Source organism: Dermochelys coriacea, chromosome 3 (genome assembly GCF_009764565.3).
Source record: "Dermochelys coriacea isolate rDerCor1 chromosome 3, rDerCor1.pri.v4, whole genome shotgun sequence".
Lineage (NCBI taxonomy): Eukaryota > Metazoa > Chordata > Testudines > Dermochelyidae > Dermochelys > Dermochelys coriacea.
Window position 1 is genome coordinate 66,444,563 of NC_050070.1, and position 72,089 is coordinate 66,516,651.

The 72,089-nt window shown below is 42.4% G+C and overlaps 1 protein-coding gene across 1 annotated transcript; it reads right to left on the reverse strand.

Moving 5' to 3' along the window:
* Window positions 1–23,414: 23,414 nt before the first annotated feature.
* TBX18 (T-box transcription factor 18) lies at window positions 23,415–56,426 on the reverse strand. The gene is made up of 8 exons (XM_038396089.2): window positions 55,785–56,426; window positions 54,210–54,393; window positions 51,991–52,092; window positions 48,438–48,609; window positions 38,462–38,629; window positions 36,797–36,861; window positions 33,048–33,142; window positions 23,415–28,165 (listed from the first exon to the last, which is right to left on the reverse strand). The coding sequence occupies exons 1-8, from the start codon at window positions 56,080–56,082 to the stop codon at window positions 27,441–27,443; spliced, it is 1,809 nt and encodes a 602-aa protein (XP_038252017.1). The 5' UTR covers window positions 56,083–56,426; the 3' UTR covers window positions 23,415–27,440.
* Window positions 56,427–72,089: the final 15,663 nt, after the last annotated feature.

A 72,089-nucleotide genomic window follows, 5' to 3' on the forward strand; every position in this document is an offset into this window, starting at 1 on the left:
TCTTGACCACATTGGGACTCCACTGGTACAGGAGGCAATAGTCCTTAAGCCTTGCTCAGAGCAAGAAGAAACAAGTGGCCACTATTGGAAGAAGGTTTGTGGATGGAAGTGATGTGTTTTACAGATGTACCGGAGGAGATTACAGTGCCTGAATGCTGTCATGAAGACAAGCCTCTAGAATCCAGAGGTGAAGGACTTTAGATTTGATTCTTCTCCCACCAACTTCCATGGGAGCAGGAGTAGGTCCTACATTATTACTCTACTATGCTTCATTTTGTTCATGAATCCACAGTTGCCTCATTATTCATCATAGAAATAATAGAATTATAGAAATGTACGGTTGGAAGGGACCTCAAGCGGTCATCTAGTGTAGCACCCTGTGCTGAGGCAGAACCAAGTATATCTAGAACATCACTAGCAGATATTTGTCTAACTGGTTCTTAAAAACTTCCAGTGATGGGGATTCCAACCTCCCTTGGAAGCCTATTATAGAGCTTAACTACCCTTATAGTTAGAAGTTTTCCATAATATTTTACCTAAATCTTCCTGATTAAGCCCATTACTTCTTGTCCTACCTTCAGTAGACATGAAAAACCTCAATCACTGTCTTAACAGCCCTTAAGGTATTTGAAGGCTGTTATCATGTCCCCACTGAGTCTTCTTTTCTCAAGACTAAACATATCCAGTTTTTATAACCTTTTATTATACCATTTCTAAACGGTCTATCATTTTTTAGCTCTCCTCTGGACTCTCTCCAAATTTATCCACATCTTTCCTGAGGTGTGGAACCCAGAATCAGACACAGTACTCCAGTTCAGACCTCACCACAGCCAAGCAGAATGGGACAATTAATTCTTGTCTTATATACAGCACTCCTATTAATACACCCCAGAATTATATTGGACTTTTTTCGCAACTGCATTGTACTGTTGACCTTGTGATCCATTAACTCCCTGATATTTCACAGCGGTACTACTGCCTATCCAGTTATTCCCTATTTAGTAGTTATACATTTGATTTTTTCCTTCCTAAGTGAAGTATTTTGTGCTTGTCTTTCTTGAATTTCGTCTTTTTGATTTTAGACAAATTCTCCAATTTGCCAAGATCATTTTGAGTTCTAATCCTGTCCCCTAAAGTGCTTACAACTCTTCCAGTTTGGTGTTATCTGAAAATGTTATAAGCATGACATCAACTCCATTAATCAAGTCATTAATGAAAATATAGAATAGTACTGGACCCTGCTGGACCCCACTGCATGCATCCTCTTTCGAGCAGTTATGAACCTACCTTATAATAATTTAATCTAGATCATATTTCCCTAGTTTTCGTATGAGATTCATGTGAAATTGTCAAAAGCCTTATTAAAATAAAAATATATCATGTCTACAGACTTACCTCCCATCCAGTAGGCCCAGTAACCCTGTCTAAGGAAATTAGGTTGAGTTGGCATGATTTGTTCTTCACAAATCCATGCTGGCTATTAGTTATTATCCTATCATCCTTTAGGTGCTTCCTTCTCCAGACTTAAAGAAGAGCTCTGTGTGGCTTGAAAGCTTGTACCATCCACCAATAGAAGTTGTTCCAATAAAAGATATTACCTCACCTACCTTGTCTCTCTAATATCCTGGGACCAACATGGCTACAACAACACTGCATACAAATTAATTATTTAGTAATTTGTTACAGCATCTTTACATTAGGCTGACTGGTATATAATTCTCTCTGTCCTTTTTGTTTCCCTTTTTAAAGATAGAGCCTACCTATGTTTACCTTCTCCAGTCTTCTTGGACTGCACCCATCCTCCATGAATTCTAAAGATAATTGATAATGGTTCTGAGATTGCTTCAGCTTGTTCTTTAAGCACCCAAGGGTCAATTTAATCAGACCTTGCTGACTTGAATAGATCTAACTTATCTAAATATTGTTTAACCTGTTCAGTCCTTATTCTGACTTGTGCTCCTTCCCCCTTGTTAATGTTTAATTGTGTTAAGCATCTGGTCCCAATTTCACCTTTTCAGTGAAGACTGAAGCAAAACAGGCATAAAACACCTAAGCCTTCTTGTTGTTGTCCATTATTAGTGCTGCTTCCCCATTAAGTAGTGGACCTACATGTTCCTTTGTCTTTCTCTTGCTCTTAATGTATTAAAAGAACCTCTTCTTATTGTTTTTTTTAATGTTGCTTGCTAGATGTAACTCATTTTGTGTCTTAACATTTCTGATTAGCTTATGCTGTTCTCTTGTACTCGACATTAGCCATTTATCCATGTTTCCACCTTTTTGTAGGATTCCGTTTTGATTTTTAGATAATTAAAGAGCTCCTGATGGAGCTGCATTGGCCTTTTACTATTCTTCCTACCTTTCTTTCACATTAGGATAGTTTGCTAATTTAATATTGTCTCTTTCAGAAACTGACAGGTCTCCAGAACACCTTTATCCCTTCCATTTTCTTCCCATGAGACTTACCTACCAGTTCTCTGAGTTTGTTAAAGTCTGCTATTATAACTCTCACTCCTTCCTTTCCTTAGAATAATGAAAACTATCATTTCACCAATATTGCCTTCAACCTTCAGATTTACACCTGATTCCTTCCTGCTAGACAGAATCAAGTCTAAAATGGCTGTCTCCCTGCTTACTTCCTCCACCTTCTGAAACAAGAAGCTGTCCCCAATAAATTCCAATAACTTATTGAACACTTTTTGTTGTTTTACTTTTCCAACAGATGTCTACATATTCAAAGTCCCCCATTACTCCAAGGTTTTGTGTTTTGAATATTTCTATTATTTGTTCTATAAATGCCTCATCCACCTCCTCCTCTGATTTGAGGGTCTATAGTCGACATAGTATAGATTAGTAGTAGAAAAAGTAGACTTTTATCTTCACCCAGAGACTTTCATGTGGTCTGCCTCTGACCTCTGGACCTCTGAACAAATATATATATTCTTGAAATATAATGCAACATCTTTTTTTCCTGTCTGTCCTTCCTAAACAAGCTATACCCGCCTATATCAAAACTGCAATCATAAGATTCCATTCACCAATTATCCCACCAACTCTCAGTGATGCCAATTAATTTCTAATTTAGCTTATGTACTAATACTTCCAGTTAACATAAGACTGGCCATACTGGATCAAACCAGTGGTCTATCTAGCTCAGTATCCTATCTTCTGACAGTGGCCAGTGCCAGATGCTTCAGAGGGAATGAACAGAACAGGGCAATCTCAAATAATCCATTCCCTGTCATTCAGTCCCATCTTCTGGTAGTTAAAAGTTTAGGAACATCCAGAAAATGTTGTTGTGACCTTGACTGTTATATAAAGGCAGTCAACTGAGAACCAGCTGAGCGGTGAACAGTGGAGAGGGTAACAGAGGGAGTTTGCCTGGGAGTTCACCTGGGAAGAGCCCACTGAGGCTTTCATCTTGCCGGCTTCTCTGAGTAGTTACTACAGCTCCTGAGGAAGCTCGTAGAAGGAAGGTAATATGGATGGTGAGTGTTCAGCTGTTGTGACCTGCACAGGATGTGCCATGTTTGTCTTTCTTCCACAGGACAGAAACGACTTTGTCTGTACAAAGTGCAAGGTGGTCTCCATATTGGAAGAGAAGGTTCAAGGTCTGGAGAAACAAGTATTGACCCTGCATTGCATAAGAGAAACTGAAGATTTCCTGGACAGACTTCAGGATATGCTTCTACTGACACAACATTCTGAAGATTCAGAGCAGGCTGTGCAGCAGGAACAGAAGGATGGTGAAGAAATCTGACAGCATGTGACCTCCAGAAGAAGAAAGGGGAGCCGTCCATGTATCAGCAATGCAGATACAGGTAAGCAACCATTTTCATGTTCTCTCCACAGGTACTAATGCGGAGAGTGGACTAGATGATTCATCTGAGGGAAGGGAGCAGAAGGAGACTCCGCCGATTGGAAGGCATGAGATGCACTGTCTTAGGGAAGGGAGATCCAAGACCACTTTTCCCAAGAGAAGGAGATGGGTGGTGGTGGTTGGGGATTCCCTTCTCAGGGGGACTAAGTCATCTATCTGCCAGCCAGATTGGGAAAACCGAGAAGTCTGCTGCTTGCCAGGAGCTAGGATTCACGATGTGACAGAGAGACTGTCGAGACTCATCAAGCCCTCGGATTGCTACCCCTTCCTACTTCTCCACGTGGGCACCAATGATACTGCCAAGAATGACCTTGAGCAGATCACTGCAGACTACGTGGCTCTGGGAAGAAGGATAAAGGAGTTCGAGTGCAAGTGGTGTTCTCGTCCATCCTCCCTGTGGAAGGAAAAGACCCAGGTAGAGACCGTTGAATCATGGAAGTCAACGAATGGCTATGCAGGTGGTGTTGGAGAGAAGGCTTTGGATTCTTTGACCATGGGATGGTGTTCCAAGAAGGAGGAGTGCTAGGCAGAGACGGGCTCCAACTAACAAAGAGAGGGAAGAGCATCTTCGCAAGCAGGCTGGCTAACCTAGTGAGGAGGGCTTTAAACAAAGTTAATCGGGGGAAGGAGACCAAAGCCCTGAGGTAAGTGGGGAAGTGGGATACAGGGAGGAAACATGAGCAGGAGAGTGCAAGAGGGGAGGGCTCCTGCCTCATACTGAGAGAGTCGACAATCAGCGAGTTATCTTAAATGCTTATCACAAATGCAAGAAGCCTGGGAAACAAGCAGGAAGAACTGGAAGTCCTGGCTCAGTCAAGGAATTATGATGTCATTGGAATAACAGAGACTTGGTGGGATGACTGGAGTACTGTCATGGATGGATAGAAACTGTTCAGGAAGGACAGGCAGGGCAGAAAAGGTGGGGGAGTTGCATTGTATGTAAGAGAGCAGTATGACTGCTCAGAGCTCTGATATAAAATTGCAGAAAAACCTAAGAGTCTCTGGATTAAGTTTAGAAGTGTGAGCAACAAGGGTGATGTCGTGGTAGGAGTCTGCTATAGACCACCAGACTAGGGGGATGAGGTGGATGAGGCTTTCTTCCAGCAACTAATGGAAGTTACTAGATCACAGGCCCTAATTCTCATCCAAGACTTCAATCATCCTGATATCTGCTGGGAGAGCAATACAGTGGTGAACAGACAATCCAAGAAGTTTTTGGAAAGTTTAGGGGACAATTTCCTGGTGCAAGTTCTGGAGGAACCAACTCGAGGCAGAGCTCTTCTTGACCTGCTGCTCATGAACCAGGAAGAATTAATAGGGGAAGCAAAAGTGGATGGGAACTTGGGAGGCAGTGACCATGAGATGGTCAAGTTCAGGATCCTGACACAAAAAAGAAAGTAGAGCAGCAGAATATGGACCCTGGACTTCAGAAAAGCAGACTTTGACTCTCTCAGGGAATTGATGGGCAGGATCCCCCTAGGAGAATAACATGAGGGGGAAACGAGTCCAGGAGAGCTGGCTGTATTTTAAAGAATCCTTATTGAGGTTACAGGAACAAATCATCCTGATGTGTAGAAAGAATAGTAAATATGGCAGGCGACCAGCTTGGCTTAACAGTGAAATCCTTGCTGATCTTAAACACAAAAAAGAAGCTTATAAGAAGTGGAAGACTGGACAAATGACCAGGGAGAAGTATAAAAATATTGCTCAGGCATGCAGGAGTGAAATCAGGAAGGCCAAATCACACTTGGAGTCGCAGCTAGCAAGAGATGTTAAGAGTAACAAGAAGGGTTTCTTCAGGTATGTTAGAAACAAGAAGAAAGTCAAGGAAAGTGTGGGTCCCTTACTGAATGAGGGAGGTAACCTAGTGACAGAGGATGTGGAAAAAGCTAATGTACTTTTTTTGTCTCTGTCTTCACAAACAAGATCGGCTCTCAGACTACTGCACTGGGCAGCACAGCATGGGGAGGAGGTGACCAGCCCTCTGTGGAGAAAGAAGTGGTTCGGGACTATTTAGAAAAGCTGGACAAGCACAAGTCCATGGGGCCGGATGCGCTGTATCCGAGAGTGCTAAAGGAGTTGGTGGATGTGATTGCAGAGCCATTGGCCATTATCTTTGAAAACTCATGGTGATTGGGGGAGGGCCCAGACGACTGGAAAAAGGCTAATGTAGTCCCATCTTTAAAAAAGGGAAGAAGGAGGATCTGGGGAACTAGGCCAGTCAGCCTCACCTCAGTCCCTGGAAAAATATTGGAGCAGGTCCTCAAGGAATCAATTCTGAAGCACTTAGAGGAGAGGAAAGTGATCAGGAACAGTCAGCATGGATTCATCAAGGGCAAGTCATGCCTGACTAATCTAATTGCCTTCTATGATGAGATAACTGGCTCTGTGGATGAGGGGAAAGCAGTGGACGTGTTATTCCTTGACTCTACCAAAGCTTTTGATATGGTCTCCCACAGTATTCTTGCCAGCAAGTTAAAGAAGGGCTGGATGAATGGACTATAAGGTGGACAGAAACCTGGCTAGATTGTTGGGCTCAACGGGTAGTGATTAATGGCTCCATCTCTAATTGGCAGTCGGTATCAAGTGGAGTGCCCCAAGGGTCTGTCCTGGTTTGTTCAATATCTTCATTAACAATCTGGAGGATGGCGTGGACTGAACCCTCAGCAAGTTTGCAGATGACACTAAACTGGGAGGAGTGGTAGATACGCTGGAGGGTAGGGATAGGATACAGAGGGACCTAGACAAATTAGATTGGGCCAAAAGAAATCTGATGAGGTTCAACAAAGACAAGTGCAGAGTCCTGCACTTAGGACGGAAGAATCCCATGCACTTCTACAGACTAGGGATCGAATGGCTAGGCAGCAGTTCTGCAGAAAAAGACCTAGGGTTTACAGTGGACGAGAAGCTGGATATGAGTCAACACTGTGCCCTTCTTGCCAAGAAGGCTAATGGTATTTTGGGCTGTACAAGTAGGGGCATTGCCAGCAGATCGAGGGACATAATCGTTCCTCCCTATTCAACATCGGTGAGGCCTCATCTGGAGTACTGCATCCAGTTTTGGGCCCCACACGAAAAAAAGGATGTGGAAAAATTGGAAAGCGTCCAGCGGAGGACAACAAAAATGATTAGGGGACTGGAACACATGACTTATGAGGAGATGCTGAGGGAACTGGGATTTTTAGTCTGCAGAAGAGAAGAATGAGGGGGGATTTGGCAGCTGCTTTCAATTACCTGAAAGGGGATTCCAAAGAGGATGGATCTAGACTGTTCTCAGTGGTAGCAGATGATCAGAACAAGGAGTAATGGTCTCAAGTTGCAGTGGGGGAGGTTTAGGTTGGATATTAGGAAAAACTTTTTCACTAGGAGGGTGGTGAAGCACTGAAATGGGTTACCTAGGGAGGTGGTGGAATCTCCTTCCTTTGTGGTTTTTTAAGGTTAGGCTTGACAAAACCCTGGCTGGGATGATTTAGTTGGGGATTGGTCTTGCTTTGAGCAGAGGGTTGGACTAGATGACTTCTTGAGGTCCCTTCCAACCCTGATATTCTATGAGTCTATGTCTCTATGATCAGCTTGGCTAATAGGCATTGATGGACCTATCCCCCATGAACTTACCTAATTCTTTTTTTAATCCATTATAGTTTTGGCCTTCACAATCTACCATAGCAACAAGTTCCACAGGTTAATTATGCATTGTGGGAAGAAGTATTTCCTTTTGTTTGCTTTAAATCTGCTGCCTATTAATTTAATCAGGTGACCCCTAGGTCTTGTGTTATGTGAAGGGGTAACAACCCTTCCTTATTCACTTTCTCCATATCGTGCATGATTGTATAGACCTCTATCATATCTCATACACTCATAGACTTTAAGTCAGAAGGGGCGATCGTGATCATCTAGTCTGACCTCCTGCACATTGCAAGCCACAGAACCTCACCCCCACCACTCCTGTAATAGACCCACAAGGGCATAGTTGTCTCTTTTCTAAGCTGAGCAGTCCCAGTCTTTTTAACCTCTCCTCATATGGAAGTTGTTCCATACCCTGAATCATTTTTGTGACACAACTCTGCACCTTTCCCAACTCTAATGTATCTTTTTTGGGATGGGGCAACCAGAACTTAACACAGTATTCAAAGTGTGGATGTACGATGGATTTAGATAGAGGCATTATGATATTTTCTGTTTTATTATCTATACTTTCATAATAATGCCTAACATTGTTATCTATTTTTGACTGCGATTGCTCACTGAGTGGATGTTTTCAGGGAATTATCCAGGATGACTACAAGCAGTGGCACTGGAACAAGTTTTATAATGGAGGTGCTGAAAGCCGTTGAACAGAACTGTAAACCCTGTATCTGATGGAATCCACTTCAAGCCAGGGGGTGCTGTTTCACCCCCAACATCCCTAATTCCATCACCCCTGACTCCAAGATCTCTTTCTTGAGTGGTAACAGCTAATTTAGACTGTATCATTTTGTATCTATATTTGGGATTATTTTTCCAATGTGCATTACTTTGCATTTGTCAGCATTGAATTTATCTACCATTTTGTTGTCCAGCTTAGTGAGAGCCCTTTGTAACTCTTCCTGTTTATTCTGCATCCTCCTTGCATTTGTGTATAGACATAAGTTGTTGAACAGATTCCCCCACTTGTTGCTCCCAAGACCCTATTGTAATTTTCCATTCCCCCCCACTCCAACATCTAGCCCTTTGTTAAGGTCACTTTTTTTAATACCTACCTTGGGCTTTTGTCAGCTGCTCACTTTGAACCTAGTTTAAAGCCCTCCTTATTAGGTTAGTGAGTTGGTATCCAAAGATGCTCTTCCCCTTTTTGGTCAGGTGGACCCCATCTCTTCCCAGCAGTTCCCCTTTCTGGAACAGCACCCCATGGTCTAAGAAGCCAAACCCTTCCTGTTGATACCAACTGTGCAGCCACACATTCATCAGGATGAATGTGTCCCTGCCTGGGACTTTACCCTCAACTGGGAAGTTTGGACCAGGCCACCATCTGTACCCCTAACTCCTTCACTCTTGGTGCCAGAGCCCTGTAGTCATTGCTGATCTCCTCAGAGTTACACTTGGAAGTATCATTAATGTTCACATGGATGAACAGTTTGGGGTAGTGGTCAGAGGGATGGATGAGCCTCTGCGACCTTTCTGTAACATCTTGGATTTGGGCACCAGGCAGGCAGCACCCCTCTTAGGACATCCGGTCAGGTCAGCAGTTGGATGCCTCAGTCTCCCTCAGAAGGGGGACATCGACCCCCCCATTCTGTTGTCTCCTCTTGGGTGTATTAGCCATGAGCCTCCCAAGTGTGTGGACAGGTAGCTCCAACCCTTCAGCACTGTGGTCTGCTCTTCGCCTCCTGTTACCAGTACAGCGTACTGTTTCTTGACCTTGATGGACTGGAGACCTAGGAGAGGGGTGGAGCACAGTGTCTTGCCCGAGGTGACCAGCAGCCAGTCTCCTCCCCTGAGAGCAGCTGGTTCTCCTTCCTTCCCTGGTGCCACTGTAATCTTCACTAGTCAGCTAGCATCCTCCATCCTGGACATCTCCATGTGCATTAGGCTGGTGAAATCCTCATACTACCAGATTCTATGAAGAAGTAACGGCAGTTTCTAACACACTGGCATAGTTACTGAACCTGACATTTCTCTCCTCTCTGCAAATGCCTGTAGAGACAGGGACATGAACGTTAGATTTGATACAGCCCTTATCTAAAGTCATTATGCTCTTTACTAAAGGGATTTTGCAATGAAGAGGGTGTTTCTTTTTACCTGTATCAAGAGATTGAATATCTGAATTAGAATGATGTTTAACATTGCTGTTCTCCTGTTTGTAAAGCACAATTTGAAAAGTTTGATTTTGCAATGCATGAAGGGACCTGTTTAAAAGTTAATCTTTTCTGTAGGATGGAAACTGAAGAAGCAGCAACTTACCAGATGTTGCAAAAGACCAGCTTATTCATAGCAGAAAGTCCAGGCCAAATCTTTTGAAAGGATGTTTTTTTTTAATATATAGACTTCAAAGAAATGACTTGTGGCATCTGTAACATCTACCAAACAGTGCTAGTTGAAACCAGTAAAGCACAGTCTACAGCAGTACAGTACAAGTCATGCAATTATTGGAGTTTGCAGTCCCACTTTCTGGAACAACATATGGTCTGCAGCAAGGAAGCCAGGATTTTTAAAAGAGCTCCTACAGTGTTTCAAACTTTGATTTTACAGAGGTTTAGGAAAAGAAACAGACTCCATTCAGGCTCTTATATTTAAATCCAGGTGTTGTTGTTTTGGTAATTGAACAGGCCCCTGTTCTGCTCTTACATATGCAGAGGATATTCAAGTAATAGATGATCATGTAAAGTCACATAACAAACCCTCCTTCTAATTTACAGTTGAGGAAATGTGGATGTAGTGCGGAGCATGACAGGACCAGAGAGGGAAGTGACACAACATCCAAAAAAAAAAAAAAAAACCACCCAGAAAATCTCACTTGCCAATATGAGTAAATTGCTTTTATTTTCTTCTCTACCAATAAAGACATAGCACTTTAATTACAAGTTCCTTTGTCACAGAAACAGAATTGTTGACAATGTACGGCATAGAGGCCAACTGGGGTCTGAGGCTGCACTGGTACAGGGTCCACCCATACAGATCCTGATGCAAAATTAGGGTTCAACCTATGTTCTTCCCAAGCAGCAAACCAGAAAAGATCAGATATTCCCGCTAAGCAAACACAGCAGAGTTGTGGCAGTATGAGTTATAATATATGTATGTTCATATTACTCATAACAGCAAGATAGAGTCCCATTTGTCCCAATTTTCTTTAAGTTGTTTATCTAGTAAGTCATCCATTTCTCTTATTTTTGTCAATCACATTTTATAGGGGATATTTGGTTTCACAAGCATAGGCCCTGCTCTTGCAAACATGTGACTTAACGTAACAGGACTGTTCATGTGAACAAGTGTTTACAGGATCAGGATCATACTGCTGAAATACTTTTATTGGCTGCAGTCACAAGGATTCTAAGTACATATCTCTTGTACTTGTTTTAGTAAATCATGAGAATTCCTTAATACCATAATAGGAATTCGGGAGATATATCCCTGAAATGACTCTTGAATCTACTGTTTAAACACCCAGTCTTTTATTCAGGACGATCTCAGAAGATTGGAAGATTTTGAATATGTACGAATTGTACAGCATTATGGTAGTCCCAGTAAGATCATCAGGGTTCAATCAACTTCAGGGTTCAGACCCCAAGGCAAGCCAAAACTGTAGGCCTTAACAGAATCTTTATTTAAATCTCTCAGAGGACTGTCCTAGCTCCAAAACATCTCTGGTTCTGCAGAGCATGCTGTGGCCAACTCTTGTGATTTTATTATAACACATATGATATTTGGTGCATTTAAGGCCTCAGCTCCTGGCATCAGGTTATGTGAGAAACAACTCTTTTTTTTTAAAGTATGTTTCTAGTTCTCATGGTTCTGGTGAAAATCCTGAAAACATGAATCTCAAAGGTTCAAAAACCAAAAGGCAAATGAAACTTATTATTTTTCAAATCTCATTGGAGCCTGACCGAGGATTTTGAACCTGTGGCAATATTGAGAGAATGCGACAATCACAGAGTTCCCCCCACATCTAAATTCAGAGTCTCCCTCAACATGCTGTTCAGTACTGAACTAGCTTTGCCAGGTGTCTGGTTTTTGACCGGAATACCTGGTCTAAAAGGGAACCTGGAGGCTCCACCATTAAAGTTCCGGTCAGTAGTGCAGTGGGGCTAAGGCAGACTCCCTGCCTCTGCATAGCTCCAGGAAGCAGCTGGCATGACCCTGTGGCCTCTAGACACAGGGATGATCAGCGAAGCTCTGTGTGCTGTCCCTCCCTATGGCGCCAATTCTGAGCTCCCATTGGCCGGCAACGATGGCCAATGGGAGCTACGGAGGCAGCACCTCCTGGCGCGGGCAGTGTGCACCATACAAAGCTACCTGGCTACACCTCTGCCTAGGAGCCAGACATGCCAGCCACTTCCGGGACCAGTGCAGAGCCAGGGCAGGCAGGGATCCTGCCTTAGCCCTGCTGTGCCACCAACTGGGAGCCACCTGAGGTAAGTGCTGTCTGGAACCTACACCCCGAGTCCCCTGCCCCAGGTCAGAACACGCTCCCGCACCTTCATCCCTCCCAGCTCAGTCTGACTGCTCAGGCTTCTAGAAACACCCAGTTCATGCTATGTTTGCTCAGAATTAACTAGCATTAGCAAAGTCACTCCCATACTCACACTAAATCATCTCATTAAAATAGTCACTCCTATTCTAGTAACTTCATACCTGTTCTGGCAACATTTCGGCGTGTTAGCTAACTCCCAGTTAAGAAATCAAGACAGTTTCTAACACAGTGGCACAGTGGCAGAATGTGATATCTCTCTGCAAATGACTGTAGAGACAGGGACATTAATACTACGTTTGATACAGCTGGTATTTAAAATGATTATGCTGTTTACTGAAATGATTTTGTATTACAGTGGGGTTTTTGTTTTTACCTATGTCAACTGTCTCAATTCCTGAATAAGAGTAAGGTTTAACATTGTTGTTCCCCTGTTTTTAAAACACAATCTGAAATGTTTTGTTTTGCAATGTATGAACTGACATGCGGGAATCCATTTATGTTTGATTTGTTGCTATTTAACTGGTGGTAATAAAAGTAGAATCTGCTTATTAGTAGTCATAATGTGTCTTGAGAAAGATTCCTATCTCCAAGTACCATGACTCCCTTCAGATATAAGGAATCTGATTTTCAAAGATGTGTGTGCACTTTTGTGACCATAAAAATGCACATACAACTGCCTGTCTAAGTTGTGTGTACAATTACTGTAAATGCACATGGAGATAGGGTATTTGCTCCTGTGACTGGCCAATTACAGACATAGCAGCTCTCTTGCTTGTGTAGATACCTTATGTGTGCAAAAAACCAAATACCCCCCTCCCTTAAATATTCAGTAATTATACATGAAGATTAGGTGTGCAGTTGCATACAATATTGAAAATCAGTCTTAAAGGATTGCTTCAGCTCCCTTTGAAGTTAGTAGCGCAGTTTCCATTGACTTCAATAAGAAGAGACCCTTAACCTAATAAAAAATCCATATGAGTTTTCATAAGATCTTTAGACAAGATTTCATTTCACTTGCATTTCAAGTATATGTTGACCCTACATCCACAGATGAGATTCTGCATCCAGCTGGGAGAACTGGGAGACCTCCACACTGCATCCCCAGTTGCTGTCACTCAGTTTAACCAGCTCTGGTTGAACATACTATTTCAGTACAGATGTAGGTAGATAACAAAATACCCTAATATCCTTCCCAACTATTGCCCAGTCTTAAATTTCACCTTTCAGAGGAAGATCATTGAAAAGTAGGTGACAGGCCAACTCCAACATCTGACATCCTTGAGTTCCCTGCAACCATCCATTCAGGACCAGACAGGGTCATGGCCATGAGTAAACACTGTGGTCAATGACCCTTCATGGCAATGGACAGAGGCCAGAAACCCCTGCTGATTCTGCTTAGTATTCTCATCATTTTGGATACAATGAATCACAAGAATGTAGGACTTGGCAGAAGTGGCTGGAATTGCATTAGAGTGACTCTGCTCCATTCTTTCTGATAATTCCCGGAGCGTAGTTATGGGCAGCCGTTTCTTCTCCTTGAGAGGTCTCAGCTGTGAAATACCTTACAGCTCAATCATGTTGCCTCATCATTTATATGAAGTCCCTGGAGATTTAATGAAATAGTATGGGCTATACTATCATCAGTAAACTGATTATACTTAGCTCTTTGGCTTCATTTTCACCTGAGCCAGACCCCTTAGTCATGAGGCTTACCCAACATTTACATAAACTGTGATTTGAGTAAAAGGTAGCTGTCCATAAGTCAACCCAGACTAGATGGAGATGATGCAGATCAGCAAAGATAAATACATGTGGACCTGGCAACATCAGTAACTCTTTCATCAGCTGAGACCATCTGCCTGACTACTGTCAATATGGTCCATAGTCTTTGAATATTACTACAGTCATTGCTGCTCAGACTGTTTCATTAGTCAGAAGGACTTTCTTTCATCTTTGGCCAGCAAAGAATGTATGCCCATTCCTCTCACATCTCAACTTTGACCTTTAGGGTGGGATCCATGATGGGACTTAGGCGTTACCATGCTGAGCATCATGGTGCCTAGAAAACCCAGGAACAACACTGTGATCCACAAAGCTGCATAAGGTGCCTGGGATCGCTATACAATGAATGGGAAGATGCCTAAGAATGATATCCACAAAAGCCAGTATGCAAGGCAGGGAGTGACCAATCTGGCCAGCAGGGAGAGATGCCCAGGCAATGGGTGGGTTCAAAGCCCCTCCCCTCTCTCAGAGATAGGTGCCTACATCCAGGCTGCAGGGAGATGCTTAGCTGTGCTTAGTGGTCCACAAATGGGCACCAGCCACCTGGAGTCAGGGGTTTCTGGCAGAAAATGAGTCAGGCACCTGCCTCACACCACACGAAGTGGCTGGAGGAGGAGCCTATCTTATAACATGTGGGGTTCCCTCAGTCTCTCCTGTTGAAGCTAACTAATGAAAGTGTGAGTGGAGCAGGGGGACTGAACCCAGGGTCTCCCTCCCAGGTGGTGTCCTAACCACTGGGCTACAGATTCATTCTCGCTCACTTTCTGACTATTTAAATATTCACAGTGGAACAGTCACTGGGCCAAAGACAGAGAGAGTAGAAATGATTTTGTGGCCCAGTGGTTAGAGCACCCCCTTGGGAGGTGGAAGACCCTGGGTCCATTCCCCCTGCTTCAACCACTCTTTCATTATTTAGCCACAGCGATAGAGCTCAACACGAGAGACTGAGGGAGAATATTCCATAGCCAATGGTTTGGACACTCATCTAATAGTGGCAGATCCCTCTTCAAATCCCTTCTGCTCATCAGGTGGAGGGATGTGGGGGAATTGAACTTGGGTCTTCCACACCCCACATGAATGTACTAGCCACTGGCTAAAAATTATAAGGTGGGCCCATCCCCCTTATTTTTGAATGGACCCGATCCCGAGGCACACCTACTGGATTGGACCCCACATGCAATTTAGGCAGATGAATGCCTATCTTCCCCTGGTTTGTGAATAGCTCTTATGTGGGAAATAGGTGCCTGAATACCTAGGGTGAGGCAACTGTGCATCTGCCCAGTGCAGAAACATAAGCCTGAGGGAACTTCTTCTCTGAAAAACTTAGATACAGAATGAGTTTCAGCATCTACAGCATTTGGTGGGAGTTTTGTGGTTTGTAGTAATGCCCAAACTGAGACTTCGACATGTAAGACAGGGACTTGCACAGCTAAGTTTTGGGTGCCTGAATACTTTTATGGATCCCACTCTTTGCTACCTCTAGACTTGCACAAAGCTGCACTTTGGACTAACTGTGAAGAACACTCAGAATCTTAACAGACCAAAAAGCACCTGGCCACCTCCTTAGTGAGTGAAGCTTGTGGGTGGAACCATATTCCACAACTGGTGTAGAGGGCCTGAGGCTGCTAGTCCAACACAAGCTACTCCAGCCCAGGCTCTTCCCTAGCCCCAAGAAAATCACTACTCAGACCCTTCACTATATCGCCTCCATCAGGCTTGAACAACCAGGAGGCAAGCTGTACTCATGTAAAGGGAATATGGAATATAGCAGGATCAGGATCAGCAAGGGAAGTTTTGTTTAGTGTCGATGAAAGTAAAATAGGAAGTTTCCATGGTTTTAACACACACACACGCAGATTTTCTTCAATCTTTGAAAATCTTCCCCTTAAGTTATAGCCAAATATTGAATAATTTATTAGTAGAAACTGTATAATATCATCATAGATTCTGAAATCATTTGACTATGTGAAAAAAAGACAAATATTTTGTGGAAAAATACACACTACTCGACTGGATTCATTAAACGCTAGTAATTTTAGCTCAGGTTAAAACATCTGGGCCCTTAACTAGAGCAAGGGCATAGCATAAATCAACAAAGTAAGTTTCTAATAGAATTTGGCCTTGGGAAATTTTTCTACATATTCTTTCTGGATGATGTTATTGTTTTTAGGGAGCTTATCTACTATCTTGCTGGGACCAACTATCTACTTTAATAAAGTGCCTAAAATATCGTAATAAACACACAGCTTATATCAATAGCATCAGATTTCCCCACATAGTATTGGTGTGTGGTTTAATTAGATGAAAGGATTACGAGAGAAGTTTGTGTCATGATGATTTTTTTAAAGGCAAACCATAGATCAAAGTTCATAGCTGCCAAATATACAACTTTCAAAATGAGCTCAAGTGCTGCTATTAATCATGGCTGCTGGGGGATTTGATGACAAAGATTACACTGCTGTAAAGGATACTGCTGTGCATCAGATTCTTGCAACTGTCATCAAATACTTTGCCAACCGTTAACAGGTCGGGAAAGTTGTCCAGCATTTACTGCAGGTGCCTCTGTCACTACATTGGGTCAGAAAGTCTATGCAACAGTGAATGATAGCTAATAACAACATCCTTGGCAGGGATTCTGAAACTTTTTCATAATGTGGACCATATCTTAGAGAGTGCCTCGTGGACTATCTCCCCTCCCATTTGTGACTGTGCAGACCATCTCCCTTGCATTCATAATCATATAATATCTCTGTGAGCAGCTACAGCAATTGCTTACATGGGAATGTAGTATTAGAAATGTATTTGTAGTTTATTTTAATGCAACTTAATAGCTGGAAACAACCAGGTGAGCCAGAACCATGTGACCAACCATCTCTCTCTGACCCATCAGCAAGTGTTCTGTGGTGGGTCACCACGAGCCTTTAGACTTCACTTTGGGAATTGTTAACTTAGAGACCTGTAAACTGATACTGCTGCTGCTTCATATGGAATGCAAGAATAGTGCACTTTAGAAGTGGTGATTGTGCATAGTTTAACCCCCAAAACAGTCTAAAACAAGATATCAGAGTTTCTATCTAGCTGTCAGCAGAAAGTAGATGTGAATGACACAATGTGCTACAAGAAATATCTAAAGAGCCAAACCATAACTGCAAATTGGAACACTTATCAACCACTGGGAGAGTTCAGATCTGGGTCCAAACTTCATAGCTATGGCCAGCTATAAAAGGAGCTTGTCTGTATAATGGGATGAACCAAACCTCTATACCTGAACACCCTTGAACTCTGGGGAAGTTTGGAATACATCTGGATGTGACTTTTTCCATTCAGATCTATCCATTACTAACAATATCTTTAATAGATCAACAAAATAGATTTAAAAAGTGTACTAAATTCTAGATCACTGCAAGTGTTTTGGTGACTAACTTACCAAATAATTGCCATTCATTCTGCAGGTTGCTTCATAAATAAGAGCTCGTTAACGGACCTGCTTCTCTTCCTAATACCCCAATTCCTTTTTATAAAAAATAACGTTTTTAAATAATGTTCATGGTAACAGTATAAACATTATAGGTAACATAAAAAACATTATAGCATTGATAACATATAGCTTATATTAATAACAAACATATATTACATGTAACATTATAGGTTACAACAGTAGAGCCTATAGCTAAATCTATGTTGATTCTTTATTTATACCTAGACTTTCATTTACATATATACTCTTTATTTAGACATAAAAATGACATAAAAAAAGACATAAAAATGTTTTATTTAAACATTGTTTTCACATGCTCTTACTTTCTGAAAAACTCTCTTTTGGGGCTAAAACTTTCAATATTAGGTCTCATCCCCAAGGCAATTTTATTTTTCAGAAAGTTTGAGAGACTCCATTTATTCTTTTTTACCTATAATAAAGTGAAAATAAATGTTTTCTTAGATTAACCCCTTCCACACACATGTATTTCTTTATCTCCATCACAAAAATGGCTGGATTGTATGGGGGGAAAGTTCCAAGTTTGGCATATAACTAGTCCTCTCTGAGAAAGAATCTCCTGCTAAAGCTTTGAGGCGGGATCTGCTAAGATTTATGAAGCCACCGTCATCTCCTACATTACATTATTAGGGCCAGATACTGACATATACTCACCTGTAGCACAAGAAGTCTCCCTCACTAGCAGCCCCTTAATGCACATAGGCTGCTTAATTTGGGAGAGTGCCTATTGCCTTAATAGTGAGGTATTTATGACAGTTTTTTAAAAACATCCAACACAACTACCCACTAAGAGTTGCACTGAAGAACTGCTGCTGCTCTCTATAGATACACTAACAGCCATATTATTTTCAAGGAATAACAAGGCAACAAACTTTAAAAACAAACAAAAAAACCCCAAATATCAAATCAAACAGACGTTAAACCAAATGTGCTCTCTCTGGCTTCCCAATGCTCAGTAGGGATCTGATCCTGCATTCACAGAAGTCAGTAGTGAAGTTCTCATTGACTCCACTAGGGCAAGAGCAGACTCTTAATGGCAGACCTCCAAGGGAAGCAAATTCCTGAATAGGGAGCCCTCAAATAAATGCCTTCCTTCCGGGGGAGGGGGTGCCGGGCAGTGGTGAGCTGGAGCCGGTTCGCACTGGTTCACGCAAACTGGTTGTTAAATTTTGAAGCCGTTTTAGAACCAGTTGTTAACCCGCTTCCCTGCAGGGTGCGCTGAAGCTTTGATGGGCTCCAGCCGAGAAGTGATGTAATTCCTCTTCTGGCCGCCGGGGGCGCTGCACAGTGGGAGCCATGTGGGCTGCTGCCTGGCCCTGGGCAGGAAGCCCTGTTGCTGCTGCTGCTCCCCTGGCCCTGGGGCTCCCGCTGCTGCCTGGTGGGTCCCCGGCTGCTCTGCTGGGCCTGGGCTGCGTCTTGCTGCTTGGGCTGCTCTGAGCTGCTCTCCCTGTGAGCACCCACCACCATGCCCACAGCCAGCCTTGCACCCCCTGCTTGCAGCCAGCCCTTGCCGCACCCCCTGTCCTGCCTGCAGACACCCCCCACCCCCTGCCTGCAGCTAGCCCCTGCCGCACCCTCTGCCCTGCCCGCACCAGCCCCACACCCCCTGCCTGCAGCCAGCTGCCGTCTCCAGCCACCCCTGCACCCCGTGCGTTGCCCACAGCCAGTCTCTGCCGCATCCCTTGCACTGCCTGCACCAACCCCTGCCGCACCCCCTGCCCTGTCTCCAGCCAGACCCATACCCCCTTGCCTCCAGTCAACCATGCACCCTCCTGTTTCCAGCCAGCTCTGCACCCCCTTCCCTGTCCGCAGGCAGCCCTGTACCCCCTGCCTCCAGCTAGCTCTGCCCCACGCCCCTGTCTGCAGCTGGCTCCACGTCCACTGATGCCCTGCAGTTCCCAGGACAGTAACCCTGCACAGGGGGCAGGGAGCAGCTTAGACCCACACATGTGAACACCCTAGGGTGACCAGACAGCAAGTGTGAAAAATCAGGACAGGGGGTGGGGGTAATAGGAGCCTATATAAGAAAAAGACCCTAAAATCGGGACTGTCCCTATAATATCGGGCCATCTGGTCACCTTAGCACACCCCCAGGGAGTGGCGGGGACCCACATGTGAAACGGAGCTCATCTCTAATTCAGGCCCATCTTTTTAAAAAAGAACTTTAGGCAGGGTTAACATACATCTATATTTTCCCAGACAGGTCAGGCTTTTTAGTTCTTAAATCGCCGGGAGGAATTTTTAAATTTTAAAAATTCCTCCCAAGAAAATACGGACGTATGGTAACCCTGTTGGTACAAAAAATACATACTGGGGCACATCCCTTAAATCGGAACTTTTTATAGGGAACCAGTTGTTAAGATTTTGGCAGCTCATCACTGGTGCCGGGCTGCAGCCTGGGCAGGAGGGGCAGGGAGTGCGGCTGCTCCCCGCTAGTGGCGCCGCCGCCTTTGCAGGGCTGCTGCCCCCCTGCACTGTGCTGGCTCCTCCATGGCTGGGGCTCGCAGCCCCCGCAAGCCGACGCTGTGGCTCTCTGGTGCCTCCGGAAAGTGGCTTCTCCCTGCCAAGCTGCTGCAGCGGCCCAAGCCTGGAAAAGCCAGTGAGTGGACTCAGGGCGGGGGCCGCCGGGGTGGGGAGGGCTCGCAGGGGGGCTGTGCACCCTCCAAGAGAGTTCAGGAGGTGGGGAGGGGGGAACTTGGTCTGGGGAGCAGCCCCTGGGCACAGCTGGCCCCTGGGATCTATAAAGGCTCATTGGGATTTGCCCCCAATGAACCAATATGCGGGGCTTGGGGGTGCAAGGTGGAAGTTTTGCCTAGGGCGCAAAATATCCTTGCACTGGTCCTGCTTCTTTCTAGTCCTTAGACGTAGAGAGGTCAACTGAGACATTTTTCTTCCTGAGAAATGTATTATGGACTGTAATGGGGATAGGGTTTTTTCCCCATTAGGCTAGTGGAAAATACTACCTTAAGAACAGAAAAAAATGGCCTTTTTTTAAACTTTTCTCCTTAAAAAAAAAAAGTAGTGAAAATCTCAGAAAAAATCTCTGGAATGAGCTGTGAGCGCAGCATCTGCTGGTTAGTCTGTGGCTAGTTTATCCTTATTTCAGTGTGAGCTACACTCCGGTTTGAAACCTGCACATGTAAGGTTTTTTTAAAAATGTGGCTGTATAAAATGTGCATAGCATCCACGTAAGAAGAACTGCACCCCAATTCTGGCCAAAAGAGTGCACCTGCCAAATGCAATACAACCATAACTGTCGCACGACGAAAAGCACTTAATGGAAGAAAGGGGCATGGTTTTGGTTTACCAGCTGTGGTGCCCCCTAAAAAATGACTGGAAGTCAATGACCAAATGCCTGGATTTCACCTCACATGCATAAGCTTAGCCTTGTTCATATACCACAGCACACCGTCAAACAGTCTGTCCCGGAGATAAAGTAAGTTACTTGCAGGAACTCTTTGGTCAAGTTTTATCCTTTTCAACCATCCGTTGTTGTTGCTTATCATTTTGGCTTATGGACTCCTCAGAAGGAGGGACCGTGACATATATTTGGACAGTGACTACAAATCATGGGTACCACCACACAAGAAATAATAACTTTAAAAAAATATGTACGCTAGGGTCCTTCGGTCCTGTTTGCCTGTCTGCCCCCATTCTTCCAGCAGCCTCCTGCTGCAAAAGTGACACCCAGCTGTCTGTGTTAAAGCCGATGCATCATTTCTAACCGGTAAAGAAAGTCAGCTTGGGAAAAACTCACCTGGGTTGAGCAGCCACTGGAACGTTTTGTGTACATTCTAGTGGACTGGCAACCATTTCGCAGATATTAGCTACTTACTTGTCGTAATCCCTTTGTAGGTATTGCCTCCCCTCCACTGAAATTCAAAATGAAGTACAAATAGACTAAGGCCAGCATTTTTCAAGTGTTGAGTATATACAGTGAAGCACTGAAGTGCTTCATTTTAGGTACTCAACTTTGAAAATTTCTGCCCATCATTTGATAAAGCCTACAGTAGGGAGTCTCTGTCAAAGATGGAATTCAACCTGGGTAAAATTTTCAAAAGTGAGTAAATGACTTAGGGGTGGAAGTCACAACGGTATTTAGAAACTTAATGCCCATCCAACACCTACCCTTAGGAGCCTAAATCTGATTTTATCAAGTGACTTAGGCACCTAGAGGCTAAATTTCATTTAAAGATAATGGAACTTCAGGTCCAGGTCCAAAAAAAAAAAAGGATTTAGGCTTCTAACTTCCATTGATTTCAGTAGCGAAGCAAGGTGGGTGAAGTAACATCTTTGGACCTCTTTCTGTTGGTGAAAGAGACAAGCATTCAAGCTTACACAGAGCTCCTCTTCAAGTCTGTGTAAGCTTCAAAGCTTGTCTCTCTGACCCAGAGGAGTTGGTCCAATAAAAGATATTACCTCACCCACCTTGTTTCTAATATCCTGAGACCAACACGGCTAGAGCAAAACAGCATACATTGATTCCAATGGAAGTTAGGAGCCTGAATATTTTTGTGGATCTGGGACTTACGCACTTTTCAAAAGATTACCCCTTGTTTAGGCCCCTAAACTACACTGCCACTCTTTGTAGCCAAAGGTCATGCTAGCTGTTCAGAGCAGTAGCTGGCTCAGCTGCAGGCTATTAGCTGATAGGAAGCTTATTCCAGCATCATCTGTAATAGCCTGGGAAGTTCTGACCCCTACAGCTGTGAACTTGATCTGATGTCTTCCAAAATCTCAAAGGACTGATGGATGGGAGGGAGCTGTGACTAACCTTTGATCAGTGACAAGCTTTCAACCTGAGTTTACATGTTTCCACACTATCTTTACAAGGAAAGAGCTAGAAACTTATTTTATACTAAGGCCTAGAGTCTTGTCCCTCAGCTCAAGAGAGTACTGGCTTCACTTTCAGCATGGCTTGAAGACATCCCTCATCTAGACCTAAATCTTCTTGCAAGGAAAATGGCACGTTAGGAGAATTTAAGTTTCAGTTGTCAGATTCCACTGGATCCAGGGTCTACAGGACCATTCTATCCTATCTCTTTTTAAAGGCACTTCTGTACCTAAGTGTGAACAAAAGCTGACCACATAAGATTTTATTCTGGCTGGTTAATGGGTTTTCCTTCTCATTTGTTTAATAGCACTGGTAAAAAATATTTAAACCAAGCTGTGGAGATTTTATTCACCAGTCACTCAATGACAGTCTCAATGAACACTTGTTAAAAGAGTATGTCATCTCTTTGGAATGATAATGTTTTGAATTACTTGCATTAGCTGATTAATGTGCCTGAAATCAAAGCAGGACATGTATGTTGATCTAGCACTGAACAGATTAATAAATTACCATATAGTCAACTTTGTGACACATATATAGACAAATATTGTACCTGAACCTTCATTTGAATAAATTCAGAGCCCAGCTGGCAAGCTAATACATTTTGTCAATGAAATTTAAAAGGTTGTCTAAAAAAACTAGCAATTCTCTCAATTACACTTATTTAATTGAAATCCACACTTGGACTCTAAACTAAACCTGAATAATTATGTTATAAAAGTTTGAGGGAATATTCAGAAGAGCAGAGTGACAAATTCTTTTTATGTCTAAGTTGCTACATAAATTAGTAAAGAAAGTTACTCTGCAGCATTTAAAAAAAACACCACACTTCTACAATATAAAGAGCAATTAGGTCCTCTATATTTATCTGAAAACTTTAATATGGTTATGAAATCTCAAGGCTCCTTCTAGTGATGAAAAACATTTCCACTGATGAACTGCTCAAAGTATATCTTTACTGGAACTACCTCCAGTATCATGAGATTAGAGCTACTCCTTCCTCCCCCAAGTTGATATGAGCAGTTAAATTCTAAAACATGAGGACTGCTTCTGCAGTACTTATAGGGGAAATATTTTTACTATAATCATTAGTTGTTTTCCGTTCATGTACGGCCAGATCTGGCCCACTTATGACTGAATTCTTCAGGCCTGATTCTCTGTTTCATCTTAAAGAAAAGGAGTACTTGTGGCACCTTAGAGACTAACAAATTTATTAGAGCATAAGCTTTCGTGAGCTACAGCTCACTTCATCGGATGCATTTCATCTTGTATCTTGTGAAGTCATTTGCAACAGTGCCCAAGTGTGTGTAAAACATCACCATTCTGATTTGGTAGCATTTTGTGTCCACTTTGCATTGATTACCCATGTGGTATAAAAATGGCACCACCATGCACAAAAGTATTTTCAGAAGTGTTTGTTTGCATGCCTGTTGATTAGCAGGATGGTACAACCATTTGATTATGCTCATTCTTAAAGACTTTGAAATCAACATATTTTGGCATTTAGAATATGCAAAGCAAACATTGTGGCCAAAGCGAGAGCATGAAGAGAAATTCTGCAGGATACTAAAGCTCTCACTGAAGCACTTGGTAGCAGGCAAGTGTTAATTTCCTAGATTTGGTTGATAAAGAGAGGCTGAGGTCATCCCATCACCACATCTTTTGGAATCTGTTCAGGTATGTTGTGTTAACAGGGGTCTGTCACTAGCTAGTCAGCCTTGCAAGCCACTCATTCTTGTGTTCCAAAATAAAAACCTCACTGTTCTGCTATCACTATTAGAATCTTCATGTGCTCAACATTTGTCATGGTCTTCACCTTCACATGACAAGGGGGCTCTCCAGCAGCTAGTTAAATTTAAACACACAAGAAATGTCTGCTAGTTGAATGTTCCCAAACTTGTATAAGTCTGTGCACCCTATGGTAAGTTCCTTTGTTTTTGTTGAAGTTGTAGACAACACACCCCACCCAAACCCTTAAGTTTCCAAATGTAATAAAAAATTTTAGATACACATTTTAATATAATTTCTGTGACATTTTCATAAAATACAGATATATAATTATAGATATAATGCATATATAGCATTTACTATATTGATAAAAAGCTAGTCTTTGGCATGACACACCAATAACTATTTACAATATGAACTGAAGTTTAAGGAAGAAATGTTTCAAGCAATATTGTGAGATTATAAGATTAAAAATAACTTGAAGAAAAAGCAACCAGTAAATGGTACTGAAAAATTCCCAAATTACAATTCAAATACTATCTCCACACATTTGCACGCATGCACACGCACATACACACTACAATGCAATGCAAATATTATCTCTGCTCACACACCACACACACACACACACAAAATCCTGCAGTCCTTATACAGGCATTTTCCCAAGTAAGGCCTTGCAGGATTTCACACACCAGCCCCTCCTTCCCACAACCCCATTAAGTATGGCACACACAGTATGGAGAATTCTCCAGCTTATACCTTCCAAACATAAAGTACAGAGAGCATTACAGCTATTTAAAGCTTTGCATAATGGCAGGATTTCAAATCTTTTGTTAGGACAGGGATTGCCTACACAAGTATCTTGCAAATTAAATTGTCATAGCTCCATTGACTTGGCACTTGTTGAAGATCTGGCCCTTGCCAAATGTAATTTAAAGGTATTTTACAAAGCTGTATTTCCTTATTTAGTATGAACTTTAAAGACAAAGCATGGATGGGAAGTAGAAAAAAAGAACACATTGTCCTGCTGGTATTCTTCATTAGGGGATCTATCTGAAAGGACACGGATAAGTTGAATTCCAAAGCTAAAGATGGGCTGACACCAACCTCCACAATCTATCTAAGGTACTTACATGCCCCCACCCCATTACTGTAGTATCTGAGTGCCTCACAGTCTTTAACGTATTTCTCCTCACAACACTCCTGTGAGATAGGGAAATGTATTATCCCATTTTACAGATGGGAAACTTTGGCACAGAGAGGCTAAGGGCTGGATTTTGAAAGGTATTTAGGTGCCAAATGGGATTTTCAAAAGCACCTCTTAGGTGCAAGATGCTTTTGAAAATCCCACTAGGCACCTAATTACCTTTCAAAGTCCAGCCCTAAGTGACTTGCCCACTGTTACACAGAATGTCTGTAGCTAAGAAAGACCCTGAACTCAGGACTCTTCAGTCCCAGGCAAGCATCCTATGCCTCCCTGATGTTGGGGGGGAGGAGGGGGAAGGGAGAGATTGTTTTTCCTCCCCTTACCCCACATCCCCAGTGAAAACATATTAGCTATAATGAGTATTTCTTAAAATGTAAGCAACTAAGTTATTGTTTGCTAGAAAACAGACAGAGACCCTGAGAAATGCAATGAGCTACTTTTGTTGAAATCTAAAACCATACGACTAAGGGCTAAGTGACTATGTCACTGTACACTGCTCTGGCCATAAAAAGTCTTTACATTACATTTGCACTCGCTTTAAGTTGTCTTTATACTACCCAAGGGGTAGCATAGGAGGCTTAGTGTAAAAAGAATGAGGCCTCCAATCTTTAAAGATTAAAATCTTTTCCATAGTTGGTAAGATCTAAAATCTGACAGGTGTGTAGATCAGAATACATCTCCAAACGTGCAGCTGAGCAACCATATTGATTGCAGATAGGCTGCACTGGTGTAACTAAGGGCAGAAGTTTGCCAGTAATCTTCCTTTTGTGACATAAAAGTACCTCATTTCACTGTGAACCATGGGAACCTTGCTAGGAATTGATTTAGATCTCTGTACAAATGCTCCCCAGGTTACACAAGACCTGACTTACACAAATCCGCACTTAGGGAAAAAGTTCCTTAAGCTAGAAATAGGAGTTTTTTTATTTTTTTGTTTTTGGGGTTTTTTTGCGTAATGGTCAGGTATACATTTCCGATCTCCGCAAAATTCGAGTTACACAAGGCGTTCTGGAACGGAACGATTGCGTAAGTCGGGGAGTGTCTGTACTTACTGACCATCTAAAAGCAACTAAAGGAAATGAACTGTTTAAACTCCATGGAGAAGAGTGAGAAACAAAGCAGTAGTGACAGAAAGGAACAAGAAAGAAAGAAGACTCCACTGGGATGGAAATAATAGGCTGTAGGTGCCATGCTAAAAACCTTAAGCACATTACTATGGAAGTTGTCTATAACCATCCTGATCCAAATTCCTCCTGGTTACATGGGCATCTTCTCCCACTGCATTCTACTCCCCATACATTTAAGGGAAGAATTTTGGTCACCTGTTTAACTTGGGCCTAAGTACCAGTACAGACAACTTTTTTGTTGGAATTCTAGGTTGGGCAGTAAATTTGCCCACAAGAAGAGTAAAATTGATAATGGAATTTCTCAGCCTGTTAACTTAACTCAATGGGCAACATTTTAAAAGACTTAAACCTGCATTTTCTTTTTAAACAATCAAAGAATATTCTATTCTCCAGCAAAACAATTTAAAATTGAAAATTTCCGTAGAAAACATTTACGGAAAAAATGTATCAAGTCTTTCCCCTTGACAAAAATGAATCTTCCCAAAAATTCGCTTTGCACAGAGGAATAAGACAAATTGATCTTTCCACTGCTTGTTTTAAATTACTCTTATCACCACAATTTGGATTTGCACTACGTTTTTTTCAATGATGTGACAACATCAACGTTTCATTAACATTGAAATATCCTAATAAGAATGCCATGTCACTGACAGGCTAGAAACAGCATAGCATGAGAAGGAATGCTATTCTTTCCATTTACTTTGTAGATAATCCATAGCTATCCCATTTTAAAATGGACTCTGCATGCTTAACACTTGAAGTCCAAATAACTATTGTATCTCTTATAACAGAGAAGAACATTGTACTATGTGTTTGCTGCATCAGCTCAGCACTGGATGAACACTGCAGGAAAATTTGCTAGTTCTGCAGGAAATGCGTTTTGTTTGTATTGCTTAATTCAAACCCAAGTATCATTTCACTCTTTAAAGGGGTAAGAAAGGGGGAGGGCGAAAGGGGAGGAAGTCCTGCTTAATTTGTTGCATATGTTCCAATGTGTTATACAACTAAGTGTACTATCCCAGAAAACTAAATGGACTGTGCCACAACAAACTTCACAGAATTCAAACGAGAAAACAATCTGGCCACAAGCAAGTGAAACGATTCAGCGAAACTTCCTCTCATATTATATATACATTTTACAAGCTACATTGTGTTCTTTCGTATTCCAAGAGAAGTACATCGTAGATACCAAACATACTGTACTTTTCCTTAAGAAGCTTCATCAAACCATATGTGCAGACACTTGAGATGATGACAGTGTTAAGCTTCCTAGGGTCCTAGAGTCAAAGAAATTCTGCTGCCCCCCACTGCTAAGTAAGTGAACTCCTTCCACAGGGGGTAACATCTGCCGATCAGTCATGGTTCCACTTGGTGAGGACCCCAAGAAACTTCCTTGGGAAGAAACAATTTTCTCAGGACTGGCAGCCAGTTTGGGGGATGTGGAAAAGTTATATCCATACAAAGCACAGGGACTATGTAGTCTAAACGTATTGTAAGAGCCTTGGTGGGTTTGATTAGTGGTGAAGGCATTGCTTGATGGGGATGGCATGATGTACTGAAGCTGTGGAGACATCCCTGATATCTGCATAGATAAACCAGTTTGTGGGCAGCTGAATGCATCACCGTCATTGCCCGTCATGGACATGTTCACAGTTGTGCTACTTGACACACCCACATAAGAGGGAGTCCTTGGGGGTGCAAAGGTCTCACTGGTTTGGTTTGTGAGCCTGTTGTAGGTTTCAGCAAGAGAAGTGCTGTATCTGTTAAGGGTTAAGCCTGAGCGGGCACAAGCCGTATAGTCAGCTGGAGCAAGGCTACAGAGCTGGCTAGTGTTGGGACCCAGGTGGAAGGCAGGAGAAGAGCAAGGGGACCCAGGTAAGAGGTGAGGGTGGGTAGATGGAACTCCATTGCCAGGTCCCTGGAGTAAAGTAGAGGAGCCAGCATTTCCTGGAAGAGAATTTTAAAACATAAATAGCATACCGAAAAGATTAACATCTTAAACGGTGTTTGATCATCAATTAAAACCTGCACTCTCCAGGTACTAAACACGATCAGTTTGGTACAAAGATTTTTGATAAATATTACAAATATTATCCTTTCAAAATACACTACTAAATACAGAATACAATTTGGGACTGTGCAACCCTGCATACACCCAAGGTTACATCCAGGTTTGTTCTGTCGCACAGTTTACAGTTATTTCAGTAGACACTGGAAAGAAATTGTCAGGGCCTAGGCTATGGTGTTGTAAATTTCAACTCCAAATGTATCTTAATTCAAAATTATGAACCCTAGAAGAGTTTGCGCTGGATTATTTATAACCAGCCTGCCCTTTGGAGTACAGTTATAACTCGGGCTCAGTGTGTGTTATACATTCCCCTCTGTGCCTGATCTACAGAGGATAGGAGTCTGCTACAGCTAGGGAACTAACCCTTTAGCTCAAGTTGTAAAGGCTCAACTGATGAAACAGTTCCATGAAAATCAAGGCAAAATATTATGAAGTATTGCCTCATTCTTAAAACCTGATCATACAGCTATGTATAGACATGTCTGTAGTGTATAATTTGTTGTAATCACAAAGTCTGTGTTATTTCTGAACCAGATACTTTAAGAACACAGGTAGGGAAATGAGTCGAAAAAATGCACTAGTTAATACAGCCCAAGAGAGCTCTCAAGACTCCGAGAGTCTCCCTGGCTGCAGAAGAGCTTCCTGTTCTTAGTGGGTAGATCTCCCTCAGAAATGACCACATAAAGCTGATTTTGGCTTTCTGTGATAACCTAAACCAATGGCCCTTGGAGGGAGGAACCAAAAACTCTTCCCCACTCAAGAGTCATATATGACAATTGGATAGTTTGGGAGTGATGTGAAGAAACACAAAGCAATTTTTTTCTCAACACATTAATAGTTTTTCAAGACAGATATATGAGTAAAAATACCAGATTACCAATGAACTTTGTCCTCCTCCTCTTGTTCTGCCCACAGTCCACTGCATCGACTACCACCAGCTCACAATCCCAACTTAAAATGTACCTATTTTTTCTCTCAGCCTGTGTCAATGTGCCCCCAATGTGGAGACAAGGTCTAACAGTCATGATACCATTCAGCAAAAGGATAAGTTTCAGCCCTGTAGTGGAGCTACCAGGCAAGGAGACTGAGAGGTATATTCAGTGGTGAGCTGGAGCCAGTTCTCACTGGTTCGCTAGAACTGGTTGTTAAATTTAGAAGCCCCTTTAGAACCAGTTGTTCCAGGAGGGACAACTGATTCTAAAAGGGCTTCTAAATTTAACAACTGGCTAAAAGTGGCACCTTAGGCACCGACTCCGTGAGTGCTCCGGGGCTGGAGCACCCACGGGGAAAATTTGGTGGGTGCAGAGCACCCACCAGCAGCTCCCTGCCCCACCCCAGCTCACCTCTGCTCCGCCTTCATCTCCTCCCCTGAACGCGCCGCCCCACTCTGCTTCTCCCCCCCACCCCCGGCTTCCCACGAATCAGCTGTTCGCACAGGAAACCTGGGAGAGCTGAGAAGCAAGCGGCAGCTTCGCACTCAAGCCCAGGGAGGCGGAGCAGAGGTGAGCTGGAGTGGGGGAGGGCGTAAGGAGGGCCGCCCGCACCGCAGCAGGTAACCCTGGGTGGGGGGTGGCGCAGGGGAACTGCTCCCTGCCCCAGCTCACCTCCGCCTCCCTGGGTCTGAGTGCGAAGCTGCAGCCTGCTTCTCAGCCCTCCCCGGCTTCCCGCATGAACAGCTGATTCACGGGAAGCCGGGGCAGGGGGGTGGAGAAGCAGAGCGGGGCGGCGCATTCAGGGAAGGAGGCGGAGCGGAGATGAGGTGAGCTGGGGCGCAGGACAGGGAGCTGCCTGTGGGTGCTCTGCACCCACCAAATTTTCCCCATAGCTGCTCCAGCCCCGGAGCACCCACAGAGTTAGCGCCTAAAGCACCACTTTTGATGTGATCAGTGTGGGGAGCAGCCGCTCCCGCTGCTCCCCCCCAGCTATGCTACCCCACCCCTAGGAGCCAGAGGGATCTGCTGGATGCTTCCTGGGAGCTGCCCCAGGTAAGCACTGCCAGGACTCCCCACCTCGCCCCCCGGCAAGTCCCTCAAGCTCTTAGGGGATGGGCACCACTAGGGTGGCCAACAAGATCCTCCTGCCCGGTTCTGGGGGCAGTCAGGGGACGGGGAGGGGGGTGGATGGGGCAGGAGTTCCCGGGGGGCGGGAGTGGGCCACGACTCCCTCATGTGGTGAGGAGGGAACCAGTTGTTAAGATTTTGGCAGCTCATCACTGGGTATATTAGAGCTAAAATGTTGTCAGAAATCTAGCTTCCATTCTCGCCATCTGTGAACAGAAATTGTAACTTCCACAGCCTGTGTGACCACCAAAGAAGGGGAGAGGAGAGGAACCAGAACTATGAGTAGTCATGTGTAGGAAGCAGGAAGTTTATTGATATGAGCGCCTTGCTCTCAAAACAGAACTGTTACTTAAAAGTAAATAGGTAGGGTTGATCTGCCTCCTGGATAGCTCAGCCTGGTAAGCAAGCAGCATAAACTGCCTTTGAGGGCTTATGTACTCAAGTACTCCATAGTATGAAGTCAGCTTTCCATGGCAAGCCTTCTCTCTCTCTCTCTTGTTCACATGCACACACACACACACACACAACTAGCCTTGCCAGATCTCAGCCAACCTGTCTGAAGTTTCACATGTATGATATTATGTTGGCGTAGAGCTACTCTGGAAAGTTTGAGGCAAGTAAAGCTCTGTGTTTTGGAAATCCGGCGATTTTTTTAAAAAAGGAAGATGATTTAACTTCTTGAACACTCTCCTGGCCTTTTTTGGCTTTTTTGTAACTCAAAATGGCTTGGCACAGAAACTCCAGTTTTGTGTTTGGCCGGGGCAAGGATTGGAGCCCAGGACTGTTTTTGAGTTTTATTAGAAGGTGGACGAGGAAAGAGGGTAGTTATTAAAAGTGATTTCTATGTATACTATAGGCTCTGAGGATTTATTAACGCTTCTTGATGTGGATGAGACTACATCATCTGGGTTGGGGTCAGGGGGCATGATTGCAGTCAGGCAAGCACCTGGCATGGATGGGGAGGCATTGAAAGCAGCAAAAGAGATCTGGTTTGGGTGGGGAGGGATGACACATACACTTGAACCCACAGAGAGATGGTTTGGGGTGGAGAGGGGACCCAGGCCCACAGACTGATCTGCCTCTGCCCAAGAAGTTCCACTTTATGTGCCCCCTCCTCCACATAGCTCTCCCCACTATGGGGGAAGTGACAGGTAGGAAACCATAAAAAGGGGGTGTGGTCTACACAGCAGGCCAGAGAAAGCCACTTGGAGAGAGGCAGTCTCTAGCTCTTTGCAAAGTCTGCTGGAGTCTCTAGGCAGTTTGCAAACCCCACAGGGACTCCTTGCTGAGCAGTTCTTACTTTTTTCAGAATCTGAGGAGTTTCTCCAAAGGAAAGTTAGTCTTAAATTTGCCAATATCTATGAGATACTTCAACACCCGCTCCCAGCCCACCCACACTTTTTTAAAGAAAACTAAAACCACACAAAAGAGAGATTCTGGAAATGCATGGTGAAAGTCACCTATAAACGAACTCTGCCCCACATCTCTGCCCAAGAACGGCCAAGACCAAGAGACGATCCAGTCCTTAATAAGTCACATCTTCAGCCACATTAGTGGCATTAAAACCAAGAACTGACTTAACTGGATAATCTTACTTGGGAAGAAAAATTAAACGTCCACTGCAGCGGCACTTAAACAGAAGTACCCTCCCTTATACTGCCCTATCACAAGCTACTCCTGCCAAATTTTAAATTAACACCCTTATGTAGTTATTGGAAACAGTCGGCTTTCTACTTCTTTTCTTCAAAGGGCATCGTTCTCAGGACAATTCTCCAGACATATGGAATTTCAAATGCAAGTGTTATGATACTGCAAGATATACAGCTACAAACCTCAGCAGGGCTGGACCAAAAGACTGACAACACATGCAGCAAAACATCAGAATAAGTGGGAAGACATGCATAGCATAGACACTTGTTGCATAGGCCCAAAGTAGATAGCCACAAAATACAGCCTTTAAAGTCTATGAAAACCTCATTTAGCAAGAGTCCTTCACCAGAATATCTCCATTTTACAAGTAAGGTGTAACAGGTGCACAAGAGACAAAGTGGAATGGAGCAAAATTATGGTAGTTTGGGTGATCTTTACTATGCACTTCCATATTTATTTTATTTTGAAATTTCTGACTAACATTTGTGGGTTTATTTGAGAGACCCTCAACACTTCTCTTAGGGCTCCCCCACTTCTTAAAAATTCCCAACTTCAGTTCCTGCTTAATGAAAGTTTGTTGTAATTGTTGTTGGTTTTTGGGGGGCAGGAGGGGAGGTTGGTTAGGTTTTTTGTGCTTAGTAATATACATATTAGTCTGGATTAATGGATTTGGGAGTTTTAAAGGCTTAATCCTTGGTGAAAAGCAAATTAAGTACGAGGGAATGTTCAAGTTAATACATAGCTATGTCAGTAATGGTAAATGATGCCCTTTTTATAATTACTGGCATAATGTTGTAGAATAGTGAATTTACTGAACCATTATGTACTGGGTTTTAGAAGCTACAATAATAGATCTCTTTTGTCCTATTCACTGCAAACCTGGTTAAATTAGCTTATTTCTATCTCTGAAAATAAAAACTCTATCATCTGCATCTGAAGTTAACTTAGTTTTTCTGTAGGTGATACACAAATCTAGTTTTTCATAAGGAGTGGTAGCACAATTTTATCTTTAGACATTTTGTTTTTTCAGGACTATAAATAAGATTATTACCTTGTTTGGGGATCCCAGGTATATCTTCAAATGTAAGTGTCCTCAGTGAAGGTCTCCAGAATGCATAGGACTCCACTAAAGCTTCCAGTCCCATTCTAAATAGAACAAAAACACCACTATGTGAAAAGAATGATCTGTTTTTGGTTTGTCACTTTTTGTAGCTAGTTCATCACTCAGTCTCACACACACTGTATGTTTCAGGAAAAAAAATATTTTTAGAACAATGTTTCTCAGACTCTGGTCCATGGACCACCAGTGATCTGCAGTGAACGTGCTGGTGGTCGCAGAGAGCTGGCTGGTCCCATGGTGCTGGCTCTTCTTGTTTCCAGCTGCTAAATCACTTTAAAAAACTGCTAGCAGTACCTTTAATAATTCCCTAATAGGACTTTTCCATATCAGTCTGATTGCCTGAAGGACGATCTGCCATCTCACATTAGAAGGAAAGCGATCCATAAAACAACTTCTGTTAAAATGTGATTCAACACTCTCCTTGCCTTAGAAAATTGTGCGTACAAGACGAATGACTCATGGATGTGCTACTCTTTTTGAGCCTGTTACTGGGCGCTATTGGATAAAAAATATCTTTAGAAAATAGCTTCAAGAGTTTTCTCTCAGCCTTTACAAGCTTTTGAATGACAAACAGAAATAATTGTCTAACCACTCAACTCACTGGTTGTGCCACAAACATTTATATAAATCAATTTGATCTTATACAAATATATACAGGTCATTCTTTTTGTGCCACAAATTCACAAACAAAGCTACTATATCAGCACACCGGTATAATTTTGCTGCTAGTTTTGCGTGCTAAACTCATAAGACTTGTTAAGTGTTGATATCAAGCACATACCACAAACAAATGCTTGCCTTTGAACAGCAACACTCTGTAAACTGAAAATATGCAAATGGTCTGATTTGAGACCATCCACATTCTCTTCTGATATTGCTTTTTTCACACTGCAGTTCCAGCAGGATCACAGATATGTTGCAGGAAACAGTTATAAAGTATTTATTACTGAACCTGGACTAAAACATAGCCTTCATTTTCTGCAGTAATGGTGACTTTTCACTTCTAGTTAAAGTGGAGATAAAAGCCACCTCCTGGAGGAGAGTAGCCAAGGCGATAATTTATACAAGATGCCTTCGAACAATTTCCACTTTTTATCACCACCCTAATTTATGCTATTAAATGGCCAAGTTTATTTAACAAAACAGTTATGTTTTTCCTGAAGTATTTAAAGAAAAGAAATTTTGGTACCTTCCTGAGTAAAAGATTTTTATAGGGTCAAACCTCAGGCCTAACTGAAGAATGAAACTACTCTCAGCACATAAATTCTGTTTCACTTTGCAAAAGTACAGAGGGTGCTTTTAAAGGGCAAGGCTACTGATCTTTATAAAGCAGCCTGTGAGACTGTAAATTACCTGAAAGGGAATATTTTTAATTAAACAGAATTGTTTTATGTAGTGTTACAAGGCAAGGTTATTGCAGCACAATATACAATTAAAATGCATCCAAAAGGAGAATGCAATGACACCACAGTATTTTTAACTTTCGGTACAGACTATAGTGCTTTATAGTGCTATTGTAAAGACAGTGCTATTGTAAAGACTATAGTGCTAGTGTAAAGACATACTATAGAATGTTGTAGAAAATAAAGCCTTTACATTTAGATTCTTCAAAGAAAAAAAAACTTGCAGCAAAAAGAATTAAAAATATGAACCACATTCCAAAATGTATTTGGCCATGTCCTTAGTGCGTGTAAATCAGCATAGGACTATTGATTTCAATGGAGCTACATCAATTTGTAGCAGCTGACGACCTGGCCCCTTCTACAATAAACATCCTTATTGCAACAAAAGGGCATTTAGATTTGTATTTAAAAGCAGAATGAAACCATTTACAAAGAGGCCCTTTTCAGTGGAATTCCATCACGCTCTCCTTGTTCTGAATCATATTTTTCATTCAATGTCCACACAAACAGAATTTAATTATGGTTTAAAACAAAAACAAAAACAACCAGGTCCCAATCCTGAAACAGGATCTGTGTGGTTGGGCCCCTGCAATCACACAGAACCTGAGGAAAGTCAATGGAGCTCTATCCATGCAAACCCAGTTGCAAGACTGGTCTCTAACTTATCCCCACCTTTGGATTTCAAAGTGCATCCCATCTTCTGAGGGAGTCTGTTGGAACATAAAGCATGAAATCTGGCCCCAATGAAGTCAGTAGGAGTTTTGCTATTGACTGCAGTGGTGTGAGGATTTTCTCCAAAGGCTTCTGTGCAGGGATTATTTATTTTTGGATATTTGACAGCCCCAAAAATAGTGCTGATGCTAAAGATATATCAAATATACCATCAGATGGTCATTGAAGGAGTTCGGAGACACATAGGGTGAATTTCTCTCTCTTATTAAATATATAGCATGGCATTCAGAAATTTAATTTGCTTCTTCCATAACTAACTCTATCTGGAAGTTAGTTGTTTACTCAATTCTAAGATAAAGGACTAAGTTCTCCAAACCTTTCCCAGTCCTGAAGAAGAGCTCTGTCTCTCTCACCCACAGAAGTTAGTCCAATAAAAGACAGTATCTCACCCACCTTGTCTCTCTAATATCCGGTGACCAACATGGCTACAACAACACTCCAAACATAAGTTTGCAACTGGCATATTCAGGCACAACTCCCTTCTGCCAATGGAGTGGTGCCTATTTTGTCCCAGGGCTGAGTTTGGCCACTTATTTCCAATCAGGAAGACTCTTAATCCTTGACAGCAGCAAGTGCTCACCCACCTTGTCTCTCTAATATCCGGTGACCAACATGGCTACAACAACACTCCAAACATAAGTTTGCAACTGGCATATTCAGGCACAACTCCCTTCTGCCAATGGAGTGGTGCCTATTTTGTCCCAGGGCTGAGTTTGGCCACTTATTTCCAATCAGGAAGACTCTTAATCCTTGACAGCAGCAAGTGCTCAGTGTGAAAGTCTAAGATACTTTGTAATGGATTCCTATCAGTCATCTCCCCCCTTCTATTATTAGTATTTATTATTTGTGTTATCATAGCACCTAGAAGCCCTAGTCATGGACCAGTACCCCACACAGCGCTAGGTGCTGTAATGTTCATCTCCTCCTCTCCCAACATCATCCATTTAAAAAAATACTAATTTGCTCTCCAAAAATGAATCTGAGCTCTTCTGCGATTTGCTGTGAGCCCAAATTGATCTCCAGTGCTTCACCTTTCTACTAAAATAGAAGCTCAATAAACTGGCATGCATACACTGAATATTTTTACTGACACAGTTTGTTCTCTTCTCTGGAAGATCAGGTCATAAATACGGTACTTGTAGAAAACAAAATGCAAAGTGGTCACTGAAATTACCGCACCATGTGCAATACGGTTAAATGCTTTCTTTTTCAGGTGGAAGGGTTTAGAATTTAATTCATAAAAGAATCACCGTTCAGACAGTGTGCAAGTTTTCTTTTCGTGTTCTATGTCCATAAGCTACAGTGTATATTAGTACATGAATCAAGTTAAACACTGAACTTTCAAGATTGTATACTAGTCATTACATGCACAGAATTTAGGTTTAATTCTATAACTCTAGGGCTAGCACTGGGACACCTAGTTCTTGCAAGTTTGAAAGGTCTGTAAGAACAGAAACTCCCTTTTGTGTGCATGGTAACCATTCTTTAAATCCTTTAACAAATTGATTTTGTCACTTCAGACAAACCCATTTTTCCAAAGCTTACCTGTTACGTCCAGAATCTCTAAATCCTTTAGCAAATGGATTCCTATCAATCTTCAGTCGAGTGATCTATAAAGATAATAAAAGAAAGTGATGGCAAAACTTTTACCAATTCAGTTTAAGTGATACGCATAGCAAATATATCCACCAAACCTGAGCTGTCATTGGAATTTTCCATTTTTATTCTGTTTAAGAATTATAAAAATTCAAGTGGATCTTTCTTCCCATTTGCAGGTTGAATGTGTTTTTCTTTTTAAACACAATAAATTAAGACCTAATCCCGCAATCATTCTCTGCATACATCCCCCAAGGAAGTCAATGAGTGTTTATTTTACACAAAGGCTGGTTAGGATTCTTGAAAGAAGTTGTCTGGAAAATGTTGCTGTTTCAACTAAGACAGTGCATAGCCTCCTTGTCTGTGACAGAGTTACATAATATATATACAAACAGAGAAGGAGATGCTGAATGAGAAAGATTTCTGTTTGGCTGCTATGTTCACATGTACATACTATAAACAAATGGAACACAAGAAAAGAAAATACTTGTAATTTCTTTAAATCAACAAAATAGTTACCAAATAATGGTAGCCCATCAATCAGATGACTCTCCCCTTTTAAATTTATATTGCATCATTAAATCATTTTGCTTTCTACTTTCTGAAGAAAGTAGGCCATTAATAAGCACAAAGTTTATATTTATATATACACACATACCCAGAAACCAAAACATAATTGTGGTAAATTATTTAGAATGAATAAAATGCGACTATACTAAATATGATGTCATTGTGTGTTATACTTAGACAATGTGATTAGTGCAGAAGACTTCGAGTCGGGCAACCTGGGTTTTAATTTTGTATCTGCAGCTCACTGCGTGAATTTGAATAGGTTGTTTATGGGCCAGTCCTGCTCCTTTAAAAGTTAATGAGAGCTATTAATTACTAAATTAAAAATTAATTTCCCCTTTTACAACTTGGGGACATCAATACTTGACTAACATTGGAAGGTGTTTTGAAATCAGTGAGTGTTAAGCACCTATGGGATTTTCAGAAGTGCCTATGTACCTATCTTCATTTTAAGGCAGAATATCTTTAAAAATCTGGCCTTCAGGCTATGTCTAAACTACAGCCTATGTCAGCTAGATTTATGTTGCTCAGGGGTGTGAATATTCCACCTCCCCAAGTGACATAAGTTCCACCAACATAAGCGCTAGTGTGCACAGTGCCATGTCGGTGGGAGAGTGTCTCCTGTTGGCATAGAGCATCTTCAACAGACATGCTGCACCGGTGCCGCTGCACCACTGCAGTACTGTACGTGTAGGCATAGCCTCTTTGGCCCAAATCCTCATAGGTGTTAGGCACCCAACTCCCAGGGGAATTGTATCTCAATCCCTAACTGTAAAACAGGGATAGAACTTCTTATGTTCTGTCTATTTAAACTGCAAGAATTTCAGGGCACGAACCATCTCTTACTATGTACAGTGCCTTGCACACTGGCACTCCTGTCTCAGTTGTGGCATCTACATGATACAGTAATACAAAAAGCTATTAAATATTAAACAAATGCCTTATTACTAAGTGGTGAAGTAAAAGTTTATCCTTTTTTTCTCTTGTACTTGTCTGACATATTCTGAAAAGTCAGTAAAATACTTTTTAAAAAGCCAAAGTTACCTGTTGATTCTGATAAGCTGTTACAGTAGTGAAAACAGTTTCAGGAAAGGAGAAAGCTTTGACGCCATCTCCTGAAGGAATGGGCTTGACTGGAGACAGATCATCTGCACAGTCTTTACGAATGACATGGACACGAGGCTGGTATTTGTGCATAGAATGAAGGATAATCTATACAAATGAAAACAAAGATAAGGTAATATTTGTTAGAAATCATGCCCTGCTGTTTCAATGCTGGTAAGATTTTGGAAAAAGATTATGGCATGTGTTGCTTATCATGCAATCTCCTGGAAATTAAGTTTTCTATAACTTACAATGGGTCTCATTACAGTAATCTAATCACTATGTACTTACAACATTTCCATCCCTAAACATTCAAAATTAATGAGTGAGGAAGTCAAAAAATAGTGAGATTGGCTTAAAAATTGTGGGTGAAATGCTGGCCTTACTGAAGTCAATAGGAATTTTGCCATAGACTTCAGTGGGGATGGATTTCACCATATCAGATTTTTTTTTTAAATCAGCTTGCTTTCTGGATTTTGAATCTTTAAGAAAATATTGAAAATGCTTCAAGTATGGTGGTGGTGGATTTGGTTGGTTGGTTTTTGTGACCATAAGGGCTAGAAACATATTTTGTTGGGGTTGTATTTAAAATGAAAGCTGAGATTCTCATGACTCTAAAAGCAGTGGCTTGAATGTCACAATTGCAAATGTTAGCCACTATGTATTTACAAAAAGAAAAGGAGGACTTGTGGCACCTTAGAGACTAACAAATTTATTTGAGCATAAGCTATCGTGAGCTACAGCTCACTTCATCAGATGCTGTAGCTCACGAAAGCTTATGCTCAAATAAATTTGTTAGTCTCTAAGGTGCCACAAGTCGTCCTTTTCTTTTTGCGGATACAGACTAACACGGCTGCTACTCTGAAACCTGTGTACTTACAGTATGCAAACAGATACAAGGAGCATTACTTATACAGAAATAATATGTACACTCACCACAATATACACGTCAATTTAGAAAAAAGAACAATTCCTTTTACTAAGGATTTAGGCCCCAATCCTATAAAAATCTTATGAATATCAGTGCCTCAAATTAAAGACATCCATAATCGTTTGCAGGATTGCGGTGGTATTTCTACATTTTGGAGGAGGCTTAAAACATAGAAGATTTGTCCTTATGTTGTATTCTATTTCATTAAAGATAAACATATTTTTAATAAAGATTTCTTTTTTTAAAAATCAGAAGCTTGGCAATTTTGGAAGGTCTAATCAATAAATAAATCACCAGTCCCATAGCTACTGGCTTGCAGAAGCTTTAATCAAGATTCAAGAGCAACCTTTTTTAAATTTCCTGCTTCTTTAGCAGCCACCGAGTGCTTATGCAATCAGACATCACAACATGGAGCCTTTAACTTCACACAGCCTGAATAATGCCAAATACCATGAAACTTCATTTCTCCAAATGAAATGGGGGGCATTAAATTAGCTTGGATAAACAAGGGTTGGCTAGGCAGAGTACTTTTTAATACATTTAGTCCCGGCTGGGGGACATGATCCTGTTTTGGATAAGCAAAGTTTCTGGATAATCAAGGTTTTCATTATATTGCAATTGGGCTTTTTGACAATGACATCAGAAGAGCTCCAATAAATTACTTCAGACAGTCCCTATGGACTCAGCCATGAAAAACGCCTCAAAGACTGTGAAATCTGGTCTCCCCACTGTGAACTCTGGTCTTTTATGTGCTTTTACCTGTATACTATACAGATTTCACAGGGGGAGGCCAGCGTTTCTCAAATGGGGGTCCTGCCGAAAAGGGAGTTGCAGGGGGGTCACAAGGTTATTTTAGGAGGGCTGCAGTATTGCCACCTTTACTTCTGTGCTGCCTTCAGAGCTCGGCAGCTAGAGAGCGGCAACAGTTGGCTGGGCGCCCAGCTCTGAAGGTAGCACCCTGCCAGCAGCAGCACAGAAATAAGTGTGGCAATACCACACCATGCCACCCTTACTTCTGCATTGCTGCCTTCAGAGCTGGGCAGCCAGAGAGTGGCAGCTGCTGCTGAGGGCCCAGATTTGCAGGCAAGAGCACAGAAGTAAGGGTGGCAATACCAAACCATGCCATCCTTACTTCTGCGTTGCTGCTGGCAGTGGCTCTACTTTCAGAGCTGGGCTCCTGGCCAGCAGCTCTGAAGGCAGTGCCGCTGCCAGCAGCAGTGCAGATGTAAGGGTAGCAGTACCACAACCTACTCATCAATCCTGTGAATAATGTAGAGAAGCCCTTAGAACTTAATGTACAAGGTAAGTAACTTCTTTCTTTGAGCAGTGTCCCTATTTTAGTTATAAGTTGGGGACGCATCAATTAGAAGTAACAGAAGAGGAGAAGGACCTTAGAGTATTGGTTGATCATAGGATGACTATGAGCTGCCAATGTGATACGGCTGTGAAAAAAGCTAATGCAGTTTTGGGATGCATCAGGAGAGGCATTTCCAGTACGGATAAGGAGGTTTTAGTACCATTATACAAGGCACTGGTAATACTGTGTGCAGTTCTGGTCTCCCATGTTTAAAAAGGATGAATTCAAACTGGAGCAGGTACAGAGAAGGGCTACTAGGATGATCCGAGGAATGGAAAACTTGTCTTATGAAAGGACACTTAAGGAGCTTGGCTTGGTTAGCCTAACTAAAAGAAGGTTGAGGGGAGATATGATTGCTCTCTATAAATATATCAGAGGGATAAATACAGGAGAGGGAGAGGAATTATTTCAGCTCAGCACCAATGTGGACACAAGAACAAATGGGTATAAACTGGCCACCAGGAAGTTTAGACTTGAAATCAGACGAAGGTTTTTAACCATCAGAGGAGTGAAGTTTTGGAATAGCCTTCCAAGGGAAGCAGTGGGGGCAAAAGATCTATCTGGTTTTAAGATTCTACTCGATAAGTTTATGGAGGAGATGGTATGATGGGATAATGTGATTTTGGTAAGTAATTGAGCTTTAAATATTCAGGGTAAATAGGACTAATCCCCTGAGATGGGATATTAGATGGATGGGATCTGAGTTACCCAGGAAAGAATTTTCTGTAGTATCTGGCTGGTGAATCTTGTCCATATGCTCAGGGTTTAGCTGATTGCCATATTTGGGGTCGGGAAGGAATTTTCCTCCAGGGCAGATTGGAGAGGCCCTGGAGGTTTTTTGCCTTCCTCTGTAGCATGGGTGACTTGAGGGAGGCTTCTCTGCTCCTTGAAGTCTTTAAACCACGATTTGAGGACTTCAACAACTCAGACATAGATGAGGTTTTTTGTAGGAGTGGGTGTGTGAGATTCTGTGGCCTGCACTGTGCAGGAGGTCGGACTAGATGATCAGAATGGTCCCTTCTGACCTTAGTATCTATGAATCTATGAAACTTTGCGACCCTCCGACAACTCCTTCTTGGATCAGGATCCTACAAGTACAACACCGTGTACTTTAAATAGCTGAAATCATGAAATTTATGATTTTTAAAATCCTATGACCATGAAATTGACCAAAATGGACAATGAATTTGGTAGGGCCCTACCTATGGTTATTCTAATTCAAGGTGACTTCCCCAGCTTCTGTAGCCTCGCTTACAGCGAAAGGCTAGATATTGGCTTTGTTGAATTGAGTGTTTAAATATCTCTTCCAACAATCTTTCCAGAGTTTTTCTGTTGGAAAAATCTCTAAAAAAGAAGAATTAGCAGGTAAATAACAGCAAAAGTCTGATCTTGCATTCCTTGCACACCTAAATACCTGATGATGTAAAAGAGTAATGGGTGCATTAAAAATGCAGGATCAAGCTAAAACTATACACTAGAGCCCCAGTTGCCCATTGCCCTGCATCTTGCCTAGTCATTTACACCAGTATAATTGATTATAAATTGCTTTTCTACTATTCTGATTAGGCAGAAGTTTACACACACACAGCCTTTGTACTGGGTTAAATGACTACACAAGGTGCAGGGCAATGGTGAAGTGGGCCAAGACATTGCCAATTTAATAAGCAAATAACTAAATCACACCTCTCCTTGAAAATGTATTACCCTCTATTGGTTTGTTAGTAATGCCTATAATTACTATCACAGAGAGATTAGAGAAAAGAAGCTCTATGTTTTCAGTTTGCTTCCTCTGTGCATTTAATAGCACTGAGTAGACTGGCTCTACACCATTGTCCCTGGAGAATCAGTCAGTTTCCCCTGTTTGTGTGAGTCTTTTAAAAAGCAGGAAACATGCAAACCACAAAAATGGCCAAAGAATTAACATTACCTTGAACTTATTTTTTTAAGTTGGCTGCATACCTTTAAAAATTCATTACACAGCATGACCCAGTCAACGACACCCATCTCAGACCATTCCATTCTTTAAGATAATTATACTCAAATTGACAAGCAGATCAGTACAGTACTTGGGTGTAACAAAATATTGGTTCAGTTCCTTTAGATCCAGGCCATGGCCCACCCTGTGAATGGGAGTAAGGAAGTCGAAGGCAGGCACGCCAATTCTGTGACTTGAAGAGTCCCAGTCTCCCTCCCAGGCTGCTCCAGGGACAGTGCAACAACACAAATTGCAATTGCAAACTGACAATCCAGTTCCTAGAAAGCAAGTTGGCTTTTCACGCACTTTAATTTTACTTCCAGAATAGCTCATCTTAAATATTAATATTGCATTGTTAGGATTTTTTAAATAATGACTATGTTAATATTTTGTTCTCACGCTCTTCCCTTTTGTTCCCCCTTAGGCTCATTGTTCTTGGACTGATTACCTAAGAAGGTCTTCAGCTTCCTGACCATGCTATATAAACAAATATTTCAGTGGAACCATGAGAAGAGGCACAGCAGCCTGTGATGGAAGGTGGTAATCAGTGTACCATGGCATCATTTCTCTGGGGGTGCTATCATTTCTTGCAGTGTTTAAGCTTTCTTTTTAAATTACTTAAGTATCTACCCCATAGTGACAAAGATCTTATTCTTAATGAGGAACAACAAAGAACAAAACAACAACACCAAAGAACAAACCTTGGCCCTATCAGTGGCTACAGCTGGCCCTAAACACAAGGGAAGCCAATGTTACTGCTCCATGGGCACGCACACTATGCAGAAGGACCTTGCTGCAACTCCCCTTTTCCATACAAAGTGACAGGGCCAGGCAATGGCTGATGAACGCACAGCCACACATGACATTTTTTGTAGCAGGTACTTTCTAAGGAGTGCTTATGGAATGCTTGCCACAATGGAGCCCAATGACGGGAGCCTTATGCATAACCAAAAGACAATCAATAACACCAGCACAACAGGGGTCCTCCCCCCATTGCCCTGCAGCCTAGCAGCACAAGGGACTTTTCTCCTAGCAGCCAGGTTCCTTTCCCCACATCTCAAAAACCAAGCCAACCAACCAAGCAAAAATCTTTTTTGACCTTTTGTGCAAAGCTCATTTATTCAGGCTTTGGACGTGGGGAGAAACATTTGGGTCTAAGACGTATGAACTGCCCCCCATCACCTTCACAAAATTTAGCAATGCAAACTTAAATGGCAACATAACTTTTCACTGCAGGTCATTTTAACAAAAAATCTACAGCTACTCCAAACTTTTGAACGTGGTCAGAACAATGGCCTGCCTCCACCTGCAATCTGACCGCTGCATTATGAAGGGGAGAAAATAGACAAATTTACTTCAATTTAAATAGAACAGGTAGGACGCTATTTCAAACTAGGGGTTAAAACAAGTTACTCTGCATCAAAAGTAGTTAGTGGAAGAACATCAAAATATTGAATTTTTTTCCATTGAAATCTTGATAAAAAGGGTGTGAAAATTTCCACCAGTTCGAATCAAAGAGGATTGATCTTACCTGGGAGCCTCTATTCCAGAGACTGCAGGGGAGAGGGGTTATTATAAGAAAGAGGAAGTATGCATGTGTGATGTGTGCAGCATGTTTATGTATCTGTGTCAGTCGTAATATGAAGATTTCCTTTTCATCATCGTAAAATCTCTAATTAATGATACTGATGTCTTTCAAGGGACAGCGTTATACCCCAGTGTCTCAGTAGAGATTACTGCCCTGTATAATTTAAGATGCATTACCTTTTCAAAGCAGTCTGCGACAAATTAACTTGGTGACTCCCATTAAGTCCACAAGTATCACATTGCAAATGTATTTTTATAAATTTCACCTGACCCTCCAGTTGTTCCATATGCAAAATTCACATGGGGATCCTATGTGCAAAACCACTTCAAGATCTGTTCCATGTGTCCGTTTATACAACATTACTATAAAAGTGGGAAGACAAGGACTCCCAATCAAAATGCTGATGACAACATTAGCACACAAGAGTGTTTACAGGAAGTGTTCAAACGGCAAACTGAGTGGCTCTAAAATATTAAGAAATGTAGCCATGTTCAGTTCTAAACAAAGGGCTAAAATTGGGGCAGGTACTGTCACTTACTGTCATTCTGTACAGGGCCCTGACCTGGCTGGCCATTAGTCATTTTCACAACATAAATGTTTACTAATATGTTGTAAAGTTCACGTATGTAGCCCCAACAGTTCACATATGTAGCCCCAACTCACATGAATGGGATTTACACATACAGCTTGAGGATAGTAGGGCACCTGGGTTAGTATTTTAACATGTCCCTTAAAAATGTGTAATATTGACTTTAGAGTATTTTACCTATTTACTTAGTGTCATTGATCAGTTGCAACAGCAAGCAGCTTTGTGAAATGTGACTGGTCCTGTTGCCAGTGCCAGTAAGTTAGTACTACAATGTACATTAAGGGCCCCAATTCAACTCACACTACTGTCATTTCATGGAGGTCAATGGAGTTACGTTGCTGAAGGATCAGAATCAAGCCCCAGAACACTAGCAGAGAAACTTGTGTGTAAACTGGCCATACTTAGGATGAATATAGGTGTTTAGAAAGAGCAAAATCAACAGGGTGTCAAAATGGAGAACTAGACACATGTAAAATATGTTCAAAGGCTAAATTCTGTCTCTCCTTACATGACCATCAAGAGGTAAGTGGGGAGCAGAACTATAGAAGCCAAGTGGAAGTTCCTCCAAGCCATTCTGCCTGAGCAGAATGAAAATAATGCAAAAGCATTAAAATAATGCAAAATGAATATAATGCAAAAGCATAAAATCCACCAAATTAAGGATGTGAAGAAAGAAGATTCAGACCTTGAATATAAAAAATAGTATTTTGGGAGACTATGTGGGCCTGACTGCTAGCTCTTCTTATCTAACACCCCTCCCTTTTGCCACCATCCAGAGAAAAGTTGACAATTACCATTTATGTGAAACATAATTATTTCTTATATTCATCAAAAAATATGCAATTATTCCTTTTCCATTATTGCTGGAGGCCCCTAGAGGCTGCATAGCCATTTTAATTCTGCATTCCATGCTACTCAAAAAGAAAAAATGTATCCATTGAAATAGACACTTCTCTGCTTTCTGTTTTTTGCCTTTTCTGATAATGATAAGTATTTGCAATGTCCCAGATTTTAGAAATATGAAGTTTGCAACCAACCCTCTATTGTCTTTAAAAAAAAAAAGCTTAAATTTCCATTTTTTATTTTATTTTGCGAGGGGGGGATGTTGCAGTTCTGAATCAGTTCAATCAGTTCAATGTGTCTTGAATCTCTGTAGAAGAATACTACTTGGCTAGCTTCCAAACTGAAACTTTAATAAATAAAGAGTGCTCCAATAATTTTAAATTTCTCTGCACTATGAATAAGGATGTGCTATAAACACTGTAGATTTCAGCTCAGAGGGAGGAAAGCCTGAAATGTGGCCTTGCACAATATAGTATAGTATATAGCATACAGTACAGTAAATACAGTAATTTAGCTCTTTGTCCATCTTCAAGATTAAATCTTGAGCCCCAGTCCTGCAACTAATAGCACATGGGCAGACTGCTGTGTCCATATGTAGCCTTACTGAAGTCAATGGTTACAACAATCTGCCTGAACGGTTGGCTATGTCTACTCTTGAAGGTAGGGGTGTGATTCCCAGCTCTCCTACGCATACTCTCTATAGCTCTCATGGAACTAGCAATATAAAAGCTGTAGTGTAGCCATAGTAACATGGGGCAGTGGTGAGGGGTGGCATTGGCTAACTGCCTTGAGTACAAACCAGTCTCGACCTCATGAGTACATACTTGGGGCAGTTAGGTCAGGCTGCCACTCGTTTCTGCCCAGGCTACCAACACTATACTACTATTTTTAGCACACAGTGCGAGTACGTCTACACGATCTAGGAATCACACTACTAACTGCAAGTGTAGACATAGCCTATCAGTTGTAGAATTGGAGTCTTCCAGAATTGCAGCTCTCTTCACTTTTTAAGCACTTCAATAAAATATTGGTGCAACCCGTATTCAGATTAATTGCAGATACACAAGTAATCTCACTGAAGCCCATGGAACTTCTCAGGCTGAATAATATTTATTCATTCCAGGATTGCAGAATTAGACCCCCAGATCATAATTCCACAGATAAACAGTGTAAATATTGGGGGGAGGCGTTAAATCCTAAATAGAAATACTGTTAATTCAAAACCTTTTATGGACATATCTACAGTGAAACAGCAATCTAACTCCTGCAACATCTGACAATAACATACTATGACTCTTTCTTGCAACCACGTGAGAAAAAATAGTTGCTCATACCTATGTAACATAAACAAAGGATAGGCAAAGAACTGAAAAAAAGACTGCAGAAATAAAGAACAAGGCTTAACACAGCAGTTATTGGACCAGATTTGTCTCTAGTGCAAATCCATTATTTAATTAGGTATGACTTGGCCCCATCACTTTGCTACCCCCTCCCATGTAGGGACATTCAGTGTGGGCTGTACAAGCCCACCTGGAACCCTGATTTCACTGCTCCTGTACCCAACCTGGCTAGATTACAGCTAGTTTAGTATGTCCACCCAAGCTGCAGTCACACCCTATGATTGCAGTACAGACATACCCTACAGACACATATTTTCTTTAAAGAAATTGGAGGTGCTTGTAGAATTTATAATTGGGACCACACTGTTTTGCAAGCAGCAGTCCCATTGACTTCAATGGGAAATGTGCACAGAAGAAAAGTGCTGATAGCTATATATAGCATCTTTGCATATAGTGCTAGGGGTATTCCATTTTATCCCTTTTCGTGACTGAGGAATCATCCTATTTAATAAGTCTGGCCACTTTAGAGTCAATGGAACCCACATCCGGTCTCTGACTTGTCACTCAAGTTCTTAAAACTCTAGATACTTTGAGTTCAATGTTCCCTTTGAAAGAACCCCAACATTTGCCATTTATTACTGGATTTGTCAAAAGTAAAGACTCCTTCCTGTCTAAAAACAATTCTTGTTTTTTAATTATTTCCTAAGGTGTCAAGTACAACTATTTTAGGGATTGTTGGAAAGACGCTGGCTTACATCTGTCATGTTTCAACAGTTTTCAAGAGAAAAGGAAATATGAATATAAACACATTTTGTCACATTAGATAATGTCATAACTAAACAATTCATAGCTTGCAAACAGAGCACTCATACTGCAGCAGTCTGCCAGCTTTTTCAGAAGTAATGAGCCTCAGCTGTGAAAGGGTCTTGCTTCATAAGGTATGTAATAAATCATTATCAGAGTGAACCCAGCTCCCATGTTGTTCATTTTGGAGTGCAATTATTAACACCTCGTGGGATTTCACACAAATGTTTAGGTTAAAAAAAAACAGTTAAATGTACTCTTTATTCACATAAACTTATTACATATTACTAATATTTATTCGCATTACTTGTGAGTTTAAGCACACTTTTTTGATAAAAACTGAAATTGCAAGATAGATAGATGTGGTGGTAAAATATGAGAGCAATTCTATACTTTTAGTTTAGTTAATCCTGTCTTGCACAATTCATAAAATCTTTATTTGATGACTGATGTGCTAGTTTGCAATATTGTAAGACATGGGATACTCACATGCCCTTGATCGTCCAGCTCGTTGTTCGTAAGTTTCAGTTTGTCAAAGCTGATCACTTGCCTCATCCAAGTCTCCCCTGAGGCGGGAGAATCAGGGTGAATATACACACGAGGAGGTACTGGTGAGTCAGCATTCCCGGCCACCATCCACTTAGAGCTATGGTAAACATACCTATAAAAAGAAGCCCAACATCTGTCAGAATTAAATTGGAAATAATTCATCAGGCTGATTTATATTGATATAGCAGGTCTTCGTATGTACAGCACCCGTCAATCTACAAATGTTGAAGGACAATAATTACAATGGATCTATATATATATATAGTCACTATATCCCAGAGAGAAGTGATCATTTTTCCAACAGGAAAAAAAAAAGCGGGAAAAAAACCAACTTAAAAGAAGTCTATAAAAATAGCTAGGAAATTCAACTGAAATTTGAGAGATAAAAGGCAAATAATCAATATAGACAAAGTCACAGCATTTTGGGGAGCCTTCTCTCTCACCACTGTTAAGTTACCTTAATAGCTGCACTAAAAAACACAGTAGTGTTCTTTGCTGCAAATAACACGTTTAATTTACTTTTATTTCAACTTTCAATTTTCAGTTGCTGCATACAGCTGAGTTACAAAATATTAGCAAAAGTATCTACAATAGACAGGATCAAATTCTGTTCTCATTTAGAGCTGATCCAACTCTCATTAAAGCCAGTTGCAGTCTTTCCACTAACCACCAGTTACGCTGGGATAGATCCACTGATCTCAATGGCATCACTCTGGATGGGCTCCAATATAAACAGAGCAAAATCTGGCCCTTAATCTATACAATGACATAAACAACTCTTTATATGACTCACTTAGCATGTTGTTTCTAACATGAAACAGTCCACAAATAAAACTATTCCAGATACAACGCATCTTGTGACAATGAAAAAGAGACTGAAATTAAAATGAGAAGATTTCTGTGAGAACCATATTGATCTTCTTGACAGTACCACAGAAATATTTAAATAAAAAACCCACATCCTATTATGTTTCTTTTTATTAAAAAAAAATAAACAAAGTCATTCTGCAGTAAAAGTATCTTATCCTTCAGTAAAAAGATCTTATTCTGAATTCAGCCATTTTGTAGAACAATTATATATTTTTTAAAACCCACTAATTAAAACCAGTGCAAAGGAATATGTCTGATAAGCATACACCCTTCAGAAGAAAGAACAATGCCCTTAGCAAAAAAAATAAACGGTATGATTTAATTTTAAGAAACGTCTTTCAACACTTTCACCAGGTATGTCTCTTTGTACGGTTCTCCCCTTTAAGAGAAAAAAGAATATGCAACATTATCAATCGTGGAAACAAAAATATTCATTACAAATATGTATGGATGTAAATCATACAAAGCAATCAATTATGAAATGATGTCTATAGTACTTTCTTGTGATTCCTTGTTGTGGAGAAATAGCATCTACCTAAATCATACAGTTTGTTATTTGTTTTAATAGTTCTTATCTTATTTATTATTATTTTAAATTTGTGAATGAATTAGATTTAATATTTAATATTAAGATGTGAACATTACAAATTGTACTTCATTAAATTTATTTAAAATATTTTAAAACAACACCTAACTTTTCAGATAAGGTTTAATTTTGCTAAGTTTAAATATAAATTATCCTCAGCTGACACCATTTCAGTTACAGTTTTGCCATTTACTTCAAGGGGAGCAGGATTGGGCCTAGTGTACAACTGTTACTGTATCTCTTTGCTGTTCAGATGTTCAGGGTAGGCAGTTTGTAAAGTACCAAGCACAGTAATGGGACTAAAATAATAACCAGTATAAAATAATACATCCACTGCATAAGAGCCTTGCTTACAGAAAAGTGAAATCAGATAAAAGTAACATCACCTTTTACCCAGAAGATAAAATAAACATAATACTAAATTCTTAACAAAAATATGTGCGTGCCAACCATGAAAATACTGCATTTTATAAATGATAACATGAGCTGAATTTGTTTTTTTGGAAAATTAATAGTCAGCCATGCAGACAGCAAGGACTATAATAATACATATATATTTAAAATGAAAAAGACACATTCATTGTTAAAACTACTAATATTTAATATTAATTTCCTCATCTGAATATCAGAATTGTTAACGTTATTCAAGTCTTGACATAAAGATCGCTGTTTATAAAGATCAGAAACTACATGCTCACAGTACTGTGTAAATTTATATTTCTATTATGACCAGTTGACAAAGTCTTAATTTGGACCCAAATCAGCATGAAGATTTTCCATTTTAATTGAACTGCTCTAGCCCAGAGAAAACCTGTTTCGGTTTGTTATGACATAATCCAAAACCAAACACTTCCCCCCGCCCCCCAACCACCACCACTATATGAATTGTTCTCGGTGTTAGTATTGTCACCTTGCTGAAAATTTCTCTGTAAACAGAACTAGAATTGTCATAAATGTCCTATGGAAGGAGGAAATTACAGTTAATGATTTTAGTTACACAAGAAATGTAGTTCAGACTCAGTGCTGGTATGGTGAGAAAAAAGTATTCTTTGAGAGTAAGTCTGTTCAGCTTGATCTTCTTTCCCTATATTAAAGTTTCATAGTTCTACAATTAAACCTGTGAGAAACAGATTTACTGAATTGTTCTAACAATGGGTTGAAATAACCAAAATGATAATATGTAAGGGTCCAATCTTGCCCCCTTTGAACCACGTGGTAAAAATCTTCTCTTGACTTTAATGGCAAATAAGGTCAGGCCCTTGATTCATAAAGTTTCTAAACGTGCTAATAGTAATTATTGTGGGCCTAAACCTGCAAACATTTCATCAGACCAGTAGTCCAATAGGCATAGGACTACTTGCTTAGCCCAGGACTGCCCTGGTAAGAGTTCACATAAATGTGACCCTTCTTTGAAGTGTTAAGGAAATAATTAGCATAACTGGTCAATCATTAATAAATATATTATTTAAAATATGAAGTTTTCACATACAGAAATGCCATAATTCATTCAAATCAAAATCACTAAAGATACCTACCTGTTATCCCTTTTTAATCTGAATCCATAACACAAGGAGCAGCATTTATCATAAATCCATCTGAACCATAATTCAAGAACATTTAAATGCTTTGCATTTTAATGTAGTGTCACTAGAATATATAATTTTAATATTTATTCATTGGTAGGAAATAACTACAAAGGGACACAAAGTGGATGTATGTAGCAGTGGACTAGGAACAAAATACATTAACAATTTCTCTTTGACGGGGCTAAATTGCAGTCTGTGAAAACGGAACAAAATAAAAATGACTGCTCACCTATCGAACATAAGCCGAATGTAGAAAGCACTTCAATAAAAACTGCAGTTGTTCTTGCACACTTGGTACAACAAACTTATTTTTATGCACTGAGATGAAAATAGAAATTTGGAAGAGCGTTAAACTCTACCTTCTGTTCATATATATTTGATTAATATTCTATGCCAACAGCCGTATCTGTATGGTTTGCATCACAAGCTTTGTGTTTTACAGTTACAGTACCTGTATCTTTTGTTATCCACTGGCACAATGTCCATGGCAATGTAATATTGCTGATGTGGGTCTAAACCTGAGATCTTCACTCTCATTGCGGGGAACATCCGCCTGAACATAGAAAAAGGGAGGTCATTTTAATATGAAATGGATTTGGGAACAGTTGTACAGTACAGCAAAGTAACCAGTTTGTGAGCACCCCCTCCCTCCCTAATACAGAGAAGTCTGTAAGAGTCTTTTTTGATCATTATGGCCACATAGCCACGAAATGATCCATTTGATAGGTTACAACAGATTTTTAAAGTGCATTTTGCTGAACAATGCTTCATATGTTTTGTGATACATTTTGAGAGTAAAAATATCACCATTTAATTTCAACTTTATTGTTAGATAGTAAGTCATTTTGTTTTGAGACTTTATTTTAGCTACATGTGCATTTAAAACCTGCTAGCCATTTACTAGACATATATTACATGAGATGCACAAATAACAGCTCTTATCAAGCAAGATCACAACCTGCAGAAATTTAAATTGTCAGATAAGTACTGACAGCAGCAAAGGGTGTGTCACTTATATATCAGCAAATTATACCATTAAAAAATTGTGATATAAATATAAAACCAGGATGCAGTTATAAAACTCAATGTGCCATGCTGTAACTAAACAATATGTTCCTTATTCAGAAGGGACTTACGGTCTGCAACATACTAAAGGTGAAGTCCATGAGTTGCTCTGTGTTTGAAAGGTACAGTAAAACATCTTTATTGAAAGCAGAAACCAAAGTACAAAGTATGTTTATAAATAAGTTCATAATTTAGATCATTTGATGTCCAAAAGTGGAATAATTAACGAATGTGGAGATTTTAGATAAAAAAAAATCATGTCTCAATTCAGGGTGTGTTTGACACTTTCCTTTTAGATGAAAAGTTCATTCTGAAGGGCAAAAATAAGAAATTTTATAATGACTAGTTGATTGCATACTAATAAAAGAATTTTGTCTTACTACATAAATCCAAATGCCATCCAAATTAAATTCTGTTTTCTGTTGTTCTAAAACAATTAGCGAAATTAAAATTGCAGAAGGAAAAATATATGTTATTTCTATAATTTCTAAATAAACAGCAGGGTGAAACTATCTTGGCTAACTGGTTCCTACTGTTATTTCAGTGCACCTGTAAGATAAAAAAGGAAAATCTTTGACTGGACCCTCAAGACAAATGTTGCTTTGTGCTAGTTAAGACTGCATTTCAATCATTAATAAAGCCTCCCTGAAAATGGAGAAGGTAGCATATGGATTCAATCAAATATGTTTTTGTAATTTCTAATAAGTTCAGATATTTTTATACTAGCCAGGTTTTTGCCATGTGTATCCATTGGAAAGGGGGGAAAGTTTATTTTAGAAGAATACAACATTCATAGACTTCATCCTAATGAACAGGAAACCTAAAACTCCACATGCTCCTGTGCCCATCTAAAATTATTGTGATCTACCTAGCTCATAAATCAATTTGCTTTATCCACTTTGATGTATTTGCAGATTTTAGACTGTGCATGCCATCTGTATAGTTATTATAAATTAGCTGTCCAAAACAGCATAACAAATCTGGCTGCTGCAGCATCAGATTTTGTATTTGATTAACATGAATGAACAAAGCTATATTATGAGACAATGTGTTTATCCACCTTAAGGAGAGCATAGCAGAAATCAGGAGGGCAGTTAGGATATCCTGTTTCATTTGTATTCAGTGTGATCTTCCTTTATCAATGGACTTCAGAATTAATTTTAGCCATATTAGCCTCCTAGTTTTCCCTAGTTCCAAGAAACAACAGGGGTACCAAGAAAAAGAAAAATGTGCCTGTCCTGCAACTGTAAATTGGACCCAGAGACTAGAAATTAACAAGCCAGTTTATACTATTCATTTGTTGTACTTATAAGTATGGGGTGGAAATTAACGAACTACTGCTTTCTTCTGGGACCCGTGCACCAAAGCGCTGCCTGCGGGAAAACTCTTTCGTTTTCTCATCGCGATTTGATTGTGATGCGCTTGTGCCGTCTGATTTCCATTACTCCTACGCAACTTCTCCCTCCGCGGTACTGCTGCGCCCACCCAGAGGTGCAGAACCTGGGGGCCGGCTTTCTGCGGCCGGCGTCGCACAACAGCCCGGCGCAGAAGGACACTTTTGCCCCAGAAGGCGGGACTGGATGAGTGCGCGCCGCGCCCTTTTACCTTCCTGCCTTGGTGATGATCATCTCGGTGCCGATCTCATGGAAGCGCTTCCACAGCTCGGCTCCCTGCAGATCTACCCGGGGCACTTGCGGGGTTGGCGGAGGGGAACCGGCCCTAGACCCCTTGGGGGAGCCGCCGGGAGACACGGGCGGGGACCCTCCTAGGAAACTCTCCTCGCAGCTGCCTGGAATGAGAGCCGGGAGGCAGGGAAGCAGAAGAGAGGGTCAGGCGGAGAGCAGGGCCCGGGATCGCCGCAGCCACAGCTCCCAGGGACTTTGGAGCGCCTCGCTCTTCCATGCACGGACAAGAGCCCGGGGAAGGGTCCAGCCCTTGCCCCCAAAACCACAGAGAAAGAGCCAGTCAAAAGTCTTCCCGCGCCACCCGCGGCAGCTAGGGGAGAGGCACCGAGAGGCCCGGAGCGTCTTCCGACCCAGCGCCCGCGTCCCTCCCCGCGTTTACACACCGCGCGGCCGTCGCTCGCGGGGCCGAGGCCCTCCGGTCTCTCCCGTGGCGGGCCCAGCGCAGAGGTGCGCGGCCGGGGCCAGTGGGGGTACGCGGGTGTCCCAGCGCGGCGGCGGGGGGGGGGGGGGGGAAGAGGCATCCGGGGCCACGTGCGGAGCTCAGCGCCGATCACAGAGGCCGGAGGGGGGGGGGGTCTTTTCATACCCCCGTCAGGGCCAGGGCGCTCGCTCCACGGCACCCGGCAGCCCAGCTTCAGCGGTGAGCGCCGGCGTGCGGCCAAGCCCTGGCACCGGGCAGAACGCGTCGGGCTGATGGTTCTCCCGGCGCTGCTGGGGCAGAGCGAGCCGGGCCCTTTGCGCTGCTTTTCGCAGGCGTGCGGGAAACGAATTAGCGCCGCAGCCTTGACTGCAGATGTCGTTGGACTTTGGATTTCACCTCTGCAGCGTTTGCACCGGGTTGTTTTGTTTTGTTTGTTTTTTAACTGACACGACCCCACGTTGTTCCTCGCCTCGGCCCTTTTACGTCTAGGGTTAGGGTGCTGTTCACCTGAAACGCAGCTGTCAAAAATACCAGGGAACGGAACTTTTACACGAACACGATCGGGGCGCACCCCAGGCCCTCGGTTTCCCCCGAAGGCCTGGAGAAGTTGGATTAGCACAGCTCCGCTCTGACGGATATTTCACGAGCAGCTCGTTGGCGGGAGGGATTTTTGCCCCACGGTGTTGAAGAGAAAAAAACAATCAGGGGAACGGGAGGCAAGTGTTGGATCCGGAGCCAAGCCGGGTTCAAAGGGGAGGAAGCGAGAGGAAAGAAACTTGAAAAGCTGTCAGAAGAGTGAGTGAGCCTCCGACCCAGCGAGAGAGAGAAGCCGGAGTGCTTGACCCGGCGCAGGAGGGTTTACACCGAGCAAAGATGAGCCACGCCGGCCCTGGGCTCTGGGACAGAATCCGCCCCCCCCCCCGCCCCTTCTCAGTGCGCCCGGGGAAGTTCCACGGGCCCCGGCCGGTGTGTGGGGCCAGCGGCTGCTTTGACAGCGTGGGCGGGGTGCGCAGGTCGGTCCCGGTCCGGCCGCCGCGCCCAGCGCGGTGGGATGGGAGCGGGGAGGAGACTCACCGGCGGGTCCCTGGGCGCCGCAGCCCAGCTCCAGCTCGCCGCAGTTCCTGCCAGGCGCCGACGCTGCCCCAGCCTGGGGCTGCAACGGGGCGATGTCGGCGCCCTCGCAGGAGCCCGTTTCGCAGCCGCTGCCCGCTTCTTCCGCCGCCGCCGCCGCCGCCTCCTCCTCGCCGCCCAGCTTGCGCCGCTTCGGCTGCTTGTGCTGCTGCTTCTCGGCTCCGATCAGCGCCTCCACGGAGAAAGCGTGAGCCTTGAGACTCATCGCGGTGCCGGGCGAGGGTCGCCGCTTCTCTGCCATGCCCGGCGAGCGCCCCTCGGCGCCCTAGACCCCGCTCATAGACACACAGCGGGCCCCTGGCCCGCGCCGCCCCGCAGCGCCCGGCCCTCGCTCCCTGCCGCCCTGCCGGATCCCCCAGCCGCGGGGCGCGGGGCTCTCCTCGCCCTGCTTTTCCAGGGCCAGGGACCAGCCAAGTTTGTCTAAATTGGTCCCGTTTGCAGAGGCGCTGTTCCGCCCCCTCCTCCTCCGAGCTCTGCCTCGTCTGACGGGCCAGGCAGGACTGACATGGGGAACAAACGCTCTGCGGACACAAATTAGGGCTTGTAATTGAAATTTGTTGCCTTGATCTGTCAGCACTTCCAAGCCGGAGACCGGTGGGAAAGGACTCGCTCATTAGTGTCAATAAAGTGACTGGGGCTGGGCGGAGCCGGGCGGGGGGGTTGTGTCAATCAAGCCATGTGCGGGCCAATCAGAAATTGGGGATTGTCTCGAGCCCGGTCCTTCTTCCTTACAAGGTTATAAAAGTGGAGGGTGAGGGGGAACCCAGCGTGTTGCTCTCCGACTCCAGACTTCGCCCCCTTCGCCGCCCCCCCCCCCGCACCCCCGCTCCGGGCGTGTCAATCACCGCCCCGCCCCGCCTTCCCGCGGGAAAGGTGCGAGGCTCCTTCACTGGATCGTGACGGCAGCACAGACCAGAATCCAAGAGATAAAAATAGGCTCGTGCCCCTCCCCCGTTACACTCCCATCAAATTAACTCTGGGTAAAGAGCATTCATTAAAATAGGGAAACGTTGCTTTTCCCAGCTTGCAGCGTTTCCTCCTGGGAACACACGCAAACCTCAGGGGGCCTCCGATTTGCGTGCATGCAGAATAAGGGTGTGGAACTACACCCAGGTTCATTAGCATGGCAGAGTTTTTTATTCTTCTTTTACCTTTCTGGTCAGGAGCTTTTAGTCCTATGGCTGGGTTTAGGTCTATGGTTCTATGTACCTGAGTTAGACTTAAAACTCCCCTCAAGGAATCTCATGGGAAACCTACAAAGCTGTCCCGCGGCTTTAAGTGCCCATTGCATTCCCTTTCTACAGTAGTTCTTCGGGGGAACAACCGGGTTTAAAAACTTGATAATAATAACAACGGCAGGGTTGTGAATTATTCCGCTGCTCTGATTGTATTAAAACAGGGGCCAGCGTGAATTTAAGCGCAAACCCTCGAAGCCCCCGTTACAATAAATCGATTGCTTTCAGAGTAGCCGCCGTGTTAGTCTGTATTCGCACAAAGAAAAGGAGGACTTGGGGCACCTTAGAGACTAACAAATTTATTAGAGCCTAAGCTTGTAAACTGAAGCTAAACCGAAAAAAAGGAAATTCAGCGAAGCCTTGTATGAGCACTGACATTTACTTTAATAATAATCATATTCGGGTGCGGGCTAGGGAACGGATCGTTTTGTCTTTTTTCCCATAAACAAAATCTCAAACGCTACAGAGCTGGGGCCAGTATTATTATGCTCTTTGCTTTCCCAAACCAGCCAAAGAAACGGCTCGCCTACCCTTTCCTTTAGAACACAGCGTTACAGAACGTTTCCACTGTCACATCAAAGTGCTTCATATCATTAAATAGAAGAAAAACACATCTTACCTAAGACATATTACGGTTTTATATAAGAGCGATCACGGATTTAGGGCACTGTTTTAAACAATCGTATCCATATTCTATAATTGTGTGACTATATTAACGTTCTGCGTCTAGCTATGTTCTTAGAGCTATTGTTTGAACTATTCAGTAGCAAATCTCATAGGTTCTAAAGGTCCAGATAGCAGGGTTTTACACACCACTAAAATGTAAATCCATCTCTTAACCTCAATAACAAGCAGGCTGAACCTCCAGAATTTGGGGAAAGGGGAAGGACTGCCTAGCGAATATCCTAGTGCTAAATTAGCCTTTCGAGTAATTTTAACAATGTTTGAATTTTAGAAATGCATTAACGGTGTGAAAATGTAGATGGCCGAGACACATTTAATGAATCAAACAAGCAGTGGCACTATCCAGCCCCCCTTGGAGAAGATAGTAACTTATCTTAAAGCCATAAGTGGAAAAATCCCCCTCCAGTTTATGTCATTTTGAATCTGTAGGATGATGTAAAATGTCTAGTGTCAGTCACTGAACAGGGCTGTGGAGTTAGTTTATCTTTACATTCAATCTGGGATCTATTAACTGTTCCATGGTCTAAAATCTGTCTGCTCTGCCTATTCCAAGTGTGATTGAATCTGAAGAAAATCAGATGTGCAGAGTGGTTGAAAGTGCTAAGCTAAAGGATCTTTCAAGAGTTTAAACGCCATCAAGATGGAAATTAGGCCAATATATACAGAGAAGGGAAATGGATCTGTGCATGCGGCGGCTGCGGGGATCTCTCTGTAATTGGGACCCTGGCCGCGGATCACCCAGGCCTCTTCCCCATTTGCAAAGATCTCACCAGGTCATCTGCCCATTCGTAGAGATCTGAAATGGCAGGACTCACCCGGACACCCACCGAGGAAGCTGCGAGCCACCCACCGGCCTCTGACCGGCAGGTACTTTCCAAATCATCATTTCCCCTATCGGCAGGCCCCATTTCAGGGATCCGGTACTGACCTACCAACGCATATACTTTAGGCTGAAAATACCAAAATGCTTCCCACCCACCGACCGTTATCGTTTGGAGACTGGGAGCCTGCCCGCTAGGTTTTCCTGGCAAACTTTGCAGAATGTCATATCGGGTCTGGTGGGCAAGGGCAATACACAATAAACATCACAAACTCCGGGCCTGGGTTTAAAATGTGTCTGTTGATCTCAGTGTTTATGGAGTTGTTGTTTTTTAAACCGGCGAGAGCCGAGCCAACTTTTGCAGAAAGCAGTGCCACGGGGCATGTTATGGGGAATGGTAGGTGGGTTTCGGGCTTAATACAACACTAACTTTCCAGAAATGTGCTAAATTAATCCAAACAGTCGCCGGTTTAAACGGCTACAACAATCCCCAATAAAAACGGCTGTTCTGTATTCCCAATAATAATAATACCACGTCTGTTAAAGAAGCCTGGTATGGTATGCACTACAGGGAGACCGGGTTTAGAAGAATAAGCGGGACATATTTCAAAACGAACCAATCAAAACCAACCAGTTACAGATGCCATACGCACACTTTAGAAAACCGGGAGTTACTAACACAAAGGTTCCTGATCAACCCCAATTCCTGTTTCGTTCTTCTGGGGCTCATTCATTGTCCTTTACCAGCGAGGAGTCTAACGTTTAGAGATGCAGATCGTGCTGCAGTGTATGTATATTCCCGAAATGGTTATTACTCTGACCCTGAGTGCTTTCACATCAGGTATATACAAATCATCCAGTATTTCAGGGCATTTACTTTTTCAGTTTTCTGCTGCAAAACTGCGATTTGACTTGCTGTTTTCATTTTTTTAATAGCTGGATTTATTGAAATATGTTGAACGATCTGTGATCCATATGGCTGTAAAAACTTTTTTTTAAGGGATGATGAAAAACACACCTTCGTGGTGTCTCTCGGCATAACCTTTATTTTTCTGGATTTTAAATGTAGATGGAGTTTAAGCATTTGAGTACTGTATTTCTGTATTCAGGGCTATTACAAATTTAGACCTGAAAAAATATATTTTAACGACTTGACATTTTCTTACACTGAATATCTTCAAGGACATACAGAAGTTTGTTTGCGGTTTGTCTTAATTCAAACTTTTTCTTTCCGCAAATATATTTGAACAGTAAACCTCCGCTTACCATAAAAGAGGGCAGGAATGTCAAAAACTGCCATTTCTTTTCCTTGTCAGGACCCGATTCCGCATATCTTTACTCAGCCAGGGAATCCAGAATCGGGCCCTACGAAAGTTGTTTATATCATTTTACAAATTTTTTCAATAAAGTGGACCTCCTCGCCCCCCAAAAAAGTTTTATCTAAAAAGTCAGCAGTTATTTTAGCTCAGCTGCTTTGTAATAGAATAAACTAAATATTACCAACTAAAGAGGATTTATAGGAGTTGATCAGAAATTCTCAGGATAAGCCGTGATCTTTACTGTACATGAGACGTGTGTCCATCATTAAAACGTTTCTAGCTTGTTCTAAGCAAAGTGCTAAGCAAGATAGAGCAAATATGTAAAATGCTGGAAGGCAGTTTAACACCTCAGTTACTCCACCAGAACAGTATTCAGCTCGGGGCGGGGCGGGGTGGGAAGAGAACAAAACCAAAAAAAATCTAGACTGAATCTCCCAAAGATCTGTACCGCCTATAAAAACTCGCTAAAATAGGGTTAAGTACGGCTTAAATTTAAAACAGACAGGAAAACTTCCTTAGTCCTCCTGGTTGTGTGGGGGTATTGCAGTTTCTCAGCAGTCAGCTACATGGGGCTATCTAGGCCCAAATCTGGAAATTGGGGACTGGATTTCAAGCATCAATTCTGTTTAAATACTCTTGCTGTTTAGAACCAAGTTGCTTTCACCAGCTCTCTTGTTAAGCTTCCTTCTCTGTGTTTAATGTTCGCTTAAAAAGAAAGAGGTGAGCATAAAAAATAACAGGGTGTCTCCAGTGACTGAGAATTGCTGATTGGATGATAAATCAATCAGTCAATCAATTGATCGATAATGGGCCTGATCCCGTTCACACTGGCGATCAGGAGGGTTTTGTCAGGGATTTCAGTGAAAACGGAATCTAGCAGGATGTCTCCTTTGGAGCCGCACAGTTGAAGGGGCGGGGCTCAGTCGCTCACGTTCTATTCAGCCAAAATCTCCACTGAACTCAGTCAGTTTTGGCTGAATAAGGAGGGTTGAATTGGGCCCTATTTGTTCCAGGACCTGTCCTTGTTCCCAGTCAAGTCAATGGCAAAACCTCCAGGGACAAATCACACGCTCACTTCAATGGGGTTTCACACGGTGTGAATCGGGACAACATTCCCATTCCCTCCCCGTTGACTTCAGGGCGATCAGGATCCCTGCCACAGCCTCTCAAGTAAATGGGTGTTGTTTTCCGCGCACCCGAACATGAGCGAGGCTCTTTCCCAACTTGATTTTCCAAACCAAGGAGTCAGGCGCACGACTCCCACTGGCATGAATGGGAGCTGGGTGGCTAAATCTCCTAGTCCCTTTGGAACATCTCAAACCCACTTTCGGAAAGGCTTTCGATCAGATTATTAGGGCTCGTTTAGATTTTCCCAAATTGTTGTCCCCAAACGTAGTCAATTGTTTCCAGCCCAATGGTGGAAAACCAGAGCACATACCATTGCTAACACAACCCGCCATCCCCTTCTGTCCTTACTGATTCTACACTCCGGCGAAACTTGTCTACACGAATGAGTAAAGGATGGGTTCTGATGTCAGTTACACCCGTGTAAACCTAGAGTTACCCCATCCACTACAGATTCCCATCCATGCAACAGATCAGACTTTCGCCATGACTCAAGACCTCAGGATTTGAGCCAACATTATCTGCACGGCTTTGGTGAATAGGATGCGATTCATTAGCATCCAGTCAGAGTCAGCAAAGCAGGCTCATGGAGCTGGAGACTTTGGGCGTAAAGTTTAGCAGGTTGGCCTCATCCATTTTGTCATGTTTTTACCAACAGATGAAGATCCTATGAATGTACCTAAACCATTATATATATCACACGGTTCTACTCAGCAGCAGGTCTCATCTTAGACCGTTAGAAAGAAAGAGAAGGATGAAGCCCAATAAATGAAACAAGCCGCTATTATTGTTAGCTCCCCAACACACTTGTTTCAGATGCTCCACGCCAAGATTCCAGTGTAGCCTGCAACAATGAGACCGGTGGGAAGGGGCAGATTAGATCCCTTTGGGGAAACAGAGCGAGGAACCAGCCTGTCAGATTTATTAAATAACCAGGTGTCCAGCGATTATTCAGTAACACAGGCAAACCTCCCGTTGATTTCAAAGAGGACTGCAGAATCCGGCTTCAGGTCCAGGGAAGGTTTGCCTACATTATAGGATTGACTTGTCTTCTCTATTTCTGTAGCATTTGGACCGTTGTTATGCTTAGCCTCCTGCCATCTCAACGCGGCAGTTGACCTATTTTTAATTAACTGTAAAACGATCACTCTCTCCGTATTCATAGTTTCGGTTTGAAAACTCAGGAAAATATATGCTTGCCTGCTGCTGAGTATAAAGGCTGAAATAAACACGCGATTCCTTTTAATCAGTTTTTCCTGACCGATGAAAATGTTGAAGAATTGCATTAAAGAATTAAAGATACAATTTAAAGCCACCGGTGTTAAAACTATAAATATTACCTTCATTGAGTTTTCTAGCATATAAAAATATGACATCAATTTGGAATTATGCAGCCACAAGTATGAATCATTTTAAAGGAAATCTCTAGTCTTTAGTATGACTTTGTCACTTACATTTATTGTTAATTTCAGAAAAATGATTTAAAACCCAGCCTTTTCATGATTCTAGTCACAAAAATAAGAGACGGCAAACATTAAATGAGGGCTGAGGAAACCTGGGGCTTAACTTTTTTATTGCTTTACTATAAATTTAAGTAATATTTTCACTATTGTCTCAGAAAAAAATATCAAAACATGTACGGAATTAAATTAGATGGTCTTAAATCACCATCGTTTGGGGGCAGGGGAACTAATTGGAAATATTTATGTTTGGGATTTTGGATTTCAGCAGTAAAAAGATACAGCGTATATATCCCAGTTTTATCCTAACGTGGGCCCACAAGAACACTATGGTACAATTGTAAGCAACAATTTGGAGTTAAATAGAATTTTAAAGCAAGGCTTGTGTTTTTATGGTGACCCCCGGTCTTTAGTCAGGGCTAGTTCTAATATTACATGAAATGTACTTTACTTTAAGAAGCACTACCTGCTCTAGCTGTCCAGGAAAAACTGAATTATGGAAGTAGGAAACATATGGCAGTTGCATATTGCATGAGGAAGGTACATATGAAAGTTATAAATTTCTTTTTAAGTAACCATTGTAAACGCATTTTTATAGGTTTCACAGTATGTATTACATCTGTAATTTTAATTTTTGCAATATACCTTTTTAAAGATACCTGTTTTCTGTCCCTCAGGGGAGGAAATGCAAAGAGACGTTTATGCGTTAAAAATGCTGCAAGGAAAACAAACAAACACGGTAAATAAATCAGCGAAGGTTTTAGTCCAGGCTCCTTTACAATGGAAAGGACACTATGCCATCTATTGGCAAAGGAGTTATTTACAAAGCAACAGGTATATAAAAAAGTATTTTCCTCTTTCTCTCTTCACCCTCTCCCTCCGTGTGTATGATTTTTGTACAGTCATACTTTTGGGATATTACAAGCAATATCCAGTTAGGTTAACGGAGAGAGAGAGAGTGTGTTTGTGAATTTATACGGAACAAATTAGGTCATTATCTCCCGGGGGGATTTTTCAACTGGTTGCAAACTCTCTGCTTGGAGCGTTTGAACTGGAAAGTGTCAGTTTTTCGATCATTTTAATTTTAAATCATGTAAAACGGATTGTTCCCCTGAAGCCTAAATATGACTTTATGGAATAAGAAGACACAAAACAAACCATAAGATTATTTGTGGTCCCGGCCTTGCAATCTTCACTCGGACAAGACTCCCACTGACTTTAGCAGGCGTTTTTACTGCAGGATCGGACCCCTATTTTCCTGTTCATAGTGTGGGCATCAGATAGCTCGCCTGAAACATGAGTCTGCTCTGAAATGCTGTATAAAAGAATAGTCTTCAGTGCAGATAGGACAAAGATGAGGCCATACAATTCCATAAGCCTCGCAAGCCAGAGGTCACATCATTTGGTTTATCGCCAGAGAATTATTTGAATTTCTCTGGAGTGAAGAAGAGATGCATTACATAAAACACACGCTTGAGATAATACCATACTGTTATTCCATCGGATTTTTAAAAGTAAGAATCTCATAAATCAAAAGAACGATATAAATATATAATATTCCCTTTTTCCAAGAAGGAGGGGGGTATTTCAACATCAGCTATAAATAAGACAGAATAATTGTATTTATGGAAAAGGGAAAATTATAGCCTTCTGTTACAAAGGCAGATCAATTTTTGAAGGAAAGTCACTGCACTGTTCTCTGTTCGCATGCCCTGAACTGGCTTTTTCCCTGTTTCTCACACTTGCGAAGGACTTGGCTTTTTCCCTGTTAGAGCGAGACCAGGGGGAAATACGAGAGCTCTTTGGTTTTTGCTTTTCAACATTGTAATAAGCCTTTAGTTAAAAGTTGTACTGCAGAATGGGGCTATGCATGGGCTTCTTGTCTATGTATGAAAAACGTGGGGAAAGAATTATTATGAGCACCTGTATTCCTTTGCCGGAAAGGTTGGTCCTTCCCCGTAGAGGGAAAACAAATATGAAATCTCCTCTAAAACCAGACCCTCCCCCGCCCCAGGAGAGGAAAATATAAGATTCAGACGGTGCGCTCAGCCCTTTTATCACTGTTCTTATTGTGAACGTGTAAACAGATGATGTTTTACAAAGTTGTCTGAATGTCTTGAAAGGCCATTCCGGTGTTTATATGCAAGGGGAGTAGGAGAGTTGCAATCGATTATTGACTAACGCACCTTCACTAACTTATTTTTAATCTAGCACTTAGAGCAGATGTTAGATCCAAACGTCTCTGCTTGCCTTCGCTTTGGACTCTCACTGTGAGATTTGCCGATCAGCCCTCTTTGCCTTTTTGTCATAGCCGAAGACAAACTAATTTACTGTACGTCTCAGAAGGGGGCGGGGGGGGGGAGTTAATAAAAGCTCGCATGACTTCACCATATTTGCCTCTAAGTTTTAGTGCTTTATCTTCGATGCACAATTGTTTTTAATGAATGGCTGCTTGAGTTCAAAATGTTCAGGGTGATTTTTTTTTAAATCTCTTTTATAGAAATTCTTTCAGCCTGATATAGGGAATAACAATTGTTTAGTCTTTGAAAAGAAAAAAAAAGAGCATTTGTATAATACAGCTGCCAGATCTCGAGCAGCGAAGTTGATAGAAATATGTTTTCCAGCTCTCAGTGTATTAGAATCTAGGAACGTTCTTCAAAGCCCCGCAAATGACACATTTTGCAATCGCCTTAAAGCCTATGTTCCCTGAGCTGCCTTAATTGAGCCAAAGAGTCGAAGCGCCGGTTGTTTCTTCGGTTTGTTTGCTTGTTTGCTTGTTTGTTTGTTTGTTTGTTTTCAGCGGAGTGAACTGAGAAAGATTAAACCGGGTAAGAATTAAGAGTGGAAAGCACATTTATCTAGGCGGAAGCTGAATTCCATCTGGTCAGCAATCTTGCACGCAGCCCATCAAACAGATTTTTTTTCAACATACTCAAATAAAAGTCTGCAGCTCTTTCTCTCTCTCTTTCTCTCTCTCTCTCTCCAGTGAAAGAAGTCTAGAAATGCTCTTGAGGTCCAAGGACATAGTCTGGTTTTTCATGTCACCTGAAAGAAGGCATTTGGCTCGTCTAAATTAAATTCCTTGACAATCAGCCAGCCCCAAATGCTTTCATAGAAATTGATAGGAGATCATTTCTGTGAGAGCTCGCTATCAAGTGTTGCATGCATAATACATCTTTTAAATATATGGCTCTTTCAATGTGGTGAAAGGCAGAGAGTTATTGAAAACGGTGCTAGCATTCTGCTCCTACGGAGAGCATTAAGTAGGATGAGGCATCAAACTCCAGTTACGTGCCGAGAATGATGTCCTTGACTTGAGCCACTTTACCGTTTGTGTAAAATCGCTCGGCGCCTTCATCAATTTAAAAAAATAAATGTATAAATCGACTACATTCTCTCGGTTCATTTTGCAGGGCGCCTTCATTAATTTGTTTCCGCCGATAATGCACTGGACTTTTCTTTTTCCCTGTGTAAAGTGCACAGTACGTGTGAAGTATACATCATCTCCCGAGCAATTTGTCTTGAAAAGTCTTATCAGCCCCCTGGTGTTCAAAGACTGAAGGATGATTATTGATTAGTACACTAGATCTCTAAATTAAAGCCAAACAAATTAAACAAACGGAAGGTTTTGGAGCGCTCATAACCATGTTCAGAATTTATTCCTCGGAATTAACACAAAGAAAATATATCGGAGTACGAATATTAGACTGAATGTCTGACTGTATAATGTTTCAGGGTGGTAGCCCTGTTAGTCTGTATCAGCAAAAACAACTAGGAGGACTTGTGGCACCTTATAGACTAACAAATTTATTTGGGCAAGAGCATTAGTGGGCTAAAACCCACTTCATCAGATGCATGATTGTATAATGTTATACACACACACGCTTTAGATGTGATCAATGCTATTCATTTAGGCAACGCCAGCTTGAATCTAATATTAAAACAGATTTCAGAGTAGCAGCCGTGTTAGTCTGTATTCGCAAAAAGAAAAGGAGGACTTGTGGCACCTTAGAGACTAACAAATTTATTAGAGCATAAGCTTTCGTGAGCTACAGCTCACTTCATCGGATGCATTTGGTGGAAAAAAACCCACCATCCGATGAAGTGAGCTGTAGCTCACGAAAGCTTATGCTCTAATAAATTTGTTAGTCTCTAAGGTGCCACAAGTACTCCTTTTCTTTTATTAAAACAGAGTATCTTTTAAACGTACAACAACTGGACTATGCACAGCTCTCTGTTCGCTTCCATACTATTTCTGATGAAAATGGTGTGACAGTATTTTGGGATTTTGTCTCAGCCGCTTGATCACAGAAATATTCACTTCGGATCCAAAACTGCTGCCTTTTGTCAGGCAAAACTCCCCGTTGTGAATTTTGCCAGCGTAGGGAGAGCAGGAGTTGGCCACACGAGAAGCAGCTTGTCTGGCTCCGAAAAGCTAATTGCTGTTGTCGTTTTGTTTTAACGGAGCCGATTTTAAAAAGCACAAATCAGTGCGACCGAGTTTGCAAACCGCGGCCAAAGCAGGGGCGGTAAGTCCCGGATACCCCGAGGTTTTGCAGCGAAGGGGGTTTAGTGCCGGTAATGCCGTCTCCCTCGAGCAAGAACCCCTTGGCTGACAGCTGGCCCTAGTGCTGCTGCCAGAGAAGCCGCTGGGAGCGGAAGGCAGGGCTCGCCCCGCGGCAGATGTGGCCTTCTCTGGCCGCTCTGTCCCCCTCGGCTCGGGGGGGGGGGAGGCAGCGGCAGACCCTGATGCGCAAGGAGCGGGAGCCGCGTCTCCGCCGGCGGCACATCGTTTCCTCTCCGTCCTTCAACGCTTCACGCGTCTGTTGTTCGCTACCCATATAGGGCAGCCCCAAAGCCTGGCCGCGCGACACCCCAGCCTTCCGTGACTCGGCTCCGATCGGAGCCACATTCCGCTCTCCCCCCCCCCCACAAGTGTCTGATAACCGCTGGGGGCGGGGGGGGGAGCATGGGGGGGTACGTGCCTTTTAAAGCAGGGGATCGCAGCGCGGACTCCCCGGCAGAGGGGGAAACGGGGGCTTCCGCCGAGCGTCCCCGTCATTGCGCAAACCCCCCCCCCCCCCCTTTGTGGCTGGGACTCCCGCTGAGCCGGGCCCGCGCCGGGGCCGTGCGGCGGAGGCGATCGGAGCTGCTACGTGCCCGGCTCCCCCTAGCGGCGGCCGGCCCGGTGGCGGCGGCCGCGGGGCTGGGGATCGGCGCTGGACCCTCGGCGCGCCTGGGGCCCCAAGCGCTCGGAGCTCGCCGGCCTCCGCCGCGCTCGCTCCCCCCCGGCCGCCGCCGGTTTGCGTTGCTTCCCTCGGGGGCAGCCGCTGACAAGCAGCAGCCGGGCGCCCCGTAACCCGTGGACCTGCGGGGCGGTAACGAAGCGGGGCAGCGCTTCTCCCGAGTGGCGATGTTTGCCCCCCCCCGGCTAGATCTCCCCAGCACGGCGCCTACCGAGGCAGCCAGAAGGGCAGGCGCTGGCAGAGAGAGGGGCTAGGAAGTGGGGAGGGGGGGCAGCTGATCTCTAGCTCCCTAGCTTGCGTAAAAAGAAAAGGAGGACTTGTGGCACCTTAGAGACTAACAAATTTATTAGAGCATAAGCTTTCGTGAGCTACAGCTCACGTAATGCATCCGATGAAGTGAGCTGTAGCCCACTGTTAGTCTCTAAGGTGCCACAAGTCCTCCTTTTCTTTTTGCGAATACAGACTAACACGGCTGCTACTCTGAAACCTGTGATAGCTTGGGTAAGTAACCCTCAGCCACGTCTCCCCTCCAAGCACTTAGCTGGTGCTGGGAGATCTCCCCCGGCTGGTCCCGTCTGCCTTAGCCGCGGGAGGCCGTGGTCATGCTGGGGTACGCTTCTGGAGGGGGGCCTCAGTTATGGGGGCGCAGCTTGAGCCGGCAAGATTTGCACCTGCCTTCCTTGATTTCTGCGTTTTGGGGCGCGTGCACTGCCCTCCCTGGCTCCCCCCTATTTGGACCCATTTTGCAAGTTCAAAAAACTGGAGGGTTTGCTTTGAAGTTGCCGGTTTGACCAGTTACAAGAGAAGAGCCTGTTCCTAGCTTCAGATATACCGCACTTTGTGTAAAGACATGTCTGCTTCCAGAAGCTAGGAGCATACAGGCCTGGGAAAGCCCTGGAACAGACTTTTCACCATGCCATTATTTATATGCAACAGGACTATTTTAAGTAATTTTAACAGGGGTTTTAATTTTATTTTCCTCTCCCTTTGAGCTCTGTACTCTTCCACTCATGGTAACCTAGACCCCTCAGTCCCTGAATGAAAGGATTAAAAAACAGTCCCAATAAATAGTTTAACCAACACCTCTCCGAGGTGCCCTGCTCCTGTCCCTTTCCCTACTGATCTCATATACTCTGGGTCCTGTATGGACCTGCCCCAGGGTGTTATTGGAGCAAGAGTTGCAGAGTAAATTGCATCACTGTGCCCCATTTGGGGTGGCTTTTCAGCTATCCAGAGCCTGCAGGCCTGGGTCTTATGAAGGAAGCCACACAGGGAATCTGGTTCTGTACTACACAAATAAAATTAAGGTTGCTTTATTTACATTTTCATATATGTATATATATATATATATATATATATATATATATATATATATATTTGGCAAAATGCAGTGTATATTACAGCTTCTATATCTCCCCCCTCCATAGGTATATTTAACTCCCGTTGACATTGATAGGAATTATGCACATGTCTAGAAAGGAGAACAAAGCCTTAGATCTTTTTCTCATAGTTTACATGAGATCAAAGAGAATCGAATGGAGTTACTGAAGGGCCAGATGGGTTTTGTTTATACTCTCTAAGACAGTACAAGAGAATGGGAAGGAATATTTGTACTTTAACGGGGTAGAAGAGGACACTTATTTTAGCATTTAATGGGCACAGAAGCAAGCATGTCATTTTCAGAAGCAGGAAAGGCTTGCTTATTTTCCCCTTAGATAGTGGTGGTATGTCATGGCTTTGGCCAGTTTTGGCAAGCATTGGATGAAGGGCTTCCAGACTCTGAAATCACACACCTTAGTCTCTTTGGAAGCACGAGTTTCTCTGTACGCAGAGAATTCTATATTTTTGCTTTTAAGCTGTGGGATATGTGGATTTTTCCAATTCATGGCAAATGTGTAATCTAAGCTTCTAACAGGAGAAGGGTCTGTAAAGGCAGTAGAGTCTTTGATTTGGATCCTTGCTGTGAACACTTACAGGAGATTTTGGCATAAAGGACACAGGATGTTACAAACCTTCCTGGTTGTGTATACAGAGCAACTCTCAAATCCCAGAGGATTCAAAGGCCCTTTGCCTCTGTCCCTTCTTCCTCAGCTCCTTGACTTTATGGGCTACAACTGCCACTGGGATCCCTTAAAAAGGAGATGGGGGTCTGGAGTACAGATAATACAGCCCACGTTGCATTACCTTTTTAACTTTAGCTTTGGAGGGCCAGATGGTAGGGATCACCTAGTCTCTGCCGCCTCCTCCACTGTAGCTCCACGCTCCATGGAATACCATATGCAGGGTCATAAGAAGAGTAAATGATATCACAAGGGGTACTGAATACCTTTCTGGGGGGAGGGGAATCTGTACACAGCCATATCGTCTCCAAGTGCGGCTCTTGCAGGGGTGTGTTTGTGGGGGCAGTCCGGGACATATTGTTGTATATATGTTTGCATTACAACATTGTGCTGGACAATTCAGCAACATGTTATAAATTTCCTAACAATGTGATGTCGTGTCCTGGCACTGCATGATAATTTTGTAATGCCATTTGATGAAAAAGTGATTCCAGTGATGTGTTCTACAGCTCTAATTGTTGACAAAGTACGTCTCTTGCTTTTGAAGATTTAGCAGCTGAAGTGAAGGACTGGGAGGCCACCTTGTTTTAATAGATGCAGCCAGAGTCTACCTTAAAATTACTTAGCCAGGGCTGATGCTTTTGTCAATTATTCTGAGGATGATAGAAACCATTCATGTTTATACTTTCCAATGAAAATGATATAAAGAAGACCCTATCACTACATAGCCCCATCTTCTCTTTCTCAGTTCTGCCTGGTAAAAAGATAGTTATGCATCTATGAGTGACACCACTTTCACCTGTTTTAGGTGTGTTTATATGCCTTTCATTCTGAGTGAAACTTCACATTTGTATTCATTTGCTGATTTTTATATGCACATGTGGTAGGTCAAGTTTTGGACATGTTAGCCACGGTTTTGTGTTGTTTGTTTTGTTAATACTTTCCCTGGCTGTATTCCTTGTTAAAAAGGAACAAAATTATTTTTTTCGTGGTTAGGGACTAGCAGAAAAATCACGAGGACTTCCTTGCCCTTTTATATATCTAGCATTTTTTATTGAGTGAGTGTGCAGTAATTTGTGTGGTTTAATAAGTAACTTGACAGTTAATAAGATACATCTGTAGCAGATTTCAAAATAATTGGCTTCTTAGACATATAGAAAACACCAACATTCAACCTCCTTTCAGCTCTCTGTTGAGAATTTCATACTTGGTTTAACTACACCGAAGTAAGATTTCATTAAAGATACATACACTTTGGGATCAACTACCAGCCATAATTACCCTCTTATGGATCCCAAAACTGTCATTAGAATGAAGATTTATTATCTACTTTAAATAATCTACCAAGATTTGCTGTTGCAGTTACAAAAAGCTGCTAATTAAGAAATACAAGGTATTTTTATGAGGCTTAATGGTGCCAGTGTAAAAGGAAACTCAAATATTGAATTCTGCAAATAAAGAGACATCCTATGCCTCCATGGTCCATATGTAGATGGGCCCCTGCCTCACATATGGAAAGGGGAGGGATAATTGCATCTGTGGCATTATGCCTTCTTTCCTCAGGTCCTTCAGAGGAAGCTGCATGAGATTAGGATCTAGCCGGGTAAAGGGATGGAGACTGGTGGCAAGAGCTGTGGGCCACATCAGCACTCCACTGGTCCTGAGAAAATCAGATGGCAAAAGGCTGTAATTTCCTTTTCTGTGGTGTCTTCTCCATGGTGGGAAACCCTCCCTTTAAGTAAAACAAAGCTTCCCAGCAAGGGCCCCAGATAGGGGGTGTTCCCGGTAGTGAGACCCCATTGGAGCCATTCTGCCAGGATGGGGATAGAGGGTAAGGGATATGCTGGAGACACAGAGCCATATTGGATGGTTCAGGCATCCTGTGGATCCTGGGAAATGATGCTATGAGATGGGAGAAACAGGATGTGATGTGGTCTGAAGTCTTAACTACAGTTCTTTTAATGTTCTTTTTACAACATTCTTTTTAAATGAATATTGATAGATAATGCAATCTAAACAGCACAGACATTTTTGGTAAACATCAAATATTTTACCAAGAAGTTAATATAGGATGCTGAAGAATTATCTTGATCAAATCATTAGTAATTTCAATTAATCAAATACTCTCTGCTTTTCAGTGTCAAAGAGTTGGTAATGGGTAGAGCTTCATCAAGTTGTTTTTGAAAGCTGATAAACAAGTCCCTTGATAACGCCTCACAAAAGGTTCCTTCATGTATTGACATCTGCCCATTTAGCTCCAATTGAAAGGCAAATCTGGAAAGTTACTCCAAATGTTTAT

Coding starts and splice junctions, on each gene's coding strand:
- TBX18 (XM_038396089.2), bottom strand. CDS start 56,082: ATGGCAGAGAAGCGGCGACCCTCGCCCGGCACCGCGATGAGTCTCAAG. Junction 54,394..55,784: donor CGGCGCCCAGGGACCCGCCG/GTGAGTCTCCTC, acceptor CTCTCATTCCAG/GCAGCTGCGAGGAGAGTTTC. Junction 28,166..33,047: donor ACCTGGGATCCCCAAACAAG/GTAATAATCTTA, acceptor ATTCTCTTCCAG/GAAATGCTGGCTCCTCTACT.